General features: G+C 42.0%; 1 protein-coding gene and 5 pseudogenes across 1 annotated transcript; 4 read left to right on the top strand and 2 right to left on the bottom strand.

Moving 5' to 3' along the window:
• The first annotated feature begins 9,466 nt into the window (after positions 1-9,466).
• Positions 9,467-10,381, top strand: LOC132226048 (taste receptor type 2 member 46-like). The gene has a single exon (XM_059680947.1). The coding sequence runs from the start codon at positions 9,467-9,469 to the stop codon at positions 10,379-10,381; it is 915 nt and encodes a 304-aa protein (XP_059536930.1).
• An 11,854-nt stretch (positions 10,382-22,235) lies between these two features.
• On the bottom strand, positions 22,236-32,803 carry LOC132226494 (polycomb group RING finger protein 6-like; annotated as a pseudogene).
• Positions 25,986-27,005, top strand: LOC132225597 (UPF0711 protein C18orf21 homolog; annotated as a pseudogene).
• Positions 32,804-42,407: 9,604 nt separating the features above from the next.
• On the bottom strand, positions 42,408-44,106 carry LOC132226493 (polycomb group RING finger protein 6-like; annotated as a pseudogene).
• Positions 44,107-50,022: 5,916 nt separating this feature from the next.
• LOC132226046 (cofilin-1-like) lies at positions 50,023-51,002 on the top strand (annotated as a pseudogene).
• A 16,020-nt stretch (positions 51,003-67,022) lies between these two features.
• Positions 67,023-67,959, top strand: LOC132226045 (cofilin-1-like; annotated as a pseudogene).
• The last annotated feature ends 4,130 nt before the right edge of the window (positions 67,960-72,089 follow it).

The raw sequence follows: 72,089 nt of genomic DNA, 5'->3' as shown, positions 1-72,089 counted from the left end.
TGTGGTATTTTGTTATAGCAGCCCAAGCACAGTTGATAGATAAATAGATAGATAGATATGTACACACATACATAGATATAGAGTTGGATAGAGAGAGGTAGAGAGAACAGAAATAAACTACCCATTATTCCAGAATCCAGATATTTCTACCTTTCTCTATTGTCATGCTTTTAATTACCCAAAACGTTTTCAGTGTCAGTTACTTAATGTCCTTGATATAGAAGGGTAAGCCATAGTAAGAACATGTTTAGCCAAACCAGTGTGTAAATCTTATCTATATGTTTTCATTTTTAAAAATCTTTATTGTTTGAGAGTATTACAGATGTTCCCTTTTTATCCCTCATTGTCTCCCTCTACCTGGTTCCAGCCCCACTCCAAGCTTTCACCACCCTATTGTCTGTGTCCATAGGTAATTCATATGTGCATATAAGATCTTTGGTTAATTTCTTCCCACCCCCTCCTCCCTTCCCTCAGAGATTTGTTGGTCTGTTCCATGTTTCCATGCCTCTGACTCTATTTTATTCATCAATTTATTTTGTTCATTAGATTTCTTGCTTGTTTATTTTGATTTTTAGATTTAATTATTGATAGATATGTATTGCCATTTAATTGTTCACATTTTTTATTTCTTCTTCTCCTTCTTCTCCCTCTCCCTCTCCCTCTCCCTCTCCCTCTCCCTCTCCCTCTCCCTCTCCCTCTTCCTCTTTTTAAAGAATACCCTTTAACATTTCATGTAATACTGGTTTGGTGATGATGAACTCCTTTAGCTTTTTCTTGTCTGTGAAGCTCTTTATCTGACCTTCAATTCTAAATGATAGCTTTGCTGGGTAGAGTAATCTTGCTGGCAGGTCCTTGCTATTCATCACTTTGAGTATTTCTTGACACTCCCTTCTTGCCTGTATGGTTTCTGTTGAGAAATCAGCTGACAGTCATATGGGCACTCCCTTGTAGGTAACTGCTTTTATCTTGCTGCTTTTAAGATTCTCTCCTTGTCTTTAACTTTTGGAATTTTAATTATGATGTGTCTTGGTGTGGGCCTCATTGGATTCCTCTTGTTTGGGACTCTCTGCACTTCCTGGACTTGTAAGTCTATTTCTTTCACCAGGTAGGGGAAGTTTTCCATCATTATTTCTTCAAATAGGTTTTCAATATCTTACTCTATCTCTTCTTCTTCTGGCACCCCCATAATTCGAATATTGGTGCATTTGAAGGAGTCCCAGAGGCTCCTTACACGATCTTTTTGCTCTTCTGGCTGTTGTTGTTGTTTTTTTTTGGTTTTTTTTTTGCTTCCTCATATTCCAAATTGTTGATTCTTGGAATCTTCTACTGTTGATGCTTTGTAAATTATTATCCTTCATTTCTGACTGGTTATTTTTTAATGTCTTTGAAATTCTCACTAAGATCCTTGAAATTCTAAGTCCCTTGAAGCTCTCATTAAGATCCTTGAGCATCCTTATAACCATTATTTTGAACTCTGTATCTAGTAGTTTGCTTGCTTCCATTTCATTTAGGTCTTTTTCTGGAGATTTCTTCTGTTCTTTCATTTGTGACATGTTTCTTTATCTCTGCATTTTGGCTGCTTCCTGAATGTGTATTAGGTGAAGCTACTATATCTCCTGGAATTGGTAGAGTGACTTTGTGTAGTAACTGTCCTGCAGGGCCCAGTGGCTTAGCCTCCCAAGTCACTTGAGCTGGGCACTCTAGGTGCACCCCTGTGTGGGCTGTGTGTATAGTCTTGTTGTAGTTGAGCCTTGATTGTTTTTTGTGTCACTGGGAAGAACTGACTCCCAGGCCAATGGGCTGTGAGGACCAGCTTCAACTACACTGGAAGAGCTGCTGAGCAGGAGACACTACTATGCAGGGCTTGCTTTAGTGGGGCTTTTGTGCTCAGGGAGTCTGCCCCTTGAGTGTGTCAGTTGTGGGTGTGAAGAGTTGTAATCTGGTATGGTCTGAAAGCTGTCTCCCAATTGCACTGGCTCTGGGGCCTCCTGGGAGGTGCAAAGCCCGCCACCATCTGGGGCCGCCTGGCAGGAGTTTCAGAGACATCTGCAGGTGACTGCCACTTGTATTGGGCTTGTAAGTACACCAAGGCGGGCTGGTGCTAGTGCTGGGTCTTGGGACTCTTATTGATAGTATGAGGCACACTGATGCCAGCAGCTGCTTGTTTGAGAGATTTTTGGCATGTCTGAAGCCTGAGCCATGGCAGGCCATTCATATAGAAAAGCTGCTGCAAACAACTTGGATGGGATGGAGTCTCAGGGAATCACCAGGGTGGAGCAAACAGTATGAGCCAGGTTGATGAAAACACTGGGGAGGTCTCTGCATGGGAACAATGACCCCTGCGAGCACCAGTGTTTGGGAGAAAGCTGCCCCCAAGTTCTTGCTCTGATGCCAGACAATCCAGTTCCTCCTGGTATGTCTCTGGATCCCCCCCCCCCCCAAGCCATTGCCTGAGCACTGGAGACTGAGTAAGTCCATGCATGGCCCCTTTAAAAGGAACTGCTGGGCTCTCCAGCAGCTTCTGTGTCACGCAGCCACAATCCCTGCTGATTTTTACAGCCCAAAGTTATAGGGATTTCTCTTCCCAGCTCTGGAACCCTGGGTTGGGTGTCTGGTGTGCGGCTGGGACCCCTTGCTTCTCATGAGAGGCCTCCACAGTGGAGATACCCTACAGATTCAAAGCACGCCACACATCAGGGTTGGACCAGCCCCGTTCTGCACCTCCTCTCCTCCTACCAGTCTCAATGTACTTTCTTCTTTACTTCTCTAGTTGTAGGACTTCTAGTCAGTCAGATTTCAGGCAGTTCTGAATGATGGTTGTTTGGTATTTTTGTTATAATTTTGATGTGGTTGTGAGAGGCGGCGAGTATCGGTGTTGACCTATGACACCATTTTGGTTCTCCAAAACCTATAAAATTTTATTAACCAATGTCATCCTAATACACTCAATAAAAAATTTAACATATCAGTAATAATGATGACTGAAAGGGTTAATGAGAATAAAATGGGGCAAAGAAACACTTATTGTGCTTAGCAGATATCTTGCAGAAAGCTTGCAGCCTTGAACAATGCATAGCTCAGAGAACCAGAAGACACCTGGCAGTGGGAGGAATGAAGGACTGGACCCTTACATCAGCTGAACTGCTTGCAGCCAGCAATCTATACTAATAAAAGCCTAGGTGGCCCTTGCGCTCAACGTCATCACAAGATGGTCACCACAAGATGGCCACCACAAGGTGGCTGGCAGGGGAGGACAGTTGGGGGCAATCAGGCCAGCAGGGGAGCAGTTAGGCATCAATCAGCTGGCATTGGAGCGGTTAGGGGGCAATCAAGCAGGCAGGCAGGCGAGCAGGTAGGAGCTAGCAGTCTTGGATTGTGAGAGGGAAGTCAGACATTTACCAAGGGGGTGCAGGCCAGGCTGAGGGACACCCCCCCACCCCCTGCACAAATTTAGTGTACCGGGCCTCTAGTAGCTGATAAAAATCTTCTATCTCCCTGCACTCTCTGCTGACTCCTTTTTGTTGGACTCAGCCCATCTGCACCCAGGTGAAATAAAAGCTTTTTTGATACATTACAGCCTCATGTCATAGGTGCGCGATTCCAGCTCACTCCAACCTTTCATTTGGTGCTGAAACCTGGGAATGTCTAGTGAGGGGTCCCATAAGAGTTGTAGCAGGGTTCCAGCAACTGGGCACTTGGCACTCAGAGAGACTGTGATCCTCAGGCTCCTGAGCTCCCCTTGTGACTGGGGAAAGCCCCCAGCCACACTTCTGTATGGCTGAACTGCTGCACTCATGACACTTACTCAGCCTCAGGCCTCCCCCCCCCCCCCCCCCCCCCGCTTCCTCCAGACTGGTCTGGGTTGTGCCAGTGACTGGATAGTGGACCTCTCCTTACCTTGCCTCCTCCGTCAACACTGGGCATAAATTCATAGGTAAGTGGCTTTAGTCTGTTTTCTCACGTTCTGGACTGTCCTGTCATTTTGGGTTTTAAGCCAGGTTCCGGGTTGTTACTGTACAGCCGGCCCCACGAAAATCCAGCGCTGGTTGGGATTAGTCCTGGGCGGCATGGAGTGGGGCGGGGGAGGGGGGGCCAGGGGAGCACAAGATTCCTTCACCCACTCTCCTGACAGGGATGCCTGTCACAGAGGGAAGGCTCTGTCCGTTCCTTGTGAACGTTAGGAGACAGGACGCCTTTCTCCGCCTTAACTTCATGGAGAATAGACCTTAAGCCATAGCCTGTCACCATGGGGAATTTGCAGACGACCATTCCCCCACCACACCCTTGGGCTGCCTACTTAAAAGTCTTCAGACCCTAGGGTTTACCCAGGGCTTACACTCTAAACGATTTACTTTTTATTGCAACACTGTCTGGCCTCAGTGTAAATTAGACAATGGGTCCCAATGTTCTGAAAACGGCACTTTTGATTTCCAAATCCTAACCGATCTTAACAATTTCTGCTGCAGGCAGGACATGTGGTCTGAGATCCCATATATCCAAGCTTTTTTTTACACGCAGGACACGTTCTTCTCTCTGTGACAGTTGCTCTCCCTCACAGATTTTCCTTCTTCACTCTATGCCCCTCGAGGATCCCGAACCCCCCTCCTCCTTCACCACTTTTGATCCCACTGATCATTCCCTGGTCTCCCAGCCTATGGCTCCCCCGTCTCAGCAGCCTAAGAGCCTGCCACCATACCCAGTGGATCCCACCACTGGCCACCCATCTCATACTTGCTCCGGGGCAGTTTTCAGCTCTCTTCCTCCCCACACTCCGGCACTAGCCCTAGGGTGCTCTCTTGGGAGGTTGCTGGCACTGAGGGCATTGTACGGGTCTATGTTCCATTCTCTCTTTCTGATTTATCTCAGGTGAACAAAAGACTTGGTTCCTTTATGGAAGACCCCACCATTATACCCAGGAATTTGAATATCTTACCCAGTCATATGATATGTCCTGGAATGATCTCCACATTATCCTCTCCTCTACTCTGAGCTCAGAGGATAAGAACAGAACCTGGCTTCATGCCCAGGGCCATGCAGATACCCTCTGCCAGTAGACTCCTGCCCTCCCAGGCAGAGCGGATGCTGTCCCTAACAGGGATCCACAGTGGGACTATCAGAAACGACAGGCAGTCACAGGTCTCAAGACTACATGGTTCTCTGCCTGCTAGAAAGACTGAAAAAGGCAGCCCATAAAGCAGTTAATTATGAAAAATTAGCAGAGGTCACCCAGGAAAGACATGAAAATCCAGCAGTCTTCCACTCTCGCCTTACACAGGCCATGAGAAAATACACCAGTCTTGACCCAACAAGCCCTGAAGGAACAACCATACTTAACTTAAGATTTATCTCCCAGTCAGTCCTGGACATAAGAAGAAAATTACAAAAGGTAGAGGATGGCTCTAACCCCCCCCCCCCCCCACCCAATGAGACCTTTTAAACATGGCCTTTAAGGGCTTTAATAATCGGGACAAAGAGGCAAAGCAACAACGACAAACTGAATTCCAAATGGTAGCCTCTGCCATCAGGGTCCCTACAGAGGGAAAGTCTAAACACCCGTAGGGGCAGAAGAAGGGCACTCATTCTCAAACTCCAAGGATCCGCCTGGACCCTGTTTTAAATGTGACCAGCAATCTCCGGCCCCCACAAGCCCTGCTCTCGAGGAGGAAGGCCCCACTGGAAGCTGGGCTGTGGGCAGGCCACTCAGAGTTGGTCCACATCTCTTCCTCGAACACAGGCAGGCGGGTTGGGTTCCCTTGGCCTTGACCTCCTTGGCCTGGCGGCTGAAGACTGATGAGGCCCAGGAGCGGATGCTCCAACTGTCATCGCACACTGCGAACCTTGGGGAACCCTGATGGTGGCAGGAGTGGAGACAACTTAGCTGGACAGCAAGTTCTAATGTGCCAACCCACAGACAAATTACAACCTCGCTGGACTGGACCGTATACTGTTGTCTACAGTACATCTATGGCAGTGAAGGTCTGTGGTCTGCCTCATTGGATACACTGGACAAAAATTAATGTAGCCCCCCTGGAGCCCTACCCTAGGTGGAGGTCAAAGGTCATCTCACCAACCACCCTCCGGCTCACTAAAATCCCAGAGGACCGATCCTCCTAGTCATGCTCTGGTACCTCTGGAAACTTATTGTCCCTCTTTTCCTAATCATTTTCATTCTGTCTTATTTGGAGTGTCATCACAATCCTAGGATAATTCCAGGGAGAGCCCTCTTTTGTCCCTGCTGGGACCCCGAGTCACCCCCCACTAGCCTTCCTGAAAAAGAATAGCCCCCCCCTCACATGTCAGCCAAATGACTAATAGATTATATATCCAGGCTTTCACATTCCTACAGATTGTTTGTGACATCATTCGCCCATCTGGCGCAGCCCATCCCATCTGAACAGTACAAGATATTTTCAAATTCATTATAGACCTCTGGCTCCAGGACGATTTACAGGATTTCACTTCAGATCACATCTATTTGTTTGCTTTCATAATTCTTCTGATTCTCGCAGATCCCTAAAATGGTACTTCTACTAGTCCTCTTACTTCTCACCCCTACCCTCACCCTATATCTCACCAGCACAGTCTGGCACAATAACTGTATAATCCAGACTTTCAGAGCTGTGGGCTATCAAATTTGTCTATCCTCCAATATGACACAGTGGATATGTCACAAGCAACCTTCCCCTGGTAACACTTCCCTATTATGGGGAATTCCCATAAACTTCTCTGACATACTATGAAGCCACCCTACACACCAAGAGCCAGGCACACCAGACCCCGCTTTACCCTTTATTATTAATCAGAAGGCTCACCCCTTGTACTGTCTTCATGTTCCCCAGGCCGTCTTGAAGCATAGTAACCTCCATCTTGTATAAAAAATGGCTGTTTGAAACTCTCTGCTATTGTTAGATAGTCCCTAGTCCTGTAAACTCTGTCATTATAAACTCTATCACTTTAAGACAGTCTGTTATTCTGTAAAATGACTTTGTTTTTAGCTCAAATAATAGAAAAAGATAAACTTAACTGTTTGACCTTTCAAGCTAGCCATCCAGTGTAATAGACTAAAATAGACTAATACTGATAACAATTCCCATATTCTTATGCCAAGTACAAACTCATTATGTATTCAAGGTTACAACTGTCTGTAACAATAACATACACAGAGCCCTTTGTAATATCTGCAAACAAAGAGGCTTGAAAAGTATAAATACTGGAAACTTCCTGTATGTGGTGCTCAGAGATTTGCAAGAGACACCTCCCTCTGGGCTGCGCGCAATAAACAACTCCTAATTAATTGGCTTATTAAGGCATCTTGTATCTCATTTGCTGATTTACAATACAATAGTCTTAGCCACAAACTCAATGTTCCCCCACCTTAACCCCAGGGACAGACACCATTGCACTGCAGACCACCTATATATACCAGCTACCGGCAGCTGGCCCATCTTTACATACCATGGCTTTCTAACACTGTACAACACTTTTAACCCAAGCCAAAACATGATCTTCAACTATACTGCTGGTACTCAGGTCCGTATTATATCTAACCTTTATCTCAACCTGACAGCAGCAACGTGCAATCTTACAATTCCAGATTCAGGCAACAGGTACAATGAGAGGCAATATGACTTAGCCTTGTCACAATGGGGAAAGTTCCAAGGCAACCGCTTCATAGAAGTTAGCCACTACCCCGGATGCTCCTTTAACACAACTATCCACATTTCTTGGGTTAACCCCTCCAGCCTAACTTTACATTAAGGTCAGGCACTCAGGGCCCAAACAACACTGGAGTCCTCTGCCTACCAACAGGAATCATGTTCCCAGGGGCCCATGACAATACAAAGGCACAGATAGGAACAGTGTCCAGTGCTAAGACCCAACCCGGCAGGGGGGCCTCTGGGCCATGGGCTATGTCACCCTGGAGGCAGGCAGTATCTACTCATTCAGGCCTAATAACGCCTCTTGGACCACATCCCTCAGTTCCAAGTGAAAAAAGAGGGACTTTGGTATCAGTGCTGCTGTTATAGCTGCAGTTGCAGCAGCCACGGCCGTGGGACCAGCTGGGGGAATAGCATACAATACTGTCATTCTGAAAAATGTGACAGTGGCCATGGCAACCACCACAGAAGACACAGGGGAAAATTCCAAACAGCTCTCTAAATCTTTATATTCCCTAGCTTGCATGGTTATAGACAACCGACTAGCTCTAGACTATCTTTTAGCCAAAGAGGGTGGGGTGTGTTTAGTTGCTAACACCTCCTGTTGTTTTTATCTAAACTTTATAGGTCAAATAGATGAAAGAACACAATGCATTCTACAGAATGCTCAATGGCTCAAGGAGATCAGTAAGGAGAGTATAGAGCAGTTCAGATGGTCCAGCCTACATAGTCTGCCCAAATTAACCTGTCTTTTACCCCTTTTAGGTCCTCTGACACTATTTCTCCTCCTCCTCCCCTTCCTCCTCAGGCCCTGCATTTTAAAATTAGTTGTCAAGATTATACAAACAAGATTACAAGTCCTAGTTAACCAGGACAGTTCATCCTTACCTAGGTAAAGAGACCCTACAGGCCTATATCCCAGGAAATAATCTGAATTTACTCCTTAGGTGTCCACGACATCCCCTCTCATGCAGGCGACCCCATCCCCCTTCTTTTCTTTTATATATACCCTTTAAGATGGGAATGAAAGGCTTACAGTGAACACAATGGCACAGAGAAAAACTTATTGTGCTTCGCAGACATCTTGCAGAAAGCTTGCAGCCTTGAACAGATAACCAGAAGACGCCTGGTAGTGGGAGGAACGAAGGACCAGACCCTTTGCAGCCAGCAATAGCTAATAAAAGTCTTTCCCCTCCCTGTACTCTCTGCTGACTCCTTGTTATTACACTCAGCCCCTCTGCACCCAGGCACCTGAAATAAAAGTTTTTTGATACATTACAGCCTCATGTCATAGATGCGCGATCCCGGCCCACTCTGAACCTTTCAATCATCAAATCTGTGACCAAGCTTTATTGAACAATATAGCTTTCACTGTATACTCAATGTATTGGACTTTTATGGTTTACTAATGACAAAGTTGATGAATACAAATTATGGAGAGGTTAAACAAAGAAAATTGCAAATCAATGAAAGAGAATATGTCTATATTTGCATGCTAGCAAATGAGAATTCAGCTTTTACAGCAATATCAGTTATGATATATTCCAGCCTACAGCAAGGACATTATTTGACTAGGAGTTAATTTGAGCTGTTTGCGTAATAACAATGTTTTCATAAAGAAAGCATTGAACTCTTGCATTAGCATATCCTGGTGCTTTCCTGCTTGGCACTGGTCATAGAATTTAAAAGAAAGAAGAATTTTATACACATTCAAGATCAGCTACAAATAGAACTTCAGGTCAGAATAGTAAAGGATTCACGACCAATAATATTATACTTGGCTTTTTTTTTTTTTTTTTTTTTTAGGCATGATACATTTATTACGAAGCATTCTTTCCATCCTTATAATAGCTCAATTTGTTCTAGGAAGTTTTGCCAATGGCTTCATAGCACTGGTGAACTGCATTGACTGGGTCAAGAAACACAAGATCTCCTGTGCTGATCGAATTCTCACTGCTCTGGCTGTCTCCAGAATTAGTTTGCTCTGGATAATAGTATTAAATTGGTATGCAACTGTGTTGCATCCAGCGATCTATAGTTCAGAAGTAAGAACTATTGCTTATATTGCCTGGGTAGCAAGCAACCATTTTTGTCTCTGGCTTGCTACTAGCCTCAGCATACTTTATTTGCTCAAGATAGCCAATTTCTCCAGCCTTTTATTTCTTCACCTAAAATGGAGAGCTGAAAGAGTGGTTATCATGATACTGTGGGTGACTTTGATCTTCTTGGTTTTTCATCTTGCAGTGGTAGGCACAGATGAAAAAATGAAGATGAACGTATATAAAGGAAACATCACTTGGGAGAGCAAATTGAGGGACATCGCACACCTTTCAAATGGAATTATATTCGTGCTTGTACACCTCACACCCTTCACTATGTCCCTGACAGCTGTTCTGCTGCTAATCTTTTCCATGTGGAAACATCTGAAGAACATGCAGCTCAGTGGCAAAGGATTCCAAGATCCCAGCACCGAGGTCCACTTAAGAGCCATGCAAACTGTGATCTCCTTTCTCTTGACATTTGTCATTTACCTCTTCGCTCAAATCATCTCATTTTGGAATTTTAGTATACAGAACAATTCAGTTCCCTTGCTTTGCCAAGTTTTTGGAATCCTGTATCCATCGAGCCACTCATTTATCCTGATTTGGGGGAATAAGAAGCTGAGACAGGCCTTTCTGTCACTTCTGAGGCAGTTGAGGTGCTGGCTGAAGGAGAGGAAATAAGTGGGGCACCTTGTGTCTTCTGCAAGAAAATAAACTGATGAGGTTTGCAATGTTTTGTACTTCCTACTACATTTCTTAATGTGTGTAGAATTGGGTAAGGTACACCTAGAAAAACTTGTACTTAAGTTTATCACAAAAATATTTATGTGTGCATGTTTATAAAAAATACAAGAAAGACTATAAGATTGCCATATTTTTCAGGTAAGCAATCTAATTTTATAAAACATTGTAAGAAATTGCTCAGAATTATAAATTTATGAACACTTCACATACATATTCTATGTTATCATCTTGCAAGTAAAGAATTTATTATCTATATTTATGCATTTTTAAGGACTGATAACTCATCTCAGGGAATTATTGCTATTTTCCCTTGTAATTAATACCACACATATGTACCACAGTGAGTTTAAATTTTTTTGTTTGAACCTCCAATCTTTGGGTTGGTAAGGGTATTCAGTTCTAAATCACACACTCAGGATAGATGCTTGAAATAGATATTATATCATGAATTCTTACTTCATGGTTAATAGAAAACAATCAGAACTCTTAGGAAAAGATGCACGTAATGAAATTAAAGAGTGACAAACATATTTAGAATATATTTTATATTCATGTACAATAAATAGTACTATAGAGCATTAGATTTAATACAATAGGTGACAGCTTAGAAAATAAATAAGTTCTATAATAGTAATAAAGAAGAAAGCAAAATAATCATGATGTTTTTACTAATGTTATTGTTTTTGAATTGAGAAGACATTTTCTAATTCAAAAACTTATATCAATTTATCTAGTTTACATATTCACCATGTTTGGGCTTCTGAATTTGGAATCATCTGCTCCATCTTTCTATTTAAGAATTCCTTTTTTTTTTTTTTTTTTAAGAATTCCTTTTAAACTTCAGAGAAAATATTCAAATTTTACCTATCTTAGCCCTAGCCGGTTTGGCTCAGTGGATAGAGCGTCGGCCTGCGGACTCAAGGGTCCCAGGTTCGATTCTGGTCAAGGGCATGTACCTTGGTTGTGGGCACATCCCCAGTAGGGAGTGTGCAGGAGGCAGCTGATCTATGTTTCTCTCTCACCGATGTTTTTAACTCTATCCCTATCCTTCCTCTCTGTAAAAAAACAATAAAATATATTTAAAAAATGTGTTTTTTTTACCTATCTTAAATATATGCTCAAAATAAGTGTATTATATACATAGGGTACATAAGTTTGCATGCATGAAAATTGGTATCTATGATGTCCATGTAATAATTATAAAAAGTCTTCAGATCTGTTTTTAGTATAATCTTATGGAAAATGGTGAAATAGACAGTATGTTGAAAGATATTTGGTTGTGAGTTCTATCATAAGAAAAAAATGTATGACCTTGTTTAACAACTGCATTTACATGTCTATATTAAATCTTAGCATTATGAAATTTTAACATTACCTGTATCTCAATATAAACCTTTCCCACTTCTGATTTATTCAAAGTTTTTAATCATCTGTCTGCACCATCCTATATAATAAAATTCTAATATGCTAAGTGTCCGACCATTTGTTTGACCGTTCGACTGTTCAACCAGTCACTATGACGCACAATGATCCCCAGGGGGCAGATGCTCTGACCAGTAGGTTAGCTGGCTGCTGGGGTCCAGCTGATGGGGACTGGGCAAGATGGGCCAAACACGTGCTGGAGCCCTCCCATGGTACCTCCCCAGCCCCGATCATGCACTAGTGGGGTCCCTCGGCCTGGCCTGTGCCCTCTTGCATCCAGAATGTTTTTTGGGGATGTCTGCAGTCCAGGCCGAGGGGCCCCACCAGTGCACAAATTCGTGCACCGTGCCTCTAGCTAGAATATAAGCATTATAATGTCAGATGATGTCTATCCTGTTTCCTGCTAAGTCCTCAGGACATAAAAGCCAGCCCATGGGATAATCGGAGAAAATGATATTCTAAATATTAAATAAATACATGAATAAGCCACATTAGATCTGGAAAACCAATGAAAACAAAACTATCACAAACACAGTAGGTGGCATAGATTTCCTGGTCCTGTTTCTTCACCATTCAAATGCCTCTTACCGAATCTGCACATGGTTGTTTCTAATTACTGCTTTAGACTGGGCAAATGAACAGCTGTCACAAATAGGCTCTAAAACATACAGCGACTCATACATAATCTAAATTTCCTATTGATTTTTAAACAGTCCTGATGCGTTCAAGGAGTCTCCTCTATGCAGTTATCCAGGGAAGAAGGCTGATCACAAACATGCCATCTTAAACATGTGGCTTCCACAACTGCCTTGGAATCATGGCCATTCCAGAGAGCAGGGAGAAGAAAGATCTATGGGAGAACATGAGTGTGGGATATATTGGGTGTGGGCCTGTAAATGGTGCACTTAATTTTCACTCATAAAATATCGATCAGATTCAGTCACTTTTCCACAGCATTTGTAAGGGAGTCTGAAAAACAGAGTCACTGTATTGCCCAGAAAGATGAAAACATTTCATTTAGGACATGGATATTGGAGGGCACTTAGTAACATTTCAATTGAAAGGTCAATACGATTGTAAAAGAAAAAAAGTTCCTTTGTTTAGAAGGGAGTCATACTTGTTCATGTCACTGATAATGTGACATGCCCTTACATTAATCTTGAGTTCATTTCTGTATTTCTTTTTTTTTTTTTTACCGCTAGTTCTTTTTTTAAAATTTTTTTTATTGATTAGGTTATTACATATGTGTCCTTATCCCCACATTACTCCCCATCCCTCCCCACTCATGCCCTCACACCTCTGTTGTCTGTGTCCATTGGTTAGGCCTATATGCTTGCATATAAGTCCTTTGGTTGATCTCTCCTCCTTACCCCCATCATCCCTTACCTTCCCTCTTAGGTTTGACGGTCCATGTCTGTATTTCTATATAAATACTAAAATCTTCAAGTTCCCACTAAATATCCCTGTCTTCATAAAAACATAATTGATTTTGCACTGTAGCATTTATAGCTGCCTTGTGTATATTCCTAGTATATTTGCTGGTAACTTCTGATATAGTTTTTATAATATTTCTCAGTGGTTAGTCTTAATTACTTGTTCTAGGACTTGGGTGTGGTTTTAAAATTAGAAATAATTGTAATAAATTATTTATATAAATTAAATTGCATCAACAAAAATACTTGATATCTACAAGGATCTTATTGATAAGTAACAAATAATAACTGAATTATATAAAGCAATTACTATTCAAAATTTAAAATATTTGCATTTAGATGGATGTTCCAAGGAAATAGAAATGCACATTGGTGTAAAATAATCTCTCTCAGTTTTGCATATTTACATATTTTACTTTACCCATTTAGTCAGTGGCACAAATGAAAATTTGCAGCTGGTGTCAAGCTAAGTGGACATTATTTGCATTTATATAGTAGCTGACTGTAAGGAAACTATGGGTATTCATGAAACGTGTGTATCTTAACAGAACTATTTGGTTTAGCACTGAAATTACAATTCAAATAGAATGAACTATTCTTTTGTGAAGGGCTCTGAAACAATATCTCAAAGCAGAATTTTGGATGTATTTTCTGGAATTATTATGAAAATATTTATGGGAAGCATCATAAATGGATGTCCATCTGCAACTGTTTCACTATAAAGCTTTCATTGAGGCACAACATTAGAAACATTCTTATAACAATGTCAATTGAAATAAAGGTCTCGATTCTAGTTGTGGAAACAGGAATATTCATCTTAGGAGTGCTAGGAAATGGGTTCATTGGACTGGTGAACTGCATCGAATGGTTCAGGACTGGGAAAGTTTCCTCAGCTGATTTCATCCTCACCAGCTTGGCTCTAGCCAGAATCATTCAACTGTTGCTAACACTATTGGAGTCACTTACAATGGGGCTAACTCCACATCTGTATGCTACTGGTAAACTAGCAAAGGTGGTTACTGTTCTTTGGGCACTAACTAACCACATAACTATCTGGTTTGCCACCTGCCTCAGCATTTTCTACTTCCTTAAGATAGCCCATTTCTCCCACTCCTTTTTCATGTGGCTGAAGTGGAGAGTCAACAGGGTGGTTCTTCTGCTTTGCCTGAGGCCTTTCTTCCTACTGTCTCTTAACCTCTTAATGCATGATGCTGTTACTGATCTGATTACTTACACCGTACATGAAATAAATATGACTGCAGTTAGAGGCAAATGAAATGTTCTATCTCAAAAGTCTTCTTCTTCTTAGTTTGACCTATGTTATCCCCTTTTTCCTGTCCCTGATCTCTTTGCTTCTTTTATTTCTGTCCTTGGTGAGACACACCAAGATTTTTCAGCTCAACTTGACGGGCTTGAGGGACTCAAAGAAAGAGGTCCATAGTAGGGCCATGAAAATGGTGACAACGTTCCTCCTCCTCTTCATCATTTACATTATTTCTATTCTAACTGCAGGTTGCATCTTCACTAAGGTACAGACATACCAAGTCATGATGCTTGTCATAGTGATTTCAACTACCTTTCCCTCGGGCCACTCTTTTCCTATAATTTTTGGAAACAGCAAGCTGTAATAGATTGCCTTGAGACTACTGTGGCACTTAAATTCTCTGAGAAAAGCAAAACCTTTGACTTTATAGATATAATAAGAAATAATTTATACATTCTATGGGAAAATCACTTAATACAAACCTTCAGCATTTCTTTATATCAGGTTTTGTTAAACAGCACTAAAATTTCCCTACAATATGACTTTAAGTAATTATATTTTCTCAAAGTGATATGATATAATATTTGATTAAAGAAAATACTTCCAATGTAATAACAGTTTCTGGTATGAGAAAAGTATTTGAGATCTGAATAAGAATGGTTATAAAACTCCTTAATGAGATACTCATCCTATCTAATAAAGATAGAATATGCAAATTGACCATCACTTTGCGACAAAAATGGCAGCACCCACAGCCAATAAGGAGCGAATATGCAAATTGATGCATCAAAGATGGCGGCAGCTGGGCTGGAGCAGGACACTTGCTATAAAGAGGGAGAATGGTGGGGGGAGGGTGGAGGGAGCTACAGGAGGGCAGCAGGGCCAGAGCAAAGGCAGAAGGCAGCAGCCAGAGTGTAGGCCCGCTTCCCGGGTGCCAGAGGGAAGCTGGTGTTGGCAGCCATGGGATGGAAGACCTTTTCTTGCATGAATCTTCATGCATCAGGCCTCTAGTAAATGTATAAACAATATACAATGCAATATGAATAAATGTATATAGAATTACATTCAGAGAAAGGGAAAAAGTGACACAAAGTTTTCAAACTAAAGATAAGCTTGAAATTAGGATAGAAAAAGAATTGTAAATGTTAAGTGTAATAATAATTTATATAAATACTGGTGGCCCAGTGCATGAAATTTGTGCATCAGGGGGGTGTCCCTCAGCATGGTCTGCACCCTTTCCAATCTGGGACCCCTCAGGGGATGTCTGACTGCCGGTTTAAGCCCAATCCTTGTGAGATCGGCCCTAATCCGGCAGTCGGACATCCCTCTCACAATCCAGGACTCTTGGCTCCTAACCCTCACCTACCTGCCTGCCTGATCACCCCTAACCACTCTGCCTGCTGGCAGGCTCACCTCCAATTGCCTCCCTTCCCCACCAGCCTGATTGCCCCCAACTTCCCTCCCCTGCCGGCATCATGGCCCCCAACTGTCCTCCCTGGCCAGCCTGATCGCCCTCAACTGCCCTCCCTGGCCAGCCTTATCGACCCCAACTGCCCTTCCCTGCTGACCTCATGGCCCCCAACTGCCCTCCCTGGCTGGCCTCATGGCTCACAACTGCCCTTCCGGGCTGGCCACATGGCCCGCAAATGCTCTCCCCTGCCAGCCTCATGGACCACAACTGCCCCCCCTTACCGGCCTGCTTGCCCCCAACTGCCCCCCTAGCTGGCCAGTTCACTCCTGACTGCCCCCCCATTTACTCTCCCCCAATTGTCCTCCCCTCTTGGCCGGATCATCCCAAATGCCTCAGCCTCAGCCCTACCATCATGGCTTTGTCTGGAAGGACATCTGGAAGGTCTCCTGGTCTAATTAGCATATTAGCCTTTTATTAATATAGACTAGATCACTTGGCCTGGCCTGCAGGGATCAGGCCGAAACTGGCTCTCTGACCTCCCCCGAGGGGTCCCGGATTGCGACTGGGTGCAGGCCAGGCCGAGGGACCCCACTGGTGTTGAACAGGACCAGGGAGGGACCATGGGAGGGCTCCAGGGCATGTCTTGCCCATCTCTCTCAGTCCCCATTGGCTGGACCTCAGTAGCCAGCTAACCTACTGGTCGGAGCATCTGCCCCTTGCTGGTCAGTACATGTCATAGCGACTGGTCTAACGGTTGAACGAATGGTCCGACACTTAGCATATTAGGCTCTTATTATCTACACAAATCTACACTAATAAAAGAGAAAAATGGTAATTGGCGTACGACGATACCCTTTTCATTGGCTAATGAGGGCTATATGCAAATTAACTGCCAACTATGATTGGCAGTTAACTGCCAACTATGATTGGCAGTTAACTGCCAACAAGATGGCGGTTAATTTGCATATGTAGGCACAATGCAGGGAGGCGAAAGGGAAAGCAGGAAGAAGCCCCCTGCCACTGACAGTGATCGGAAACCCAGGGGCGAGCTAAGAGCTAGGGGCAGGGCAAAGGCGGCCCTGGGGCTGCCTTTGCCCTGCCCCCCAGCCATGATCGGAGAATCAGGTGCCTTTTCCGCCCTGGCCAGTGATAGCAGGAAGTAGGGGTAGAGCCAGCGATGGGAGCTGGACACGGTCGAAGCTGGCAGTCCCGGGAGCTAGGGGTCCCTTGCCTGGGCCTAAAGCGGAGCCCACGATCGCGGGGCCACTGCAGCTGTGGGTCCCCGCTGCCCCAGCCGGACGCCTCAGCCAGAGGCATTAGGCCTGGGCAGGGGCGGAGCCTGCAACCGCGGGGAGCTGGGGGTCCCCTGCCCAGGCCTGACACCTCTGCTGGAGGCCTCAGGCCTGGTCAAGGGGCCGATCCGGTGATTGGTGATCGGAGGGTGATGAGGGTCAACTCCTCTGGCTGACGCATCAGGCCTGGGCGGGGGGCTGAGCCGGGGATTTGGGGGATATGATGGTCCCCTTGCCCAGGCCTGAAGCCTGGGTCAGAGGCGTCAGGCTTGGGCGGGGGGTGGAGCAAACGATCAGAGGAAGATGGGGGTCCCCTGCCCAGGCATGATTCCTGGGCCAGAGGCCTCAGGCCTGGGTGGGGGCCAGAACCAGTGATCGGGGGGAGATGGGGGTCCCCTGTCTAAGCCTGACGCCTCTGGCAGAGGCGTCAGGCCTGGGCAAGGGGCCGATCAGGTGATCAGAGGGTGATGGGGGTCTACGCCTCTGGCTGAGGCAATCAGGCCTGGGCAAGGGGCAGAGCCAGCAATCGGAGGGGTCTGGGGGTCCCCTGCCCAGGCCTGATGCCTGGGCCAGAGGCATCAGGCCTGGGCTGGGGGCAGAACCAGTGATGGGGGGAAATGAGGGTCCCCTGCCCAGGCCTGACGCCTCTGTCAGAGGCGTCAGGTCTGGGCAAGGGGCCGATCCTGCGATTGGAGGGTGATGGGGGTCAACGCCTGAGGGCTCCCAGTATGTGAGAGGGGGCAGGCTGGGCTGAGGGACACTCCCCCCCCCCACACACACACCCAGTGCACGAATTTCGTGCACCTGGCCCCTAGTCTATATATAAAAAGCCTAAGTAGCCAAACTACCGTAATGACCATAACGACCATAATGACTGGTCACTATAATACGCATTGACCACAAGGTGGCAGATGCTCAATGCAGGAGCTGCCCCCTTGTAGTCAGTGCGCTCCCACAGTGGGACCGCTGCTCAGCTGACTGACCCATCCTGGTGGCCCACCAGCCCGGCAGCAGCCACTCACTCCCTCAGTAGTCCTGCAGGTCCAATCTCTGGAGAATTGGCCAGGCAGCAATGAACCAGTGCCCCTGGCACAATCCTGACAGTGCCCCAGGCCTCCTGGAAGTCGGCCTTGGGCGCCGTGGTCCCTTCCCCTCCCTAGATGCTCAGCAAGGAAGAAACAATATAAAAGTGGCCGTCAGGTGGCTCCTCAACAACCAGCATGAATGTCAGCATGATGCATGCGGATCCCAGGCCGGCAAGGGCATCCCACTGCCCGCCTGGAGGGCCGATTGCATCCCAGCCCCCCCTTATTCACCGGGACCTCACCTGTGCAAGAGTTTTTGCAGCAGGCCTCTAGTCTATAATAACAAAAGCATATGCCCTAACCGGTCTGGCTATGTGGATAGAGTGTCGGCCTGTAGACTGAAGGGTCCCACATTTGATTTCGGTCAAGGGCATGTACCTTGGTTGTGGGCACTGCCCCAGCAGGGGGTGTGCAGGATGCAGCTGATTGATGTTTCTCTCTCATTGATGTTTCTAACTCTCTATCCCTCTCCCTTACTCTCTGTAAAATAGCAATAAAATATATTTAAAAAATTAAAAGCATAATATGCTAATTAGACAGGACAGCCGAACGTCCTTCCAGATGTAATTCCAGATGTCCTTGTGGACAAAGCTACAGTGGCTGCGAGGGCTGAGGGCAGGCAGCCACAGTGCTGGCAGCAGCATCAGCAGTGGGGTGATGGGGGCAGCGCCTTCTCCTGATTGGCCTGGTTGCCTCCTGCAGAGGGAGGCCAGACTGCAGCTTAGGCCTGCTTTCCGTCAGGCCTTAGTAGGACATCCCCTGAGGGATCCCGGACTGTGAGTGGGGGCAGGCCTGGCTGAAGGACCCCCCCACCCCCGCCCCCAGTACATGAATTTTTGTGCACCAGGCATCTAGTGCAGGATAAAACCATTTATATTAGCGTGATGCTTCTAAGGCTGAAAAGGATCTGAAACAATGGATATTTTTGTATTATATTTTTGGATTATGCATTGGTAAAACAACTTTGTACACGAATATGGAATTGTGCATTTAAGGTGAAGATGCATACCCTAAGCCCCACTAATTGTATTCCTCTTTTTAACACCAAGATTTTTTTGTACATGTGTAAAAGAACATATATGCAAAAATGTGCATGTTACTACTGTTCTTAATAGCCAAAATTGAGGAATCATGTAAATGCTAAAATTGAGGAGTCATATAAATGTTCATCAGTTATAAAATGGAGAAATAAATCATGGCATATTTCACAATAGAATACAATACTGCGGGGAGCCGGTCCATCCTTGCTGTTTCAAGGGACCTGGCATATATGGCGTACTTTTCTTAATATGTTTGCTCACCTTCTTGGCGCTGTGTTTTAACCAAAGTCACCTCTCCGAGAAAGGTTGAATCCCCAGGTAGGGATTTTCCCCTGAAGTTAGGGAGGGAATAAAACCCCTCAACTAAGTGCCAGGCGGGTAATTAATCCCTTTAACTACGAACAATCATGCTTAAACTACATAATCTTTTCTCCCTGGAATGGAGATAAGAAATGCCCTAACCTTTGTAATAGAGATTGATAGGATTGAATCAACTGGTATAAATACAGTTGTAACAAGACAGAACTCAGAACTTAGAACAGAATCAAGAAGACAGAACCTACACGGAGCCTAGAGACAGAAGAACTTCGCTGGAGAGAGCATGCTGGAGGATCCTGGAGAGGGACTGGCCTCGGAGCCTAGAGACAGAGCCTAGAGGGAGAACATGGCAAGGGATCCTGGACTGAACCTGACTACAGAGATTGGCAGGAGAACCTGACTGGAACCTGGACACTGAACCTGACTGGAGAGCCTGGACAGAACCTGGCTGGAGAACCTAGTGAGGGAACATGGCTACAGAACCTCGCTGGAGATCCGAAGCAGAACCGCTCTGGAGATCCGGGCTAGAGATCCTGGCTAGGTTGCTGATCAACTGAACGCTGTCTCCGTGTCATTCCTTCTTCGCCGACTCTGTCTACACCTTTGGGGAAGCCCTGGACCCGCTGGGGTTGGACCCCGGCATCTGGCGCCCGAACAGGGACCCCTAGGTAAGCGCCCCGCACTCGGGACGGATCGGACTCCACCGTAGGAAGAAGGTGGATAGTCTTCGCCGACTCCGTCCACACCTTTGGGGACCCCTGGACCCTCTGGGGTTGGACCCCGGCACAATACTAAAATGAACAAATTAAATCTTTAAATTTCTTAGTTTGTTAGTAAAGAAAAAAAGACAGAGACATAGAAAGGTAAATTTGTAAAAGCAAAATACATATTTAATGTAGTGTTTGATGTTTGTACATATGTAGTGCTACTTTGACTTCTGTAATAAAATGATCCAGACTAATCACAGTAGCAGTGCATATAAATATGAAGACAAAAACATTTTGCTCGTTAATGATGTTATTAAAATATATAAGAAAGTTTACATACTGTATTTTTCAATAAAGGTTATATACATTCCATATGAAAATTCTATAACAGCAAAGTACTATTTGTTTGATTCACAGTGCGTAAGTTTTATAATGCAGTAAAAAATAGCAAATATATTGTTTTTAAGTTACTCTTGATGCAGTTTTAGGTGAGGTTGTTCTTTCAAGCTCTCCCGGATGCTGAGAATGATGAATCATAAGGTTGTAGGACATATAGGTAATGATCTTTCAGTACAGTTAATTCTGTGTCTTGGAAAACTGGATGAAGTCACAACTATCAGTTGGAGATCTCCCATTAAGCTGCCATCATATCATCATTGTCATCATCAGCAGCAGCAGCAGCAGCAGCAGCAGCTGCATCATCCTGTTTCTTATTTAGTGATTTATATTTCAAATGTTTATATACATAAGTTGGACAATGTGTATATAATTTCTCAAAGATCATTGTACCTAAATTGTCTCAGTAAATAGCAAAGTTAACGTCAAGTGAATACCATTAGATATGGAGTATTCTTTCATTTTAAATGTATTAATTGAGCAAATTATTCATGGATAATCTTAAAATCATGGAATTAAGCTACTGAGACTGATTTCTAACATTAAAAATAAAGCAAATGCAAAATGACTCCTAAAGAATAACTCATGGTATAGGATTGTGTCTCTTTGATTGATGTATTTATATGTTGGTTATTTGAATATATGTATTTTTATGTTAATGAAGTCTTTATTACATTGAAGGCTCATGGTATAGACCATAAACCATACAGGAGACAGTCTCTTTACATAGAATAATGATAATTTATCTCTTTTAGTAGTAAATAACAACAACAACAAAACAATGCAAATTTAAAATATGATGGCAACACACAAAAGTGGCTAATAGTTCTGGTCTTTGTTGGAGGGGTACAGTCTGTACAGTTTAACAAGTCTGGCTTTGAATCTTCATTTAAAAAGCATACTTCTCTCCTGCCATACTGATACCATCTCAGAGAGCAGAATCTACACATTAAGGTTGGACCAACAGTTACAAGACACAATCTACAAATTAGTGATCAATCTACAGAAAGGAGAAAAAAAGCAAGTGCATAAGTTCTATAAAGAAAGAAGTATAGAAGTACCTAAACCTGCTGTTTCACAGACAGCCCCTTCCAGCAAAGGACGTCTAAGAAAGCCTTAGAATCAGTGTTTCAGATTCCACGTGAACATAGTAGTTCATCAGACACAACCTCTTTACAACATAAGGTTAGACCAACAGTTACAAGACACAGTGTACAAATTAGTGATCAATCTACAGAAAGGAGAAAAAGACCTATCACGAGAACTGATAGGTCTTTATTACTAGAATTCATTGATTCTCTCCTCCTTTTTGATACTCTCTTTAAGTAATTTTCAGAGGAGAAACCGCAAGGCCAGAATGAAGGACTAGAAGACCATCCATGTTTGGCCCATGGACCATCAGATCTGCTCTAGACCAATTAGCTTACATTGCAGCATCACCTGTTGAAGATGGAATTTCCCTTAGAGTTTGATATCGCTCCAAGTGATGGCCAGAAATGATTTCTACCTGACAAGCCAGATCAAGACCTATTTTTCTTCTAAGAAATTATTCTACATGCCCAAGAGTTGCTTCTCCTGAAACTTGGACAAACTTCTTTTCCAATGGCTAAAAATATCCAATGCCTTCATTAGCACCAATGAATTCTAGTAATAAAGACCTATCAGTTCAGGTAGAATCTGAAACACTGATTCTAAGGCTTTCTTAGACCTCCTTTGCTTGAAGGGGCTGTCTGTGAAACAGCAGGTTTAGGTACTTCTTTCTTTATAGAACTCATGCACTTGTTTTTTTTTCTCCTTTCTGTAGATTGATCACTAATTTGTACACTGTGTCTTGTAACTGTTGGCCCAACCTTATGTTGTAAAGAGGTTGTGCCTGATGAACTACTATGTTTGCTTTCTGGGCATCTGTTGCTATAGTAAAAATGTCTTACAATGAAGCTTTTACAACATGGATGAAGACATGCTGTATTTGTAGTCAGGGGTGATCACGCAGGCAGGAGGGTGGCGGTTAGGAGTCAGCGGACCAGGATTGCAAGAGGGATGTCTGACTACCGGTGTAGGTCTAATCAGGTCTAAACTGGCAGTCAGACATCCCCTGAAGGGTCCCGGATTGGAGAGGGTGCAGGCCGGACTGAGGAACCCCCACCCCCACGTGCATGATTTTCCTGCACTGGGCCTATAATTTGGGATAACGTCTTTTCTGTTTCCAGCTAAGTCCCAAGGAAATAAAACCCAGCCCATGGGATAGTTGGAGAAAATGATGTTCTAAATATTAAATAAATACACGAATAAACCACATTAGATCTGGAAAACCAATGAAATCAAAACCATCACAAAATCAGCAGGTGACATAGATTTCCTGGTTCTGCTTCTTCACCATTCAAGTGCTTCTTAACTAATCTGCATGTGCTTGGTTCCAATTACTGCCTTAGACTGGGTGAATGAACAGCGGTCGTCAATAAGCTCCAAAACATACAGTGACTCATACATAGTCTAAATTTCCAATTGCTTTTTAAACAGTCCTGATATGTCTGAGGAGCCTCCTCTATGCTGTTATCCAGGGAAGAAGGCTGATCACAAACATGCCATCTTACACATATGGCTTCCATGATTGCCTTGGAACCATGGCCATTGCCGACAGCAGGGAGAAGAAAGATGTATGGGGGGCGGGGGGGAAGGGGGGGGCATGTGTGGGAGGTAATTTGGGTGCAAGTCTGTAAATGGTGCACTTAATTTTCATTCGCAAAACATTGATCCACATCATTCACGTTGCCACACCATCTGTAAGAGAGTCTGAAGAACATAGTCACTCTATTGGCTAGAAAGTAGATCAAGACATTTCGTTTAGAACACGGATATTGGAGAGCACTTAGAAACATTTCAGTTTAAAAGTAAATAAGATATTGTAAAACAAAAAAAGTTCCTCTGCTTAGAAGGGTGTCGTATTTGTTCATTTCACTGAAAATTTCACATGCCCTTACATCAGTCTTGAATTTATTTCTGTATTTCTTCTTAACTTCTAAATAATTCAAGTTCCCACTAAATATTCCAGTCTTCATAAAGCCATAGTCAATTTTGCATTGTAGCATTTGTAGCTGCTTTATGTATATTCCTGGTATACTTTGCTTATAACTTTTGATTTAGCTTTTATAATATTTCTCCATGATTATTTTTACTTTTATATTCTAGGACTTGGGTGTGGTCTTTAAACTAGAAATAATTGCAATCAATTATTTATGTAAATTAAATTGCATCAACAAAAATACTTGATGTGTACAAGGATCTTGTTGTTAAGTAACAAACAATAACTGAATTATATAAAAGATTTTCCCCTAGCAATTACTATTCAAAATTTAAAATATTTGCATTTAGATGTATGTTCCAAGGAGACAGAAATTCAATTGGTTGGAAATAATCTCTCTCAGATTTGCATGTTTATGTATTTTACTTTATCCATTTAGTCAGTGGCACAAATGAAAATTTGGAGCTGGGGTCAAGATAAGTGGACAACATTTGTATTTATATAGTAGCTGACTAAAAGGAATATTACAGGTATTCATGAAATGTGTGTGTCTTAAGAGAACCGTTCAGTTCAGCACTGGAATTACAATTCAAGTGGAATGAACTAGTCTTTTGTGACGGTCTCTGGAACTGTATCTCAAAGAAGAATTTTGAATGTATTTTTAGGAATTATGGTGAAAATATTTATGGAAAGCATCATAAATGGATGTCCATCTGCAACTGTTTCACTGTAAAGCTTTCATTGAGGCACATTAGAAATATTCTTATAACGATGTCAATTGAAATGAAGGCCTCCTTTCTGGTTGTGGCAACAGGAATATTCATCTTAGGAGTGCTAGGAAATGGATTCATCGGACTGGTGAACTGCATTGAATGGTTCAGGACTGGGAAAGTTTCCTCAGCTGATTTCATCCTCACCAGCTTGGCTCTGGCAAGAATCATTCAACTGTTGGTAATACTCTTGGATTCATTTATAATCGGGCTAGCTCCACATCTGTTTGCTACTGGTAAACTCGCAAAGGTGGTTAGTATTCTTTGGGCACTAACTAACCATCTAACTATCTGGTTTGCCACCTGCCTCAGCATTTTCTACTTCCTTAAGATAGCCAATTTCTCCCACTCCTTTTTCATGTGGCTGAAGTGGAGAGTCAACAGGGTGGTTCTTCTACTTTTCCTGGGGTCTTTCTTCCTACTGTCTCTTAACCTTTCAATGCATGATGCTGTTAATGATCTGAATACTTACAGGGTACATGAAGTAAATATGACTTTGCAATTAGAGGCAAATGAACTGTTGTATCTCAAAAGTCTTCTTCTTCTTAGTTTGACCTATATTATCCCCTTTTTCCTGTCTCTGATCTCTTTGCTTCTTTTATTTCTGTCCTTGGTGAGACACACCAAGAATTTTCAGCTCAACCTGACAGGCTTGAGGGACTCAAGCACAGAGGCCCATAGAAGGGCCATGAAAATGGTGACAATGTTCCTCCTCCTCTTCATCATTTACATTATTTCTATTCTAACAGCAAGTTGGATCTTCACTAAGGTAGAGACCTATCAAGTCAAGATGCTTTTCTTAGTGATTTCAACTACCTTTCCCTCAGGTCACTCTTTTCTTATTATTTTTGGAAACAGCAAGCTAAGACAGATCGCCTTGAGGCCACTGTGGCACTTAAATTCTCTGAGAAAATAGGGAAGGCTAGGGGACTGTCTAGGGCGGGGGATAAAATGGATACATATGTAATACCCAAAACCTTTGCCTTTATAGACAGAATTTGAAATAAACTCGTGCATTCTATGAGAAAATGACTTAATAGAAACCTTCAGCATTTCTTTATATCAGGGTTTGTTAAACAGCACTAAAATTTCCCTACAAGATGTATTAAAGTAACTATATTTTCTTAAAGTGATATGAAATAATATTTGACTAAACGACGTGTCTCCAGTGTATTAACAGTTTTTGGTAACAGTAGAGTATTTGAGACCTGAAGAAGTATGGTTATAAAACTCTACAATGAAATACTGATAATTGTATAAATGATATATTACACAATATGAATAAATGTACATAGAATTACAGTCACTGAAAGGGAAAAAGAAACACAAGTTTTTCTAACTAGAGATAAATTTGCGGTGTTGCGGTGGGACCGTGGTGGCGATGAGGCAGGCTGCGGCGTGGAAACTGCAGGCTCGCTGCCCAGGCCAGGCCCGCTATCTCCTATGCTAAAAGCACTTTTGAAGAAACATGCCCATACTGTTTCCAGTTGCTGATTCAGGATAATTCTCGAGTATGCCTCAAACCCAAGCCCAAACTGACACCAAGAATACAGAAACTTCTTAATCGAGAAGCAAGAAATTGCACACTCAGTTTTAAAGAGGCAAAATTTGTGAAAAAGTACAAAGACTCCAAAAGTGTATTGTTGATTATGTGTAAAACATGCAACAAAACAGTGAAACATCATGGAAAGAGCAGAAGCTTTCTGTCAGCACTGAGGAGCAACCCTGCCACTCCTGCGAGGAAACTCAGCCTGAAGACCCCAGAGAGAAAGTCTGTAGGTTCTCCAAACCTAAATCACATGGTGTCTGGTTCCAAAGGCAAGAGCCCAGCGTTGACTTTCAGAACACCTACATCTGGACACTCAAGACCCACTTGCTCCTCAAAATATGTGAACAAAACAAAGAAACACTTCTCTCAACTAAAAACGTTACTTAGCCAGAGTGAATCCAAAAAGAATTCAAAGGTAGACTTCAGAAATTTATTATCTTCTTTGTAAAGGATGGACTTATGGAAATAAGAAATGTTTAATGCAATTTCTGAAACTAAAGTTACCAGAAAAACAGCTTTTTAAAAACTAGGGTCTAAAAGCAAACTTTTCTTGGCAGTATTCTGTATTTATGGAGAAAATACCTCATTCGAATGAATAACTAAAACCTGCCTATCTCCCAGGGTGATTCTGAGAATAAAAAACATATGAAAGGTCCTTGTAGGTAATTGAAAAAAATATGTTTATTGATTTTAGAGAGGAAGGGAGAGGGAGAGAAACATTGATCGGTTGCCTCCCATAAGCATCTTAACCTGGGTATATGCCCTGACCAGGAATAGCACTGACCATTTGGTGTACAGGACAATGCTCAACCAACTGAGCCACCAGCCTGGGCTCAACATGTTTGTTTGTTTGTTTTTGAAAAAACACACCTTTAAATAAAGAATGTAGATATTTTAAACTAAAAAAAAAAGAAATTTTGAAATTAGGATCTTAAAAGAAGTGTAAAGGTTAAATGTAATAATATGTTATATAAATACTAGAGGCCCGGTGCACAAAAATTTGTGCACTCGGGGGAAGGAGAAGGGGTCCCTCAGCCCGGCCTGTGCCCTCTCGCAGTCTGGGACCCCTCGGGAGATAACGACCTGCTGGCTTAGGCCCGCTCCCGGGTGGCAGAAGGCAGGCCCAATCCCTAGGTGCAGCCCCTGGTTGGGCTCAGAGCAGGGCCAATTCGGGAATTGGGGCGTCGCCCCCTGTCATGCACAGAGCAGGGCGGATTGGGAGGTTGCGATGCCACTCCTAGTCACGCTCAGGATAGGGCTGATTGGGGGGTTGGGGCACCGCCCCCTGTCACACTCAAGGCAGGGTCAATGGGGAGATTGCGGTGCCACCCCCTGTCACGCACAGAGCAGGGCCGATCAGGGGGGTTGGGGCTCCGTACCCTGTCACACACAGAGCAGGGCCAATCAGGGGGTGGGGGCGCTGCCCCTGTCACCCACAGAGCAGGACCCATCAGGGGGTTGGGGCTCCATACCCTGTCACGCACAGAGCAGGCTCAATCAGGGGGTTGGGGAGCTCCCCCTTGTCATGCACAGAGCAGGGCCCATCAGGGGGTTGGGGAGCTCCACCCTGTCACTCACAGAGTAGGGCTGATAGGGGAGTTGGGGCACCGCCCCCTGTCACACACAGAGCAGGGGGGATCAGGTGGCTGGGGCGCCGCCCTCTATCACCCACAGAGCAGGGCCGATCAGGGGGTTGGGGCGCTGCCACTGTCACACTCAGGGCAGGGCCAATGGGGAGGTTATGGCTCTACCCCGTCACACACAGAGCAGGGCCCGTGGGGGGGGGGGGGTTGGGGCACCGCACCCTGTCACACACAGAGCCGCAGGGCGATCAGGGGGTTGGGAAGCTCCCCCCTATCAGGCACAGAGCAGGGCTGATCAGGAGGTTGGGGTGCCTTCCCCTGTCACGAACAGAGCAGGGCAGATAGGGAGGTTGGGGCCCCGCCCCCTGTCACACACAGAGCCGCAGGGCGATCAGGGGGTTTGGGCGCTGCCCCCTGTCACGCTGATCCCAGTGCTGGGAGGCCTCTCGGCTCCGCTGATCCTGGTGCTGGGAGGCCTTGCTGCTCCACTGATCCCGGTGCTGGGAGGCATATTACCCTTTTACTATATAGGATAGAGGCCTGGTCCATGGGTGAGGGCTGGCTGGTTTGCCCTGAAGGGTGTCCTGGATCAGGGTGGGGCTCCCCGCTGGGGTGCCTGGCCAGCCTGGGTGAGGGGATGATGGCTGTTTGCAGCCGGTCACACACCCTTCAGGGTGGGGGTCCCCACTGGGGTGCCTGGCCAGTCTGGGTGAGGGGCTGAGGGCTGTTTTCAGGTTGGCGGGTGACTGAAGCTCCCAACTGCTCCTTTTATTCTTTTTTTAAAATTTATTCTGGTCCAGTTTTAGCTCTGGCTCCAGCTCTGAGGCCTCTGCTTCTGAAAGCAGGTATCTGGTTTGTTTGGGTTCTATAATCAAAACACTGTATCAGCTCCAGCTCTGAGATCCAGGCGGCTGGCTGAAAGCAGGTTTCTGGGGTTTTGTTTAGCTTCTATATTTGTAACAATGTTTCAAACTGCAAGCTCAGAGGCCTGCAAGGCAGGTGGGGAACGTTGGTTTCCTCCATCACTGAAGCAAGCAAGCCTCATGTTAGCTTCAAGCTGCCTGGCTGCCGGCCGCCATCTTGGCTGACAGTTAATTTTCATGTCGCCCTGATTAGCCAATGGGAAGGGTAGCGGACGTATGCTAATTACCATGTTTCTCTTTTATTAGATAGGATAAAAGTGTAAATATTAGTGTGATGCTTATAATGTTGGAAAGGATCTGAAATAATAATAATTTTCATATTATTTTTCTTGAATTATGCACTGGTAAAACAACTCTGTTCAAGAGTATGGCATTATGCACTTAAGGTGAATATGCATACTCTAAGACCAATTAAATGTACTCATCCTTGTCATGTTGCAGAATTTTTCGTATATGTGTAACAGAATATATATGCAAAAATGTGCATGTTACAATTATTCTTAATATCTGAAATTGAGAAGTCATGTAAATACTCAAACTGAGGAATCATGAAAGTGCTCAAATTTAGGTATCATATAAATTCCCATTAGTTATAAAATGGACAAAGAAATCATGGCAGTAGAATACAACATGAATAGAATACAACACAAAAATGATAATGAAAAAATGAGACCTATAAATTTCTTAGTGTTTGGGTATGTTTGTACATGTATGGTGCTACTTTGAGTTCTCTAATAAAATGACTCAGATTAATGACAGTAGCTGGGCATGTAATATGCAGACAAGAGAATTTTGCTTGCTAATGATGCTTTTAAAACATGAAAGAAAGTTTATACTCTGTATTTTTAGATAGCGGTTATATGCAATCCATATGAAAATTCCATAACAGCAAAGTATTATTTGTTTCATTCACAGTGCTTTAATTTTATAATGCAGTAAAAAAAATAGCAAGGCACCCCAGCGGGGACCTCCACCCTGAAAGGGCTGTGGCCACCTGCAAATGAACCTCAACTGCTCACCCAGGATGGCTAGGCACCCCAGTGGGGACCCCAACACTGAAGGTGCTGTGGCCAGCCTGCAAACAGCCATCAGCCCCTCACCCAGGCTGGCCAGGCACCCCCGGGGGGACCCTCACACTGAAGGGGCTGTGGCTAGCCTGCAAACAGCCATTAGCCCCTCACCCAGGCTGGCCAGGCACTCCTATATAATAAAAGGGTAATATGCAAATTGACCCTAACAGCAGAATGACGAGGAATTACTGGACACTATGACACACAATGACCACCGGGGGCAGATGCTTAATGCAGGAGCTGCCCCCTGGTGGTCAGTGCGATCTTACAGGGGGAGCTCTGCTCAGCCACAAACCAGGCTGACGGCTGCCAGTACAGCGGTGGTGGTGGGAACCTCTCCTGCCTCCTCAGCAGCGCTAAGGATGTCTGACTGCAGCTTAGGCCTGCTCCCCGCTGGCAAGTGGACATACCCCAAGGGCTCCCGGGCTGCCAGAGGGATGTCTGACTGCCAGCTTAGGCCCAATCCCCCAGGAAGCGGGCCTAAGCCAGCAGGTGGTCATCCCCTGAGGGGTCACAGACTGCAAGATAAAGACACATCAAGTTCAGGTGGAATCTGAAACACTGATTGTAAGGCTTTCTTAGATCTTCTTTGCTTGAAGGGACTGGTTGTGGAAAAGCAGGTTGAGGCACTTCTATACCTCTTTCTTTATAAACTCATGCATTTGCTTTTTTCCTCTTTCTTCTAGATTGATTACTAATTTGTACACTATGTATTGTACTAAGACATTTTGTAATTGTAGTTGCATCTGTTAAGTAACCTTTGCAAATGAAACACGAGATGTAAGGGGTCAGTTCAGAGAGATTAATCAAGTGCTCTTCTTCATCCTCTGATTCTGTCCCATACCCCTCTAGCCTCAGCGAGAAGTGGCTCCCCTCCTCCTTCTCCTCCTCTTTTTCTCCAGCTCCTCATCCTCTTCTAACTCCTCATCCTGCTCCTGGAATGGAACCCTTAAGCGGCCCAGGTTGGTCTTGACTCCACCTCAGGGGGCCAAGCAAATGAGCAGCTCGGATCTCCTGCCTCTGGCAAAAGTGGTGGACCCTCCTCAACCACTGTGGGCAGCATGGTGAGGAGAGAAGATAAAATGAGCTGTGTGTCTGTATGTGTGTCTGGGGAGGGAGGTGGGGAGTGGAGGAGCATGGCCGTGGCTCCCTCCTCCTTGGCAGCAGCTGTGTTCTTGAACTGTCAATTACATTCTCCATCTTGCTATGTAAACATTCCCTTTAAATTTCACAGAAAAGGAGTAAAAATTTTCTAATCTTAAATATTTGTTCACAATAAGTATAGTATATAATTGTAGTAAATAAGTCAATGACCTTAATGCACACATAAAAATTGATATCTATGATGTGTATGTAACCATTATTAAAAATGTCTTCCAGATCTGTTTTTATTATAATCTTGTGCAAAACGATGAAACTGAAAGTGTTGACATAGCTTTGGTAGCAAATTTATTGTAATAAAGAAATGTATAACCTTGTTTATCAGCTAAAATCTTAGTATTATGAAATCTTCACCATAATATGTATAACTTAATGTAATATTTCATACATGTGACTTATTCAATTGTTTTTTTATCACTTGTCTGCCCAGAAGAATATAAGTACTATAATGTGGGATGATGTCTTTCCTGTTTCCTGCAAAGCCCCAGGACATAAAACTCAACCCAAGGGATAGTTGGAGAAAATGATATTCAAAATATTAAAAAATACATGAATAAACCACATTAGAACTGGAAAACGAATGAAAAATAAACCCATCATAAAATCTGCAGATGGCATAGGTTTCCTGGTTCTTTCTTTTCACCATTCAAATGCCTCTTAACTAATGTGTATGTGCTTAGTTCCACTTCCTGCCTTAGACTGGGTGAATGAACAGCAGTCACCAATAGGATCCAAAATGTAAAGTGACTCATACATAATCCAAATTTCCTATTGCTTTTTAAACAGTCCTGACATGTCTGAGGAGCCTGCTTCATGCTGTTATCCAGGGAAGACGGCTGATTCCAAATATGCCACCTTAAACATGTAGGTTCCAAGATTGCCTTGGAATCATGGCCATTCCAGACAGCAGGGAGAAGGTTATATGGGGGAGCATGTGTGTGGGACATTTTAGGAGTCAGCCTGTAAATGGTGCTCTGGTGAATTAATTCTCACTCACCAAACATTGATAAACATTATTGACTTTGCCACACCATCTGTAAGGGAGTCTGAAAATCATAGTCACTCTATGGCCCAGAAAGATGAAGACATTTCATTTAGGACATGGAGAGCACTTAGAAACCTTTCAATGGAAAAGCCAATAAGATATTGTAAGACAAAAAAGTTTCTCTGTTTAGAAGTCATACTTGTTCATGTCACTGATAACTTCACACACCTTTACATCAGTCTTCAATTTGTTTCTGTATTTCTTCAAAAATTCTAAATGATTCAAGTTCTCACTAAATATTCCTGACTTCACAAAACTATAATTGATTTTGCATTGTAGTATTTGTAGCTGCCTTGTGTATATTCCTGGTATACTTTGCTGATAAGTTTTGATTTAGCTTCTATAATATTTTTCTGTGATTATTTTTAGTTCTTTGTTCTAGGACTTGGGTGTGGTCTTTGAACTAGAAATATTTACAATAAATTATTAATGTAACTTAAATTGCATCAACAAAAATACTTGATATGTACAAGAAACTTATTGATAAGTAACAAATAGTAACTGAATTATATAAAAGCTTTTCTGTAGCAATTACTGTGCTGCACCAGCACAGCCAGGTTCGGTGAGCCAGAGGAGGGGCGGTGAAGGATTATAAAAGACAGACAAGAGAATACAGCTGGGACTAGGTCAGTTCACTGTACCTGGATCAGGAAACATGACACAGCCTGCAAGCCAAAGCTTTCTTTTATAATCAGAGCACACAAAGAAAAATAAGGGAAGTGGTCAGTATGTTTACAATGTTCTTGTGAGTTTCACCTTGTTTTGGCAGCACTTGCTGCACCTTCCACAGCACATTAGGAGGGCTCTGCCCTTCAAGCAGGGACTTCTTTGTGGCCCTGCCACAGGTCAGTCCAAGGCTTGACCACATAGCCGCTCCCTAAAAATTACTATTCATAATTTAAAATATTTTCATTTAGATGTATGTTCCAAGGAGATATAAATACAAATAGGTGGAAAATAACCTCTCTGAGATTTGCATGTTTACATATTTTACCTCACCCATTTAGTCAGTGGCACAAATGAAAATTTGCAGCTGGTGTCTAGATAAGTGATCAACACTTATGTATATATAGTAGATGACTGTAAAGAATACTACAGGTAGTCATAAAATGTGTGTGTCTTAAGAGAACTGTTTAGATTAGCACAGGATTTATAATACAAATGGACTGAAATATTTTTTTCGTGAAGGTCACTGGAACCGTATCTTGAAGCAGAATTTTGAAGTATTTTCTGGAATTATGGTGAAAATATTTATGGAAAGCATCATAAATGGATGTCCATCTGCAACTGTTTCACTATAAAGCTTTCATTGAGGCAAAACATTAGAAACATTCTTATAACGATGTCAATTGAAATAAAGGCCTCCTTTCTGGTTGTGGCAACAGGAATACTCATCTTAGGAGTGCTAGGAAATGTATTCATCGGACTGGTGAACTGCATTGAATGGTTCAGCACTGGGAAAGTTTCCTCAGCTGATTTCATCCTCACCAGCTTGGCTCTGGCCAGAATCATTCAACTGTTGGTAATACTCTTGGATTCATTTATAATGGGGCTAGCTCCGCATCTGTATGCTACTGGCAAACTAGCAAAAGTGGTTACTGTTCTTTGGGCACTAACTAACCACATAACTATCTGGTTTGCCACCTGTCTCAGCATTTTCTACTTCCTTAAGATCGCCAATTTCTCCCACTCCTTTTTCATGTGGCTGAAGTGGAGAGTCAACAGGGTGGTTCTTCTGCTTTTCCTGGGGTCTTTCTTCCTATTGTCTCTTAACCTCGTAATGCATGATGCTGTTAATGAATTGTGGTTGAATACCTACAGGGTACATGAAGTAAATATGACTTTGCAGTTAGAGGCAAACAAAATGGTCTGTCTAAAAAGTCTTCTTCTTCTTAGTTTGACCTATGTTATCCCCTTTGTCCTGTCTCTGATCTCTTTGCTTCTTTTATTTCTGTCCTTGGTGAGACACACCAAGAATTTTCAGCTCAACCTGACGGGCTTGAGGGACTCAAGCACAGAGGCCCATAGAAGGGCCATGAAAATGGTGACAACGTTCCTCCTCCTCTTCATCATTTACATTATTTCTATTTTAACTGCAACTTGGATCTTCACTAAGGTACAGACATACCAAGCCATGATGCTTGTCATAGTGATTTCAACTACCTTTCCCTCGGGCCACTCTTTTCTTATAATTTTTGGAAACAGCAAGCTAAGACAGATTGCCTTGAGGCCACTGTGGCACTTAAATTCTCTGAGAAAAGCAAAACCTTTGCCTTCATAGACAGAATTTGAAGTAACCTTGTGCATTTTATGGGAAAATAACTTAATAGAAAACCTTCAGCTTTTCTTTATATCAGGTTTTGTTAAACAGCACTAAAAGTTTCTTACAACATGTTTTTAAATAATAATATTTTCTTAAAGTGATATGACATAATATTTGACTAAAGGACATGTCTCCAGTGTATTAACAGTTTCTGGTAACAGTAGACAATTTGAGACCTATTGAAGTATGGTTATGAAAGCCTTGTGTATATTCCTGGTATACTTTGCTGTTATGTTCTGATTTAACTACTATAATATTTCTCCATGATTATTTTTAGTTCTGTGTTCTAGGACATGGGTGTGGTCATTGAACTAGAAATAATTGCAATAAATTAATTATGTAAGTTAAATTAAATCAACAAAAATACTTGATATGTACAAGGATCTTATTGATAAGTAACTAATAATAACAGAATTATATAAAAGCTTTCCTCCTAGCTTACTATTCAAAATTTAAAATATTTGCATTTAGATTTATGTTCCAAGGAGATATAAATACAAATATGTGGAAAATAATCTCTCTCAGATTTGCATGTTCACATATTTTACCTCATCCATTTAGTCAGTGGCACCAATGAAAATTTGCAGCTGGTGTCTAGATAAGTGATCAACACTTATGTTTATATAGTAGCTGACTTTAAGGAATGCTAGTGGTATTCATGAAATGTGTGTGTCTTAAGAGAACTGTTCAGTTTAGCACTGGAATTACAATACAATTGGAATGAACTATTCTTTAATGAAGGTCTCTGGAACTGTATTGCAAAGCAGAATTTTGGAAGTACTTTCTGGAGTTATGGTAAAAATATTTCTGGAAAGCATCCTAAATGGATGTCCATTGGCGACAGTTTCACTATAAAGCTTTCACTGAGGCACAACATTAGAAACATCCTAATACCGATGTCCATTGGAATAAAGGTCTCCATCTTGTTGTGGCAACAAGAATATTCATTTTAGGAGTGCTAGGAAATGGGTTAATCGGACTGGTGAACTGCATCGAATGGTTCAGGACTGGGACAGTTTCCTCAGCTGATTTCATCCTCACCAGCTTGGCTATGGCCAGAATCATTCAACTGTTGGTAATACTCTTGGATTCATTTATGAGACTGACGTGCTGCCTGCTGCGCTAAGAGGGCCCCTACTCTTGGATTCATTTATAATGGGGCTAGCTCCACATCTGTATGCTACTGGCAAACTAGCAAAGGTGGTTCCTATTCTTTGGGCACTAACTAGCCATCTAACTATCTGGTTTGCCTCCTGCCTCAGCATTTTCTACTTCCTTAAGATAGCCAATTTCTCCCACTCCTTTTTCATGTGGCTGAAGTGGAGAGTCAACAGGGTGGTCCTTTTGCTTTTCCTGGGGTCTCTCTTCCTACTGTCTCTTAACCTCTTAATGCACGATGCTATTAATGAATTGTGGTAGAATACCTACAGGGTACATGAAATATATATGACTTTGCAGTTAGAGGCAAATGAAACATTCTATATTAAATGTCTTCATTTTATTACTTTGACCTATATTATCCCCCTTTTCCTGTCTCTGATCTCTTTGCTTCTTTTATTTCTGTCCTTGGTGAGTCACACCAAGAATTTTCAGCTCAACCTGACGGGCTTGAGGGACTCAAGCACAGAGGCCCATAGAATGGCCATGAAAATGGTGACAACGCTCTTCCTCCTCTTCATCATTTACATTATTTCTATTCTAACAGTTTCTTGGATCTTTACTAAGGTACAGACATATCAGGTCATGATGCTTGTCACAGTGTTGTCAGCTACCTTTCCCTCAGGCCACTCTTTTCTTATAATTTTAGGAAACAGCAAGCTATGACAGATCGCCATGAGACTACTGTGGCACTTACATTCCGTGAGAAAATCACAAGTTTAACTTTATAGTCAGAATTTGAAAAAACATTGTTCATTCTATGGGAAAATATCTTTATAGAAAACCTTCAGCATTTCTTTATATCAGGGTTTGTTAAACAGCACTAACACTTCCCTCCAACATGCTTTAAGTAATTATATTTTCTTAAAGTGTTATGACATAATAGTTGACTAGAGGGCATGTCTCCAGTGTATTAACAGTTTTTGGTAACAGTAAAGTATTTGAGACCTGAATAAATGTGCTTATAAAATTCTAAAATGTAATACTGATAAATGTATAAATGATATATTACACAATATGAATAAATGTACATAGAATTACAGTCACTGAAAGCGAAAAAGAAACACAAGTTTTTCTAACTAAAAGTAAAATTTGAAATTAGGATCTAAAACGAACTGTAAAAGTTAAGTGTAATAATCCTATCTAATAAAAGAGAAACATGGTAATTGGCGTACAACCGCTACCCTTCCCATTGGCTAATCAGGGCGATATGAAAATTAACTGCCAGCCAAGATGGCGGCTGGCAGCCAGGCAGCTTAAACTGAACATGAAGGCTTGCTTGCTTCAGTGACGGAGGAAACCAATGTTCCTCGCCTGCCTTGCCGGCCTCTGAGCCTGCAGTTTGAAACATAGTTACAAATATAGAAGCGAAACAAAATACCAGAAACCTGCTTTCAGTGAGCCGGGATCTCAGAGCTGGAGTTGATACAGAGTTTCGATAATAGAACCGAAACAAACCAGATACCTTCTTTCAGCAGCGGAGGCCTAAGAGGTGGAGACTCAGAGCTAAAGCTGGCCCAGAATAAAAAAAGAAAAAGAAAGAAAGGAGTGGTTGGGAGCTTCTGTCACCTGCCAGCCTGAAAACAGCCCTCAGCCCCTCACCCAGACTGGCCAAGCACCCCAGTGGGGACCCCCACCCTGAAGGGTGTGTGACCAGCTGCAAAGAGCCATCATCCCTTCACCCAGGTTGGCCAGGCACCCCAGTGGGGACCCCCACCCTGATCCAGGACACCCTTCAGGGCAAACCAGCCAGCCCCCACCCATGCACCAGGCCTCTATTCTATATAGTAAAAGGGTAATATGCCTCCCAGCACCGGGATCAGTGGAGCTGCGAGGCCTCCTGGCACCGGGATCAGTGTGACAGGGGGCAGCGCCCAAACCCCCTGATCACCTTGCGGCTCTGTGTGTGACAGGGGGCAGGGCCACAACCTCCCTTTCCACCCTGCTCTGTTCGTGACAGGGGAAGGCGTCCCAACCCCCTGATCGCCCTGTGGCTCTGTGTGTGACAGGGTGCGGCTCCCCACCCCCCCCACCCCCCCGCCCTCCCACGGGCCCTGCTCTGTGTGTGACGGGGTAGAGCCATAACCTCCCCATCGGCCCTGCCCTGAGTGTGACAGTGGCAGCACCCCAACCCCCTGATCCGCCCTGCCCTGAGTGTGATAGGGGGTGGTGTCCCAACTCCCTTATCGGCCCTACTCTGTGAGTGACACGGGGGAACTCCTCAACCCCCTGATGGGCCCTGCTCTGTGCATGACAAGGGGGAGCTCCCCAACCCCCTGATTGACCCTGCTCTGTGCGTGACAGGTTACGGAGCCCTAACCCCCCTGCTGGGCCCTGCTCTGTGCATGACAGGGGGCAGCGCCCCAACTCCCTGATTGGCCCTGCTCTGTGCATGACAGGGTACGGAGCCCCAACCCCCCTGATCGGCCCTGCTCTGTGCGTGACAGGGGGTGGTGCCGCAACCTCCCCATCGGCCCTGCCTTCAGTGTGATAGTGGGCGGTGCCCCAACCTTCCAATCGGCCCTACCCTGAGCGTGACTGAGGGTGGCATCGCAATCTCCCAATCTGCCCTGCTCTGTGCATTACAGGGGAAGGCGCCCCAACTCCCCAATCGGCCCTGCTCTGAGCCCGACCAGGGGCTGCACCTAGGGATTGGGCCTGCCCTCTGCCACCTGGGAGCAGGCCTAAGCCAGCAGGTTATTATCTCCCAAGGGGTCCCAGACTGCTAGAGGGCACAGGCCGGGCTGAGGGACACCCCTCCCCACCGAGTGCACAAATTTTTGTGCACCGGGCATCTAGTATGTTATATAAACATAAAAGTGTTAATATTAGTGTGATGCTTATAATGTTGGAAAGGATCTGAAATAATAGGGATTTTCTTACTATTTTCTTGGATTATGCACTGGTAAAACAACTCTGTTCAAGAGTATGACATTATGCATTTAAGGTGAAGATGCATACTTTAAGACCAATTAATTGTACTCATCCTTGTTATATGGAGAATTTTTCGTACATGTGTAACAGGATATATATGCAAAAATGTGCATGTTACTATTGTTCTTAATAGCTGAAATTGAGAAGTCATGTAAATACTCAAATTGAGGAATCATGAAAGTGCTCAAATTGAAGCATCATATAAATGCCCATTAGTTATAAAATGGTAAATAAATCATGGCAATAGAGTATAACATGAATAGAATGCAACAATAAAAATGAAAATGAAAAAGTGAGACCTGTATATATCTTAGTGTTTGGGTATGTTTGTACATATATGGTGCTACTTTGAGTTCTGTAATAAAATGACTCAGATTAATGACAGTAGCTGGGCATGTAATATGCAGACAAGAGAATTTTGCTTGCTAATATTGCTATTAAATTATGAAAGAAAGTTTATAAACTGTATTTTTAGATAGCAGTTAATATTCATTCCATATGAAAATTCTATAACAGCAAAGTATTATTTGTTACATTCACAGTGCTTTAATTTTATAATGCAGTAAAAATAGAAAATATATTATCAGAAATATTATGTTTTTAACTTACTCTTGATGAAGTTTTAGGTGAAGTTGTTCTTTCAAGTTAGCCCTGATGCTGAGAATTATGTATCATAAGGCCATGGAATATATTGGTAATATTCTTTCATTACAGTGAATTCTGTTTCTAGAAAACTGGATGAAGTCACAATGATCAGTAAGAAATCACCCATTTAGCTGCCTCCATCATCATGTCATCATCACTATAATCATCCTGTTACTTTATTTAATGATTTATATTTCAAATGTTTACACACATAATTTGGGCAATGTGTAAATTATTTCTTAATGATCATTGTATCTAAGTTATTTTAGTAATTAGGGAAGTTAAAATCAAGTGACTAATTTTAGAAATGGAATGTTCTTTCATTTTAAATGTATTACTTGAGGAGAAACCAAGATGGCGGCATAGGTAAACACCGGAATTTGCTGCCTCCCACAACCACTTCAAAAATACAACTTAAAGATGAAATGGACATCATAAAGATCCACAGGAAGGCTGGCTGATTGGAAATTCTACAACTAGAAGGAAAGAGAAAAGCATGCCGAGACTCAGAGAAGGCGCAGTGTGGAAGTAAAATACTAAGGTACAGAAGCGCACTCGGAGCAGGCTGGTGGCTGAGGGCGCGGTTGTTGTTTTCAATCGGGAGGGAGTCTCAGGCTCTGAGCTCCAGTTCCGGGTGAGTCTCTGGGGACCCAGACTCATACGGTAGAAGCAGGACTGTCTGGCATCAGTCGGAACTTGAGGGCAGCTCTCTTGGAGGGGCTTGCAGCGATTGCTGGGACACTGAGAAGCGGCGCCTGTGAGAGCAGCGGTAACTGCTAGCCCTGCACTTTTGATCACGTGGGACCCGACCCGCCCAAGCCCTGCAGGGAGGCTTTTGATGGGTAGCCTCAGGCAGAGGCTAGATTAGCACCTCCCTAGATCCAGGAGCCAGTGTACCCAGTGGTGAGAGTGGGACCATCCAGATTGCAGCTCCTTGGAACCATAAAGGACACACTCAGGGGGCAGACTCAGTGAGCACCAAAGCCCCATTGAAGCAAGTCTTGCCCCAGAAGGGTGTCTTCAGCACAGAAATTCTCCCACTGCAGACACAGCTGATTCTCACAGCCAATTGGCCTGGAGGTCAATTCCTCCCAGTGATACCTACAAAAATCAAGGCTTAACTACAACAAGACTGCGCACAAAGAGCACAAGGGGGTGCACCAAGAGTGTCCTCCTCAGGTAATTGGGGAGGCTGAACCACTGGGCCCTATAGGACACCTAGCACAGAAAGCCACTCTATCAACACAGGCAAGCATAAAAAATGCAGAGACAAAGAAAAAGGACACAAATGACAGAAATGGAGGAAAGCAAACGACTGGATATAGAGTTCAAAACCACACTTTTAAGGTTTTTCAAGAACTTTCTAGAAGCGGCCGATAAATTTAGTAAGACCCTCGAAAAGACTGGTGGAACCGCCGATAAATGTAGTGAGATCTTCAAGAAATCTAGTCAGACCCTCGATGTTATGATAAAGGACCAACTGGAAATTAAGCAAACACTGACTGAGATGGAGGATATTATGCAGAGTTACAATAGCAGACTAGAGGATCGCAAGAATCAAGTCAAAGATTTGAAATACGAAGAAGCAAAAAACACCCAACTGGAAAAGCAAAATGAAAAAAGAATCCAAAAATACAAAGGTAGTGTAAGGAGCCTCTGGGACAGCTTCAAGCATACCAACATCTGATTTATAGTGGTGCCAGAAGAAGAGAGGGAGCAAGATATTGAAAAACTTTTTAAAGAAATAATGACAGAAAACTTCCCCTACCTGGTGAAAGAAATAGACTTACAAGTCCAGGAAACCCGGAGAACCCCAAACAAAAGGAATCCAAAGAGGACCACACCAAGACACATCATAATTAAAATGCCAAGAGCAAAAGACAAAGAGAGAATCTTAAAAGCAGCAAGAGAAAGAAACTCAGTTACCTACAAGGGAGTATCCATACGACTATCAGCTGATTTCTCAACAAAAACTTTGCAGACCAGAAGGGAGTGGCAAGAAATATTCAAAGTGATGAATGCCAAGAACCTACAACCAAGATTACTTTATCCAGCAAAGCTATCATTCAGAATTGAAGACCAGATAAAGAGCTTCACAGATAAGAAAAAGCTAAAGGAGTTCATCACCACCAAACCAGTATTATATGAAATGCTGAAAGGTATCCTTTAAGAAGAGGAAGAAGAAAAAAAAGGTAAAGATACAAATTATGAACAACAAATACACATCTATCAACAAGTGAATCAAAAAATCAAGTGAATAATCTGATGAACAGAATGAACTGGTGATTATAATAGAATCAGGGGCATAGAAAGGGAGTGGACTTACTATTCTTGGGGGGAAAGGGGTAAGGGGGGTGCGGGAAGAGACTGGACAAAAATCGTGCACCTATGGATGAGGACAGTGGGTGCGGAGTGAGGGTGGAGGGTGGGGTGGGAACTGGGTGAAGGGGAGTTATGGGGGGAAAAAAGAGGAACAAATGTAATAATCTGAACAATAAAGATTTAATTAAAAAATAAATGTATTACTTGATAAATTATTCATGGATGATCTTAAAATTATGGAATCAAGCTTCAGAGACCCACTTCTAACATTAGAGGTAGAGTAAATGTAAAATGACTACTAAAAAATAACTCATGAAATACGATTGCGTCCCTTGAATTGATGCATTTAGTTTTGGTTATTTGAAAAAAACATATATATATATATATAAATATTTATGTTAAAGAAGTCTTTATTAGCCTGCAGGCCTATGGCATGGGACATATACCATATAGGACACAGTCTCTTCACACAGAATAATGATAATTTATCCCTTTTAGAAGTGAATAACACCTTTTTAGTAGTGTTGCTGGCAAAAATATAAAATGATCCTAGTTCAAAATATGATGGCAACACACAAAAGTGGTCGATAGTTTTGGTCTTTTTTTTGAGAGGTACAGTCTGTACAGCTTAACAAAGTCTGGCTTTGAATCTTCATTTCAAAAGCATACTTCTCTCCTGCCATACTGATTCCATCCCAGAGAGTAGGATCCACAACTCCAACTTAAATAGGCTATGGCTCAATGAAGAAAGTGGTTACTGATTAACAACAAAGATTAGGAAGCAAAATCATTATCAAAGCATTTGAAATCACAAGAACTTTAAAAATTCGGTACTTTGAAATTTCCCTCCTGAGGTATCAATGCTTTTTGTACATAGTCACTAGTAAAACAGATGCATTCTATCATTCCAAGTCGTACTTATAAATATGTCGCTTGGTGCTGAAAATTGATATTATGTCTTAGCACAAAATGGCAGCAATTACATTTGGCAATTATATTTGGTGAGATGCACCCTTTAGTGAGATGCAAAATAATGTTGAGAAGCCACCTTATTTTGTTTTTCTCCTCCCTCCTGATACTTTCAGAATCTTTAAGGAATTTTCAGAGGAGAAACCACAAGACCAGAGTGAATGAGTAAAGACCGTCTATGTTAGGCCCATGGACCATCAGATCTGCTCTAGTCCAATTAGCCTGCATTGCTGCATCTGCTACTACATATGGAACTTCCCATAGAGTTTGCTCCAACAAGCAATCACCACAAATGAGTTCTACCTGACAAGCTAGATCAAGATCCATTTTTCTTCTCAGAAATTTTTCTACATGCTTTTCCTTAAGCTTGGGCAAACTTTATTTTCCAATCACTTAAATATCCCGTGCCATCATTAGCACCAATAAATTCTAGTAATGAAGACACATCAAGTTCAGGTGGAATCTGAAACACTGATTCTAAGGCTTTCTTAGATCTTCTTTTGCTTGAAGGGACTGGTTGTGGAAAAGCAGGTTGAGGTACTTCTATAGCTCTCTCTTTATAAACTCCCGCATTTGCTTTTCCCCCTCTTTCTTCTAGATTGATTACGAATTTGTACACTATGTCTTGTAACTGTCGGCCCAACCTTAGGTTATAAAGAGGTTGTGCCTGATGAACTACTGTGTTGCATTTTGGACATCTGTTGCTATATTAAAAATGTCTTACAATGCAGCTTTTACAACAGGTATTAAGACATTCTGTAATTGTAGTTGCATCTGTTAAGTAACCTTTGCAAATAGAACACAAGATGTATGAGGTCAGCTCAAGAGATTAATCAAGTGCTCTTCTTCATCCTTTGATTCTGTCCCACACCCCTCTAGCCTCAGCAAGAAGTGACTCATCACCTCCTCCTCCTCCTCCTCCTGCTCTTCCTCCTCCTCCTCTTCCTCCTCCTCCCTATTTTCCCTCTATGTCCTCATCCTCTTCCAACTCCTCATTCTGCTCCTGGAAGGGGACCCTCAAGAGGCCCAGCTTGTGCTCTGACTAACCTCAGCGGGCCAAGAGCATGAGCAGCCAGGAGCCCCTGCCTCTGGCAAAAGTGGTGGACCCTCCTCATCCCTGTGGGCACCAGGGTGAGGGAAGAAGAGAAAGGAGGTGTGTGTGGGGGGCAGGGAGGGAGAGAGGGGAGCATGGCCGTGGTCCCTCCTTAGCAGCGGCTGTGTTCTTGAATGCATTTTGAGATCAAATTCTACTCTTTAACTTTCCCTATAATGAAAGCCTTGGGTAATGCTCAGCAACAGACAGGCTGCCATCAAGGAAAATGTCACCAGGAGACATCCATGTCCAGTTTCTTTCAAAGCACTGGAGGGTGACTAGTACATAAACATATCTATTTTGTGACCTAATTTTGGGAAAAGAAAGGTGTAAATACATTTCCTTAACACTTAAAAAATGAAAATGTTTTCTTGAAGTGCTTGTTGGTATGTATTTTATTTTGTTTCCCCATAGAAGCTGATTCATAGAAGATGAACCAAAGATTGTTTCCAATATGAATCTTAGCACACCTAGGGCATGGTTTCAATTTCCCCGTGGTAACCAAGGTCACATACCCCAGACAGCACAGTATCTCCCTTCTTTCCTGTTGATTCAGAGGCCTAAGGAGTACAAATGGCTGGATGGCAGTCTTAAATTCCCATTTGATAAAATCTTTGCTATTTCTCCTGGTAGAACAGCTCCTCACTTTGTACAATGACTTCCAGGCCAGCAGAACATAAGGTCGTAGGAAGAGGTTACATTTTGCTACTGGGTTACTAGGGGCCATAGTGAGTGGTGACATATTTCCACCCCTTGCTTCCTGCACTTGTGAATCCTGGTTACTGGAGAGCACCATTTATTGCATGCTGATTTCAAGGGTACCTAGGTGGCAGGCTGGTACCTCGGTTGCAGGTTCATTCCCTTGCCTTGCTTGGGTCTGTGTGCATGCGGGAGACAACCAATTGATGTGTCCCTTTCAAATCGATGTTTCGCACTCTCTGTCTCCGTTCCATCCTTCCACACTTACTAAAAATCAATGGAAAAATGTCTTCAACTAAGATGAACAACAACCACAAAAACAACAAAATAGGAAACTAATGTCAATTTATTTAGTTTACCCTAAACCATGTTTGGGTCTCTGAACTGTCAATCATCTTCTCCATCTTGCTAGGTAAACATTCCCTTTAAATTTCACAGAAAAGGAGTAAAAATTTTCTGCTCTTAAATATATGCTCACAATAAGTACAGTATATAATTGTAGTACCTAAGTCAATGACCTTTATGCACACATGAAATGATATCTATGATGTCTTTGTAACAATTATTAAAAATGTCTTCAAGATCAGTTTTTATATAGTCTTGTGCAAAATGATGAGACTGAAAGTGTGTTGACAGCTTTGGTAGGAAATTCTATTGTAATAAAGAAATGTATAATCATGTTTAATAACTAAAATCTTAGAATTATGAAATCTTCACCATAATACCTATACCTTAATGTATATATTTCATGCATCTGATTTATTAATTTGTTTTTTTATCACTTGTCTGCCCAGAAGAATATAAGTACTATAATGTGGGATGATGTCTTTCCTGTTTCCTGCTAAGTCCCCAGGACATAAAAGCCGGCCCATGAGATAGTTGGAGAAAATGATATTCAAAATATTAAATAAATACATGAATAAACCACATTAGATCTGGAAAACCAATGAAATCAAAACCCATCAAAAAAAATCTGCAGATGGCATAGATTTTCTGGTTCTTTCTTTTCACCATTCAAATGCCTCTTAACAAATTTGTATGTTCTTAGTTCCACTTCCTGCCTTAGACTGGGTGAATGAACAGCAGTCACCAATAGGATCCAAAATGTAAAGTGACTCATACATAATCCAAATTTCCTATTGCTTTTTAAACAGTCCTGATATGTCTGAGGAGCCTGCTTCATGCTGTTATCCAGTGAAGACGGCTGATTCCAAGTATGCCACCTTAAACATGTAGGTTCCAAGATTGCCTTGGAATCATGGCCATTCCAGACAGCAGGGAGAAGGTTACATGGGGGAGCATGTGTGTGGGACATTTTAGGAGTCAGCCTGTAAATGGTGCTTTGGTGAATTAATTCTCACTCACCAAACATTAATAAACATTATTCACTTTGCCACACCATCTGTAAGGGAGTCTGAAAAACATAGTCACTCTATTGCCCAGAAAGATGAAGACATTTCATTTAGGACATGGAGAGCACTTAGAAACCTTTCAATTGAAAAGCCAATAAGATACTGTGAGACAAAAAAGTTTCTCTGTTTAGAAGTCATACTTGTTCATGTCACTGATAACTTCACACACCTTTACATCAGTCTTCAATTTGTTTCCGTATTTCTTCATAAAAACTAAATAATTCGAGTTCTCACTAAAATATTACTGACTTTACAAAACTATAATTGATTTTGCATTGTAGTATTTGTAGCTGCCTTGTGTATATTCCTGGTATACTTTGCTGATAAGTTTTGATTTAGCTTCTATAATATTTTTCTGCGATTATTTTTAGTTGTTTGTTCTAGGACTTGGGTATGGTCTATGAACTAGAAATATTTACAATAAATTATGAATGTAAATTAAATTGCATCAACAAAAATACTTGATATTTACAAGAAACTTATTGATAAGTAACAAATAGTAATTGAATTATATAAAAGCTTTTCCTGTAGCAATTACGGTGCTGCACCAGCACGGCCAGGTTCCGTGAGCCTGAGGAGGGGCGGTCAAAGATTAAAGAAGACAGACAAGAGAATACAGCGGGGACTAGGTCGGATCACTGAGCCTGGATCAGGAAACATGATACAGCCTGCAAGCCCAAGCTTTATATTGTAGTCAGAGCACAAAAAGAAAAACAAGGGAAGTGGTCAACATGTTTACAATGTTCTTGTGAGTTTCACCTTGTTTTGTCAGCCCATTAGGTACCTAGGTAGAAGGGAGGACTATAAGGTCAAGCTTATTATGCCAGGAGGGCTCTGCCCTCCAAGCAGAGATTTTTTGTGGCCCTGCCACAGGTCAGTCCAGGGCATGACCCCATAGCCGCTTCCTACTAATTGCTATTCAAAATTTAAAATATTTGCATTTAGATGTGTGTTCCAAGGAGATAGAAATACAAACAGGTGGAAAATAATCTCTCTCACATTTGCATGTATACATATTTTATTTCATCATTTAGTCAGTGGCACAAATGAAAATTTACAGCTGGTGTCAAGATAAGTGGACAACATTTATGTTTATATAGTAGCTGACTGTAAGGAATACTACAGGTATTCATGAAATGTGTATGTCTTAACAGAACTGTTCACTTTAGCACTGGAATTATAATTCAAATAGAATGAACTATTCTTTTGTGAAGGTCTCTGGAACTGTATCTCAAAGCAGAAATTTGGAAGTACTTTCTGGAATTATGATGAAAATATTTATAGAAAGCATCATAAATAGATGTCCATCTGAAACTATTTCACCATAAAGCTCTCATTGAGTCACAACATTAGAGACATTCTTATAACGATGTCATTTGAAATGAAGGCCTCCTTTCTGGTTGTGTCAATAGGAATACTCATCTTGGGAGTGCTAGGAAATGGATTCATCGGACTGGTGAACTGCATTGAATGGTTCAGGACTGGGAAAATTTCCTCAGCTGATTTCATCCTCACCAGCTTGGCTCTGGCCAGAATCATTCAACTGTTGGTAATACTCTTGAATTCATTTATAATGGGGCTAGCTCCGCATCTGTATGCTACTGGTAAACTAGCAAAGGTGGTTACTGTTCTTTGGGCACTAACTAACCACCTAACTATCTGGTTTGCCACCTGCCTCAGCATTTTCTACTTCCTTAAGATAGCCAATTTCTCCCACTCCTTTTTCATGTGGCTGAAGTGGAGAGTCAACAGGGTGGTTCTTCTGCTTTTCCTGGGGTCTTTCTTCCTAATGTTTCTTAACCTCTTAATGCGTGATGCTGTTAATGAATTGTGGTTTAATACCTACAGGGTACATGAAGTAAATATGACTTTGCAGTTAGAGGCAAATGAAATGTTGTATCTCAAAAGTCTTCTTCTTCTTAGTTTGACCTATGTTATCCCCTTTTTTCTGTCTCTGATCTCTTTGCTTCTTTTATTTCTGTCCTTGGTGAGACACACCAAGAATTTTCAGCTCAACCTGACGGGCTCGGTGGACTCAAGCACAGAGGCCCATAGAAGGGCCATAAAAATGGTGACAACATTCCTCCTCCTCTTCATCATTTACATTATTTCTATTCTAACTGCAATTTGGATCTTCACTAAGGTAGAGACATATCAAGTCATGATGCTTGTCATAGTGTTTTTAGCTACCTTTCCCTCAGGCCACTCTTTTCTTATAATTTTTGGAAACAGCAAGCTAAGACAGATCGCCTTGAGGCCACTGTGGCACATAAATTCTCTGAGAAAAGCAAAACCTTTGCCTTCATAGACAGAATTTGAAATAACCTTGTGCATTCTATGGGAAAATAACTTAATAGAAACCTTCAGCCTTTATTTATATCAGGTTTTGTTAAACAGCACTAAAAGTTTCCTACAACATGTCTTTAAATAATTATATTTTCTTAAAAAGGATATGACATAATATTTGACTAAAGGACATGTCTCCAGTGTATTAACAGTTTCTGGTAACAGTAGAGTTTCTGCGACCTGATGAAGTATGTTTATTAAAGTCTTGTGTATATTCCTGGTATACTTTGCTGGTAAGTTCTGATTTAACTTCTATAATATTTCTCCATGATTATTTTTAGTTATTTGGGAGTGCTAGGAAATGGCAGAAAGAAAGAAAGAAAGAAAGAAAGAAAGAAAGAAAGAAAGAAAGAAAGAAAGAAAGAAAGAAATTCTAGGACTTTGATTTGGTCTTTGAACTAGAAATAATTGCAATAAATTATTTATGTAAATTAAATTGCATCAACACAAATACTTGATACATACAAGAATCTTTTTGATAAGTAACTAACAATAACAGAATTATATAAAAGCTTTCCTCCTAGCAATTACTATTCAAAATTTAAAATATTTGCATTTAGGTTTATGTTCCACGGAGATATAAATACAAATAGGAGGAAAATAATCTCTCTCATATTTACATGTTTACATATTTTACTTCATCCATTTAGTCAGTGCCACAAATGAAAATTAGCAGCTGGTGTCTAGATAAGTGGACAACATTTATGTTTATATAGTAGCTGATTGTAGGGAATACTACAGGTATTCATGAAATGTGTGTGTCTTAAGAAAACTGTTCAGTTTAGCACTGGAAATACAATACAATTGGAATGAACTATTCTTTCATGAAGGACTCTGGACTGTATCGCAAAGCAGAAATTTGGATGTATTTTCTGGAATTAGGGTGAAAATATTTATGGAAAGCATCCTAAATGGATGTCCATCTGCAACTGTTTCACTATAAAGCTTTCATTGAGGCACAACATTTGAAACATTCTTATAACGATGTCAATTGAAACTAAGGCCTCCATTCTAGTTGTGGCAATAGGAATATTCATCCTAGGAGTGCTGGGAAATGGATTCATCGGACTGGTGAACTGCACTGAATGGTTCAGGACTGGGAAAGTTTCCTCAGCTGATTTCATCCTCACCAGCTTGGCTCTGGCCAGAATCATTCAACTGTTGGTAATACTCTTGGATTTATTCATAATGGGGCTAGCTCCACATCTGTATGCTACTGGTAAACTAGCAAAGGTGGTTCCTATTCTTTGGGCACTAACTAACCACCTAACTATCTGGTTTGCCACCTGCCTCAGCATTTTCTACTTCCTTAAGATAGCCAATTTCTCCTACTCCTTTTTCCTGTGGCTGAAGTGGAGAGTCAACAGGGTGGTTCTTCTGCTTTTCCTGGGGTCTTTCTTCCTACTGTCTCTTAACCTCTCAATGCATGATGCTGTTAATGAGTTGTGGTTGAATACCTATGGGATACATGAAATAAATATGACTTTGCAGTTAGAGGCAAATGAAATATTCTATACTAAATGTCTTCTTCCTATTACTTTGACCTATATTATCCCCTTTTTCCTGTCTCTGATCTCTTTGCTTCTTTTATTTCTGTCCTTGGTGAGACACACCAAGAATTTTCAGCTCAACCTGACAGGCTCAGTGGACTCAAGCACAGATGCTCATAGAAGGGCCATAAAAATGGTGACAACGTTCCTCCTCCTCTTCATCATTTACATTATTTCTATTCTAGCTGCAATTTGGACCTCCAATAAGGTAGAGACATATCAAATCATGATGCTTGTCATAGTATTGTCAGCTACCTTTCCCTCAGGCCACTCTTTTCTTATAATTTTTGGAAACAGCAAGCTAAGACAGATCGCCTCGAGACTACTGTGTACTTACATTCCCTGAGAAAATCAAGTTTAACTTTATAGACAGAATTTGAAAAAACCTTGTGAACTCTATGTTAAAATATCTTAATAGAAAAACCTTCAGCATTTCTTTATATCAGGGTTTGTTAAACAGCACTAAAATTTTTCTACAACATGCCTTAAGTAATTATATTTACTTAAGTAATTATTTCTTAAAGTGATATGACATAATATTTGACTAAAGGCATGTCTCCAGTGTATTAACAGTTTTTGGTAACAGTAGAGTATTTGACAACTGATGAAGTATGGTTATAAAAGTCTAGAGTTCATTCGGATCCCGGTAGCAACTGCAGTGGCGCTCGTCTTTCCAGGCTCTTCTTGCTATCTCCTTTAGCTTCCAGAAACATGGCCTCTGGTGTGGCTGTCTGATGGAGTCATCAAAGTGTTCAATGACATGAAGGCATGTAAGTCCTTGACACCAGAGGATGTGAAGGAGCGAAAGAAGGCTGTGTTCTTCTGCCTGAGTGAAGACCAGAAGAACATCATTCTGGAAGATGGCAAGGTGATGTGGGCCAGACAGTAGACGACCCCTATGCCACTTTCGTCAAGATGCTGCCCGAGAAAGACTGCCGTTATGCCCTATATGACGCAACGTATGAGACCAAGGAGAGCAAGAAGGAGGACCTGGTGTTTATCTTCTGGGCTCCTGAGTCTGCGCCTCTTAAGAGCAAAATGATCTCTGCCAGCTCCAAGGATGCTGTCCAGAAGAAGCTTACTGGGATCAAGCATGAATTACAAGCAAACTGCTAGGAGGAGGTCAAGGACCGCTGCACTCTTTCAGAGAACCTGGGGGGCAGTGCTGTCATCTCCCTGGAGGGCAAGCCTTTGTGAACCCCCTCCAGCCCCCTGCCTGGAGCATCTGGCAGCCCCAGACCTGCCTGTGGGGGTTGCAGGCTGCCCCCCTTCTGCCAGACCGGAGAGGCTGGGGGGGATCCCAGAAGCGGGAGGGCAATCCCTTCACCCAGTTGCCAAACAGCCCCCCACCCCCTGGACCTTCCTTCTCCCTCCAGCCCTGAACGTTCTGGCCTTTCCAAACAGCTTTTGATCTTCTGATTCCTCTTGGGTTGAAGCAGACCAAGTCCTCCCTACCCCAGGTACCCCAGTTTTGGAGAGGGCCTCTATTTTTTAACGACACCCCTACTTCCAACCTGTTCCCCCCCTTTCCCATGCTGCCAATTTCTAACCGCAATAGTGACTCTTTTCTTGTCTGTTTAGTTCTGTGTATAAATGGAATCTTGTGAAGATAACTCCTTCCCTTTTCCAACTGGTCTCGGCCACTCATGGAAGCAGGACCAGTTAGGGACCCTTAATTTTTTAAAAAAAGAAAGAAAAATAACAATAAAAAGACTCACTTAAAAAAGTCTATAATGAAATATTAATAAATGTATAAATAATGTACAATGCAATATGAATAACTATATATAATTAAAATTACCAAAATGGAAAAAGTAACACAAATTTTTCTAACCAAAGAGAAGTTTGAAATTAGAATTGAAAAATAATTGTAAATGTTAAGTGTAATAATATGTGATATAAATATAAATGTGTTAATATTTTGCGATGCTTCTATATTGGAAAGGATCTGAAATAATAGGAATTTTCATACTATATTTCTTGGATTACTGGTATGCATTGGTAAAACAACTTTGTTCAAGAGTATGGCATTATGCATTTAAGGTGAAGATGCATATCCTAAGACCCAATAATTGTACTCCTTCTTGTTCTACTGGAGAATTATTGGTATATGTGTGACAGAATATACATGCAAAAATTTGCATGTTACTACTGTTCTTAATAGCTGAAATTGAAGAGTTATGTAAATGCTCAAATTGAGGAATCACATAAGTGCCCATTAGTTATAAAATGGACAAATAAATCATGGAATACGGACACAATAGAATACAACAAAAAAATGAAAATGAATACGTTAGACCTATACATTTCTTAGTTCTTTGATGGAGAAAAAATATAGAGACATAGAAAGGTGAATTTATAAAAGCAAAATACATACTTAGTGTAGTGTTTGAAAATGTACATATGTAGTGCAAGTTCTGTAATAAAATGATTCAGATTAATGACAGTATCTGGGCATGGAATAAGCAGAGAAGAGAAGTTAGCTTGCTAATAATGCTATTAAAATATTGAATACAGTTTCTATACTGTATTTTTATATAGAGGTTATATGCATTTCATATAAAAATTCTATACCAGCAAAGTTCTTTTTGTTTGATTCACAGTACCTTAATTTTATAATGCAGTAAAAAATAGCAAATATGTAATCAGAAATATTTTATTTATAACTTACTCTTGATGAAGTTTTAGGTGATGTTGTTCTTTCAAGTTAGACCTGATGCTGAAAATTATGTTTCATAAGACCATGGAATATATCGGCAATGTTCTTTCATTAGAGTGAATTCTGTCTCTTAGAAAACTTGATTAAGTCACAACCATCAGAGATCTCCCATTTAACTGCCTTCATCATCACCACCACCACCACCACCACCACCACCATCATCATCATCATCCTGTTATCTTCTTTAATGATGTTTATTTCAAATGTTTACACACATATTTTAGGCAATGTGTAGATTATTTCTTAATGATCATTGTATCTAAATTATGTTAATAATGAGCAGAGTTAAAATCAAGTGAAAAGCTTTAGAAATGGAATGTTCTTTTATTTTAAATGTATTTCTTGAGCAATTTATTCATAGATGATCTTATAATCACGGAATTAAGCTACTGAGATCCATTTCTAACATTAGAAATAAAGTAAATGCAAATGACTCCTAAAAAATAACTCATGGAGTAGGATTGTGTCTCTTTGATTGATATATTTATATTTTGATTATTTGAATATATATATATGTTAATTTTATGTTAATAAAATCTTTATTGTACTGAAGGCTTTTGGTACGGACCATTAACCATATAGGAGACAGTCTCTTCACACAGAATAATGGTAATTTATCTCTTGTCAAAGTAAACAACAACAAAAAACGATGCAAGTTTTAAATATGAAGGCAACACACAAAAGTGGCTGATAGTTTGGGAATATGTCCGAAGGGGCACAGTCTGTACAGTTTAACAAAGTCTGGCTTTGACTCTTCATTTCAAAAGCATACTTCTCTCCTGCCATACTGATACCATCTCAGAGAGTGAATCCACACCTCCAACTTAAATAGGCTATGGCTCAATGAAGAAAGTAGTTACTGATTCACATCAAAGATTAGGAAGCAAAATCATTATCAAAGTATTTGAAATCACAAGAACTTTAAAAATTCAGTACTTTGAAATTTCCCTCCTGAGGTATCTATGCTTTCTGTACATAGTCACTAGTAAAACAGATGCATTCTATCATTCCAAGTTGTACTTGTAAATATGTTGCTTGGTGCCAGAAATAGATATTATGTCTTAGCACAAAATGGCAGCAATTACTTCTGGTAAATATTTTTGGTGAGATGCTTGTTTGCTTGAATCTAATAAAAATCTGATTTCTTCACAACAGAACATTAGTCAGTTTTCAATTATAGTTTTATTAACCAAAACTTTGCTGCAATATGTCTGAAAGAAAGACATGCCAGGACTCTGGACGTCACCAGAAGCTCTAAGGAATGGACTTTGAAGCTGATAAGCCCCTTAGGTAAATAGCCTGGTACCTGGCTTGTTCGTGTGGTTCATGGCAATCTTTCCAGGTAAGGAATGAAGGTTGCTTTCCTGAGAGATGGCATGTAAGAAACCCCAAGACACCTGTAGGGACCTCAACTTGAGGAATGCACCCCAATTCTATAGGAATTGCAGGCAAAGCCTGATGGCAGCTGTGTGGCTTGGCTTCTTTGCCCTGGGAGTAAACTTTCCCATGAGATTCCAGCAAAGCATACTTTTCAAAACAAAAATAGCCTACGTAATCAACTGTTATTCTTGTTGTGTTTATGCAAACAATCCAGCCAAATTACAACTAGACTTACTACAGGAAGTAAATTAGTCTTTCATAAAAATACAGGTGATTTTAGGGAGAAAAATTGCTTCAACAGGAAATTATTAGACACTGTTCTAACTTTTGCCCCAATAATACTGAATTTCACAACAGTTTGTCTCCACCAGATTACAAGCCCTACATGCACCTAGGGAATACTACCTCTAGGCACCATTGCCACCCCCTCTGTGACCAGGCCTCATTGTCCCTCTGACAGAGAGCAAGCATCTCTTGGCTCTGAGAGAAACCTTCGACCTGCTTCAGCACGAAGCAGTTACAGAAGGAATCCAGCATACCCTTTCCCTGAAAGAATTCAGAGCCAAGATCCTTGAGGGGATATAGTAGGCAGTTAGACAGACGTGAGCAGAGCAAGGATTCTAGGCCAACTAGAGGAGAAATAGGTAGAACTCTGAGACATACTTTTCACCACTCCAACTGCTCTGAATCTGGGAATAGAGGAGCCTGTGTAGAATTAACCTTTCCTCAAGCTAATTAGAAGGAATTTATAGTTTTCATGTAACAGAAGGTATGGAGATCAAGGGAAAAGAAAGTGAAGTAGACAAACTATAAGGGTATGTGTATGTTACAGAAGGTATGTATAACTTGCAGAGGGTCTGTACAAGTAAAGAAGAACTAGAGTTGAGGAAGTAAAAATTGTAAGAAGGGATATAAAGAAATGAATATAAGAAAATAGAGTAGGAATAAAGAATAATTGTAAAAGTTATAAGAATGTTTATAGAAGTCATAAGAAAGTTTATGAAGAGAAACCTTAAAAGGCATTACAGGCAGTCCTCAGGTTACATTGGACTCAATGTACCTCATTTCATGGTTACATCGCCATCTACCATTTACTTATATATAAAAAAATAGTTTCGCCCTAACTGGTTTGGCTCAGGGGATAGAGCTTCGGCCTGCGGACTGAAGGGTCCCAGGTTCGATTCCGGTCAAGGGCATGTACCTTAGTTGCAGGCACATCTCCAGTAGGGGGAGTGTGCAGGAGGCAGCTGAATCCATGTTTCTCTCTCATCGATGTTTCTAACTCTCTATCCCTCTCCCTTCCTCTCTATAAAAAAATCAATAAAATATATTAAAAAAAATAGTTTCGTCATTTTGACGTATGTACATATGTGCTTTATGTTTTTTTATTATTTATTTAACACAAGTAAAGGTCCGGAATTTTTTTTTTTTACTGTTTCACTTCATTTCTGCTGTGTGTGCTCCATGTGTGTGTGATGTAGGTGCTTATGTAGGTCGGTTCTGACTTACATCGAAACTCGCATTATGTCGCGCTGCAGGAATTTTTTTTTTTTTTTATAAAAACACCTTCATTTTGCTCAAAAAGGGCAGTCAATAGATACAGAGAAGCCAAACTGAACAGCCTCAACAAAATAAAATGAACACCGGCAGCAAATCCTCCTCGGAAGACTTGCTAAAGTGCACGTGTGCCAGAGTCCTCGCTGTTAAAGGGGCACACCCACACGCCGTCCTCGCCTTGCATGCACGGGTGAGGAAGTCAGTTATGGATTTTAATGGCCCTTTCAAGGTAAGTGTAGCGACTTCTCTTTGGGGCTTTGTTGAAGTGGTCGAGCCCTAGCCATGGCCGCGGGTGAGACATGTTACCAGGCTGAGGTTCAAAGTCTTTCAAGTTTACTTGGTACTCATCTTCATTTATGTATTGGTGCCGGCCCATCATCACAATGTCAAATTTAAACTTCTCAAACTCCTTCTCCTGGATGTCTAGCAGGCTCTGAATCCGCTTCATGACTTCTCTGAAATGCTCGCCCTGGTGTATCCTCAGTAAAAAAGGAATTCCAAAAGTCCCAAACAGCTCCTTATGGAAATGTGCCACTGTGATCAGCATCTCACTTTCCGTATCTATGTCTACCTGGTCCAAAGGTATTTCCTCTTTTCGAAACGTTCTACTTGTTGCAGGAGAGAAACATTCTAATAGCTTGTCTTCTTGGTGAACACCAATAATATTGTAGCTTACAAGAACCTACTATATAAGTATACTGAATAATAAATCTAATAGATAGAGCACATGAATTAATCTGAAAAGTAATCATATTATTTTAAATTTTATTTATTTTATTTTTTAATTGTTTTATTGCTTAAAGTATTACAAAGGGTATTACATATGTCTCCTTTTTTCCCCACCCTGACAATCCCCTCTACCCCCCAGTGTCTTATGTCCATTGGTTATGCTTATATGCATGCATATAAGTCCTTTGGTTGATCGCTTACCCCCCACTTCTGCCCCCCTACCCTCCCCGGCCTTCCCACTGCAGTTTGACAGTCTGTTTGAGGCAGCTCTGCCTCTGTATCTATTTTTGTTCATCAGTTTATAATGGTCTTTATTATCCATGCATGAGTGAGATCATGTGGTATTTTTCCTTCATTGACTGGCTTATTTCACTTAGCATTCTGCTCTTGAGTTCCATCCATGCTGTTGCAAATGGTAAGAGTTCCTTCTATTTTACAGCAGCATAGTATTCCATCGTGTAGCTGTACCACAGTTTTCTAATCCATTCATCTACTGATGGGCACTTAGGCTGTTTCCAGATCTTAGCTATGGTGAATTGTGCTGCTATGAACATATGAGTGCATATATCCTTTTTGATTGGTGTTTCTGGTTTCTTGGGATATATTCCTAGAAGTGGGATCACAGGGTCAAATGGGAGTTCCATTTTTAGTTTTTTGAGGAAAATCCATATTGTCTTCCATAGTGGCTGCACCAGTCTGCATTCCCACCAGCAATGCATGAGTGTTCCTTTTTCTCCACATCCTCTCCAGCACTTGTCGTTTGTTGATTTGTTGATGATAGCCATTCTGACAGGTGTGAGATGATACCTCATTGTTGTTTTGATTTGCATCTCTCGGATGATTAGTGACTTTGAGCATCCTTTCATATGTCTCTTGGCTTTCTGAATGTCCTCTTTTGAAAGGTGTCTATTTAGGTCCTTTGCCCATTTTTTGATTGGATTGTTTATCTTCCTTTTGTTAAGTTGTATGAGTTCCCTATAAATTTTGGAGATTAGGCCCTTATCAGATATGACATTGGCAAATATGTTTTCTCATGCAGTGGGCTTTCTTGTTGTTTTGTTGATGGTTTCTTTTGCTGTGCAGAAGCTTTTTATTTTGATGTAGTCCCATTTGTTCATTTTCTCTTTAGTTTCAAGTGCCCTAGGAGCTGTATCAGTGAAGAAATTGCTTCGGCATATGTCTGAGATTTTGTTGCCTTTGGATTCTTCTAGAATTTTTATGGTTTCCTGTTGTACATTTAAGTCCTTTATCCATTTTGAGTTTATTTTTGTGTATGGTCTAAGTTGGTCTAGTTTCATTTTCTTGCATGTATCTGTCCAATTTTCCCAACACCATTTATTGAAGAGACTATCTTGGCTCCATTGTATGTTCTTGCCTCCTTTGTCAAATATTAATTGAGCATATTGGTTCGGGCTGATTTCTGGGCTCTCTATTCAATTCCATTGATCTAAATGTCTGTTCTTGTGCCAGTACCAGGCAGTTTTGAGAACAGTGGCTTTGTAATACAGCTTGATATCTGGTATTGAGATCCCACCTACTTTGTTCTTTCTTAGGATTGCTGCAGCTATTCGAGGTCTTTTTTTATTCCAGACGAATTTTTGGAGAGTTCGTTCTAGATCTGTGAAATATGCCATTGGTATTTTAATGGGAAGTGCATTGAATTTATAGATTGCTTTGGGTAGAATGGACATTTTAATGATGTCGATTCTACCAATCCATGAACATGGTACGTTCTTCCATCTGTTTATGTCTTTTTTCAACGTCCTGTAGTTTTCTGAGTAGAGGTCTTTTACCTCTTCAGTTAAGTTTATTCCTAGGTAGCTTAATTTTTTTGGTGCGATGGTAAATGGGATTGTTTTTATAATCTCTCTTTCTGAAAGTTCACTAGTGGTGTATAGAAATGCCTTAGATTTCTTGGGGTTAATTTTGTATCCTGCTACATTGCCAAATTAATGTATTAAGTCTAGTAGTTTTTTGATGGAGTCTTTAGGGTTTTGTATATATAATATCATGTCATCTGCAAATAAGGACAGTTTTACTTCCTCTTTTTCAATTTGGATGTCTTTTATTTATTCTTCTTGTCTAATTGCAATGGCTAATACTTCCAGTACTATGTTGAACAGGAGTGGTGAGAGTGGGCATCCCTGTCTTGTTCCTGTTCTTAGGGGAAATGGTGTTAGTTTTTGTCCGTTGAGTATGATGTTGGCTGTGGGCTTGTCATATATGGCTTTTATTATGTTAAGGTATGATCCTTCTATTCCCACCTTGCTGAGAGTTTTTATCAAGAAAGGGTGTTGGATTTTGTCAAATGCTTTTTCTGCATCAATTGATATGACTATGTGGTTTTTTTCTTTCAATTTGTTTATGTGATGTATCACATTTATTGATTTGCGGATATTGTATCATCCTTGCATCCCTGGGATAAATCCTACTTGGTCATGGTGTATGATCTTTCTGATGTACTGCTGGATTCTATTTGCTAAGATTTCGTTGAGGATTTTGGCATCTATGTTCATGAGGGATATTGGCCTGTAATTCTCTTTCATTGTGTTGTCTTTACCTGGTTTTGGTATTAGGGTGATGCTGGTTTCATAGAATGAGCTTGGAAGTGTTCTTTCCTCTTGAATTTTTTGTAGCAGTCTGAGGAGGATAGGTTTTAGTTCTTCCTTGAATGTTTGGTAAAACTCCCCTGTGAAACCATCTGGCCCTGGGCTTTTGTTTGCTGGAAGCTTTTTGATGACTGCTTCAATTTCTTCCATAGTTATTGGCCTATTGAGATTTTTAGATTCTTCTTGATTGAGTTTTGGAATGTTGTATTTTTCTAGGAATTTGTCCATTTCCTCCAGGTTGTCTAGTTTGTTGGAGTAGAGCTGTCCATAGTATTTTTTAACAATCATTTGTATTTCTGTGGGGTCTGTTGTTATTTCGCCTCTATCGTTTCTGATTTTGTTTATTTGGGTCCTCTCTCTTTGCTTCTTGGTGAGCCTGGCTAGAGGTTTGTCAATCTTGTTTATCCTTTCAAAGAACCAGCTCTTGGTTTCATTGATTTTCTGTATTGTTTTTTTTGGTCTCTATGTCATTTATTTCTGCTCTAATCTTTATTATCTCCTTCCTTCTGCTCACTCTGGGGTTTTCTTGTTGCTCTCTAATTCTTTGAGCTGTAGATTTAGATGATTTACTATCATTTTTTCTTGTTTTTTGAGATAGGCCTCTAGAGCTATAAACTTCCCCCTCAGGACTGCTTTCATTGTGTCCCATAGGTTTTGGATTGTTGTGTTTTCATTGTCATTAGTTTCCAGGATGTTTTAAATGTCTTCTTTGATCTCATTGGTAACCCTATCAATATTTAATAACATGCTATTCAGTTTCCAAGTGTTTGAGTATTTTGGGTTGTTTTTCTTCTAGTTTATTTCTAATATTATGCCCTCGTGGTCTGAAAAGATGCTTGGTATGATTTCAATTTTCTTGAAATTGGGGAGACATTGTTTGTGACCCAATATGTGGTCTATTTTTGAACGTGTCCTATAAGCACTTGAGTAGAATGTATATTCCGTGAATGTTCTGAAGATGTCAATTAAGTCCATCTGATTTAGTGAGTCATTTAGGATTGCTGTTTTCTTGCTGATTGTCTAGAGCAGGGGTGGGCAAACTTTTTGACTCGAGGGCCACAATGGGTTCTTAAACTGGACAGAAGATCCCCCACGTTGCCATGTTAACACTGCTGCTGGTGAAGGAGCGGAGGGGAGAGCAAGAGAACCCTCCGCTCTTTCGGCTCCGGGGGCCGGATAGAACAGCCGAACGGTACAGCCCGCTACATTTCCCCCCTTTTTGTTTTGCTTCAGGTTCATGACAGAGAAGATAGCACTGCGTTGACTGTTTACTGCTGCGGTTTTACGGGATCTTCTGCAGACTGTCCTCTTGTAGGTGGAGGGGTGTTTTGGGTGCGAGGCAACGGCACAAGAATTGTTTGTCCTCCCTGGATGGTTAGCTGCGCAAACCGGTCTTCCAGTCTCGCTTTATCACACTTCCTCTTGCTCGCCATGCCTTAACTTGATTCTTTTATCAGGAATCCAGAACTTCTTGGTTCCTGTGGAAGCATAAGCATAGCCTCGACCCACCTTAAAACGGTAGCCGGGCACCGTTGATCAGTTTTGACATCTTGGTACATGACAGGTTGTTCTACCGGGACCTCCTTTTTATGTCCCCAATGTGTCTCAGCAGCTGACACTGCATCTGTATTCAAATTTAAAAGATTTAAAGTAAATAGAGCTCTTAATATTCTTCGTCGGGGAGTCTGGCCTGACACCAACTCCTCTCCCCTTTTTAGTTTTTGTAGCATTTCCTTAAGGGTGCGGTTGTGTGATTCTTTTGCTCAATAATTGCTTGACCTGTACTGTTTCTAGGAATTCCTGTAATATGTTTAATATCGAACTGTTGAAAAACATGTTGACACTTACCTGATAAATATGCGGAGCCATTATCAGTTTTAATGGCTCAGGGCTTGCCCATTACAGTAAAGGCTTCTAATAAATGTGTTATAACAGCATCGGCTTTCTCAGAGGGCATCGCCAATGCCCACGAGAAATGAGAATAAGTATCAATAGAATGGTGAACAAATTTAAGCTTGCCAAATTCTGGCACCTGAGTGACATCTATTTGCCAAAGGGCATTAACAGTTTCTTCTCGGGGATTAACTCCCATGGGTAAGCGAGCAGTGTGGAATGGCTGACAGTGAGGGCATGTTTTCAAAATATTTTTAGCCTGTCTCTAAGTGATATGATGCTTTTCTTTCAATGCTCTAGCATTGGAATGATACATATTATGCTCTCTTTGAGCGGAGGTTACTGTACCAACCAATTGATCAATGTTAGCATTCCCAGTAGATAAAGATCCAGGTAGTAAAGAGTGAGTGCGAATGTGTGTTATATAGATAGGATCATGCCGGAGGTGCAAGAGCATTTGAAGCTGTAGAAATAGTTCATGCAAGTCAGACCTATTATTAAAGATAGTAGCCATTTCAATGTGTTGTACAGTAAACTCCGTATATTGAGAGTCAGTGATAATGTTAAGAGACATAGAGTCTTTATCTTGTAGTAACATGACAACTGCAAATAATTTTGCCTTTTGTACTGATTGGTAAGGAGATTGTACTACTTTATTTTCTTTAAAATTACCGTATCCAGCCATTCCTTGCTTGTTGGCATCTGTAAAATAAGTTTCTGCTCTAGATAGGGGGGGTAGGAGAAACTATTTTTGGCAAAATCTATTGAGTCCTTTTCAAAAACTGAATTCTTTTGTCTTTAGGATAAATATTATGAATTTTTCCATAAAATTACTAAAGGCTCTTTGCCAATCATCTGATAATTGCCAATGGGTTTCTTGTTGTTGTTTAATAAAGGGTATTATTATTTTATCTGGATTTTGTCCATATAATTGTCGCAAACGGATTCTTGCCTTTTTTATTAAAATGCAAATTTTCTGTAAATATGTAGATAATTTTTTACTGGATTTATTAGGTAAAAATACCTGTTCAATTATGTTAGTATCCTGCATAAGAATTCCCTTTGGAGAATGTGTAGTATGAATAATTAAAACCTTAAGATTCTGTAATGACTGTATACGATCTAATTGTCCTGCTGGAATCTGTTGTTTAATTAATTGTAATTCGGCTTCTGCCTCAGGAGTCAATTGCCTGGGACTACTGAGATCTGAAGATCCTTCTAATGTTTGGAATAGATTAGTTAACTGATAGGTAGGGATGCCAATAGATGGTCGAAGCCAATTTATATCCCCTAACAGTTTCTGAAAATCATTTAAGGTGTTGAGACAATCCCGTCTAATCTGAACCTTTTGAGGTTGAATAATGCTTGCTGAAATTTTCTGCCCTAGATATAACCAGGGCTCTGTTTGCTGAATTTTTTCCTCTGATATTTGGAGTCTATACTCCTTAAACAATTTTCTAGCCTCTTGCAACATACTATCTACCTTAGGTTTTTCTTTATGTGCTAATAAAATATCATCCATGTAATGATAACAAATGCCTGTAGCAAATATCTGTCTTAGTATTTGTAAAGGTTGATGAACATAAGCTTGACATATAGTAGGACTATTTAATATACCCTGGGGGAGAACTTGCCATTGATATCTCTGATTAGGTTGGCTGTTATTTAAGGAAGGGACCATAAAAGCAAATTTGTCACAATCCTGAGATTGTAAAGGGATTGTGTAAAAACAGTCTGTCAAATCAGTAATTATTAGATGCCAATTTTTAGGAATCAATGCTGGATTTGGAATTCAGGTTGTAAAGGTCCCATAGGCTCAATAATCTTATTAATTCGTTTTAAATTAGTAAGTATTCTCTATTTACCTGATTTTTTCTTTATAACAAAGACAGGGGAAGTCCATGGACTAGAGCTGGCTTCTATATGCCCTAGTTGTATTTGTTCTTTAATAATAATTTGAAGCGCTTCTAACTTCTCTCTTGTTAGGGGCTACTGCTCTACCTATACTGGTTTAGTTGTTTTCCATTTTAATGGTAGGGTGAAGCGCTTTGGAGTGGCCCCCTTTATAAATTTGATCCTGTACACTGGTGCCAGCACCAGCTTGGAAAATCATTTGTCTATGGCCTTTTTGTAGAGAAGGTATAGTAATTGTAGCGCCCCCCATTGTTGCAAAAGATCTCTTCCCCACAAAGATAGTGCAATGGAGGCAACATATGGCTGTATTTTGCCCTTTTGTCCTTCAGGCCCCTGACATTCAAGTACATTAGAGCTTTGTAAAATTTCAGTGAGGGTCCCTAAGCCTGTAAAGGTTGCATTCACCTTGTGTACCGGTCAAAATTGAGGCCAGTGCAAAGTAGAAACTATAGTTACATCAGCCCCAGAATCTACTAGGCCGGTAATTTTTATTCCCTCTGGGAACATTACTGTAAGTTGAGGTCTTTGGTCTCCTAAGACTGTATGCCAAAAGACCTTTTTTCCCGTGCTACTAAATCCCCCAGTTCGCTTAACTGGTGCTGTATGCCCTATTTGTTTATAGGGAAGTAATAATAACTGTGCCATTTTTTCTCCAGCCTTTATATTTATAATACTAGAAGTAGGTATAACTAATATTTCTCCTTCATAATCTGTATTAATAACTCCGGGATGAATTTGTAAACCTTTAGTCGTTAAACTACTTCTTCCTAGTAGCAATCCTACTGTTTCCTTAGGTAAAGGTCCATAAACCCCGGTAGGTATTTTCTGTACCCCATCTCCAGGAGAAACAGTAAAATCATTAAGAGCTGGAATGTCTACTGCGGCACTTTGAGCGGTAGCATGAAATAAGTCAGAGACCTTCATTTTATTTTTCCCTTCCTTTTGCTCCTATTCTATTTTTGGGGGCCCGGAGCTAAGCCTCGAGTCTAGTTTCCCGACTGCATGGGTGTTAATGGGTTGCCGTCTTTATCTTTAACAGACCGGCATTTATTAGCCCAGTGCTGTCCTCTCTTATACTTAGGGCATAACCCAGGAGCACCTCTGACTTTCTCCTGTGAGAATTTTGCCTTCCTACAATCCTTTCTTTTATGTCCTTCTCTTCCACATTCAAAGCATTTAACAGAACGGGGAACAGCAGTTTTTAATGCATCAGCAAGAAAATTAGCATTATTATTAATTATTTATATAAGATTTTAATAAGATTATTATTATATTAATATTATTTGTATAACTTTAGAAAATGATTGGGCCAGGGTGCCGGCCTCCTCCATTTTTGACCAAGCCTTTAAACAACAAGCTTTAATCTGTGCAATAACAGTATCCTCTAATAGCACCTGTTGCTGTAAGCTACTATGTGTTCCAGTTCCTGTTAACTGGTTAAAATTATATCCAGGTGGATTTTGTTGGGCGTTAATTATTGCCACTCTTCTGGCTTCTTCCCACTACCAGGATTTAAATTGCAGATACTGCCTTAGCTATAGCATTCCAATCATAAGGAATTAATTTATAACTTGTATAAATTAATTTCATATTAATTAATATATAAAAATTAATAACATATATAATTATATTTAATAATATTATAATTAATAACATATATAACCCTTGAGGGCATTGAGCATTAGCAGCTCTTTGTGTCCTCAGGAGGGGGGTGGAGGCTCAGCTGCTAATGCTGGATTAATGGCTAGTGCCCTTTTACTTTCACTTTTGGGCGGCGGTGCAGCCAACTCCTGAGGACTTTTATTCTCTTTCTTTTCCTTACTACTGTAAGTAATAACTCTTTTAGACTCCACAAAAGCTCCTTCATCTCCGTTTCCCTTCTCGCCACCCTTTTTTCCCTTAACTTAGGGCGAGAGTGAAAATCATCATCCGTCTCAGCGGAAGATGAATCATCCAGCTCTGAATCGCTGGCTGAGGCTATTCTTTCATAACCTCCTAATTCCTTTGGACAGCTAGTTTTCTGTCCCTTTCTTGACTCCCTCGGTTCAGTGACCGCAACCGGGAGTGGCTCAGGGGGTAGCAATCTCTGCTGGATTGCCTTAAACAATTTTTTAAAAGCTTCATCCTTCACTTTTACCCCTGAACTCTTTAATAATGATCGCAAGACCGCCATATATTGACTCTGCAATGACGAGTTATTCCCCATGACTCCGCTTCTATTGCTGAAAGTTCCGCGTACTTTGCGCTGGCATCTCCCTTTCGGTCCTGCCCGACCACTTTGACTCACCCACTGGTCCCAGTTCGAGACGCCAGATATCGATGTTCTTTGTGAATGGTGATGCTGAGATGAGCCGGACGTGCAGGATACAGAGAAGCAGGGGGCTACCGCTCGCTCAGGCGAGGAGCAAAGGCCCCCAAAACCCTCATGGCTTTTATTCAGTGAGTACAGCAAATAACAATGGAGTACAGCAAGTAACAATGATTAACAGGCATGCTTATGAGATCATCCGAGCTAAGTTATACATTACGCTATTAATTTCCTATGTTATACAAAGACTCTTTCCACCTGCAGCAGTGCACCCTCCCTTGAACTTTCCATTCCCTTATGGACTACTTATCACCTCAAGGAACGTTCTGCCTCTGAACAATAAGTCTTGCTTGCAAGACTTTGTTCTGACGTGGCCTGCTTGCAGGCTCCCGCGTTTCCTGACAGAACATCCTTTTCTAGTAAACTTCATTCCGCTTGACCGCTACACTGAGGAGGGGCGGTGAAGGATTAAAGACAGACAAGAGAATACAGCGGGGACTAGGTCGGATCACTGAGCCTGGATCAGGAAACATGATACAGCCTGCAAGCCCAAGCTTTATTTTATAGTCAGAGCACACAAGGAAAAACAAGGGAAGTGGTCAAGATGTTTACAATGTTCTTGTGAGTTTCACCTTGTTTTGGCAGCACTTGCTGCACCTCCCACAGCCCATTAGGTACCTAGGAAGAAGGGAGGACTATAAGGTCAAGCTTATTACGCTAGGAGGGCTCTGCCCTCCAAGCAGGGACTTCTTTGTGGCCCTGCCACAGGTCAGTCCAAGGCTTGACCCCATAGCCACTCCCTACTAATTGCTATTCAAAATTTAAAATATTTGCATTTAGATGTGTGTTCCAAGGAGATAGAAATACAAACAGGTGGAAAATAATCTCTCTCACATTTGTATGTTTACATATTTTACTTTATCCATTTAGTCAGTGGCACAAATGAAAATTTGCAGCTGGTGTCAAGATAAGTGGACAACAGTTATGTTTATATAGTAGCTGACTGTAAGGAATGCTACTGGTATTCATGAAATGTGTGTGTCTTAACAGACCTGTTCAGTTTAGCACTGGAATTACAATACAATTGGAATGAACTATTCTTTTGTGAAGGTCTCTGGAACTGTATCTCAAAGCAGAAATTTGGAAGTATTTTCTGGAATTATGGTGAAAATATTTATAGAAAGCATCATAAATGGATGTCCATCTGCAACTGTTTCACTATAAAGCTCTCATTGAGGCACAACATTAGAGACATTCTTATAATGATGTCATTTGAAATGAAGGCCTCCTTCCTGGTTGTGGCTACAGGAATACTCATCTTAGGAGTGCTAGGAAATGGGTTTATCGGACTGGTGAACTGCATCGAATGGTTCAGGACTGGGAAAGTTTCTTCAGCTGATTTCATCCTCACCAGCTTGGCTCTGGCCAGAATCATTCAACTGTTGGTAATACTCTTGGATTCATTTATAATGGGGCTAGCTCCACATCTGTATGCTACTGGTAAACTAGCAAAGGTGGTTACAGTTCTTTGGGCACTAACTAACCACATAACTATCTGGTTTGCCACCTGCCTCAGCATTTTCTACTTCCTTAAGATAGCCCATTTCTCCCACTCCTTTTTCATGTGGCTGAAGTGGAGAGTCAACAGGGTGGTTCTTCTGCTTTTCCTTGGGTCTTTCTTCCTATTCTCACTTAACCTCGTAATGCATGATGCTGTTAATGAATTGTGGTTGAATACCTACAGGATACATGAAATAAATATGACTTTGCAGTTAGAGGCAAATGAAATGTTCTATACTAAATGTCTTCTTTTTATTACTTTGATCTATATTATCCCCTTTTTCCTGTCTCTGATCTCTTTGCTTCTTTTATTTCTGTCCTTGGTAAGACACACCAAGAATTTTCAGCTCAACCTGACAGGCTCAGTGGACTCAAGCACAGAGGCTCATAGAAGGGCCATGAAAATGGTGACAACGTTCCTCCTCCTCTTCATCATTTACATTATTTCTATTCTAACTGCAATTTGGAACTCCAATAAGGTAGAGACATATCAAATCATGATGCTTGTCATAGTATTGTCAGCTACCTTTCCCTCAGGCCACTCTTTTCTTATAATTTTTGGAAACAGCAAGCTAAGACAGATCGCCTTGAGACTACTGTGCACTTACATTCCCTGAGAAAATCAAGTTTAACTTTATAGACAGAATTTGAAAAAACCTTGTGAATTCTATGTTAAAATATCTTTATAGAAAAACCTTCAGCATTTCTTTATATCAGGGTTTGTTAAACAGCACTAAAATTTTTCTACAACATGCCTTAAGTAATTATATTTACTTAAGTAATTATTTCTTAAAGTGATATGACATAATATTTGACTAAAGGCATGTCTCCAGTGTATTAACAGTTTTTGGTAACAGTAGAGTATTTGACAACTGATGAAGTATGGTTATAAAAGTCTAGAGTTCATTCGGATCCCGGTAGCAACTGCAGTGGCGCTCCTCTTTCCAGGCTCTTCTTGCTATCTCCTTTAGCTTCCGGAAACATGGCCTCTGGTGTGGCTGTCTGATGGAGTCATCAAAGTGTTCAATGACATGAAGGCATGTAAGTCCTCGACACCAGAGGATGTGAAGGAGCGAAAGAAGGCTGTGCTCTTCTGCCTGAGTGAAGACCAGAAGAACATCATTCTGGAAGATGGCAAGGTGATGTGGGCCAGACAGTAGACGACCCCTACGCCACTTTCGTCAAGATGCTGCCCGAGAAAGACTGCCGTTATGCCCTATATGACGCAGCGTATGAGACCAAGGAGAGCAAGAAGGAGGACCTGGTGTTTATCTTCTGGGCTCCTGAGTCTGCGCCTCTTAAGAGCAAAATGATCTCTGCCAGCTCCAAGGATGCCGTCAAGAAGAAGCTTACGGGGATCAAGCATGAATTACAAGCAAACTGCTAGGAGGAGGTCAAGGACCGCTGCACTCTGTCAGAGAACCTGGGGGGCAGTGCTGTCATCTCCCTGGAGGGCAAGCCTTTGTGAACCCCCTCCAGCCCCCTGCCTGGAGCATCTGGCAGCCCCAGACCTGCCTGTGGAGGGTTGCAGGCTGCCCCCCTTCTGCCAGACCGGAGGGGCTGGGGGGGATCCCAGCAGGGGGAGGGCAATCCCTTCACCCAGTTGCCAAACAGTCCCCAACCCCCTGGACCTTCCTTCTTCCTCCAGCCCTGAACGTTCTGGCCTTTCCAAACAGCTTTTGATCTTCTGATTCCTCTTGGGTTGAAGCAGACCAAGTCCTCCCTACCCCAGGTACCCCAGTTTTGGAGAGGGCCTCTATTTTTTAACGACACCCCTACTTCCAACCTGTTCCCCCCCTTTCCCATGCTGCCAATTTCTAACCGCAATAGTGACTCTGTGCTTGTCTGTTTAGTTCTGTGTATAAATGGAATGTTGTGACAATAACCCCTCCCCTTTTCCATCTGGTCTCGGCCACTCATGGAAGCAGGACCAGTAACGGACCCTTCATTTTTTTAAAAAAGGAAGAAAAACAACAATAAAAAGACTCACTTAAAAAAAGTCTATAATGAAATATTAATAAGTGTGTAAATAAGATACAATGCAATATGAATAACTGCACTGAGTGGTTCAAGACTGGGAAAGTTTCCTCAGCTGATTTCAACCTCACCAGCTTGGCTCTGGCAAGAATCTTTCAACTGTTGGTAATACTCTTGGATTCATTTATAATGGGGCTACCTTCACATCTGTTTGCTACTGGTAAACTAGCAAAGGTGGTTAGTATTCTTTGGGTACTAACTAACCACCTAACTATCTGATTTACCACCTGCCTCAGCATTTTCTCCTTCCTTAAGATAGCCAATTTCTCCCACTCCTTTTTCATGTGGCTGAAGTGGAGAGTCAACAGGGTGGTTCTTTTGCTTTTCCTGGGGTCTTTCTTCCTACTGTTTCTTAACCTCTTAATGCATGATGCTGTTAATGATCTTAATACGTACAGGGTACATGAAATAAATATGATTTTGCAGTTAGAGGCAAATTAAATAGTCTATCTCAAAAGTTTTCTTCTTCTTAGTTTTACCTATATTATCCCCCTTTTCTGTCCTGATCTCTTTGCTTCTTTTATTTCTGTTTTTGGTGAGACACACCAAGAATTTTCAGCTCAACCTGAGAGGCTTGAGGGACTCAAGTACAGAGGCCCATAGAAGGGCCCTGAAAGTGGTGACAACGATCCTCCTCCTCTTCATCATTTACATTATTTCTATTCAAACAGCAAGTTGGATCTTCACTAAGGTACAGACATATCAAGTCATAGTGATTTCAACTACCTTTCCCTCAGGCCACTCTTTTCTGATAATTTTGGGAAACAGCAAATGTGACAGATTGCCTTGAGACTACCGTGGCACTTAATTTCTCTGAGAAAAGCAAAACCTTTGATTTTATAGATAGAATAAGAAATAATTTGTACAATGTATGGGAAAATATCTTAATAATAAATTTTCAGCATTTCTTTATATCAGGTTTTGTTAAACAGCACTAAAATTTCCCTAGAATATGCCTTTAAGTACTTATATATTTCTCGAAATGATATAATATTTGATTAAAGAAAATATTTCCAATGTAATAACAGTTTCTGGTATGAGTAAAGTATTTGAGATCTGAATAAGAATAGTTATAAAAATCTATAATCAAATTCTGGTCCTACCTTATAAAGACAGAATATGCAAATTGATCATCACTTCACAACAAACATGGCAGCGCCCACAGCCAATAAGGAGGGAATATGCAAATTGATGCGTCAAAGATGGTGGCGGCTATCCTAGAGTGGGAATCTTGCTATAAAGGGTGGGGAGTGTAGGAAGCTACAGGAGGGTGGTATGGCCAGAGCGAAGGTGGAAGGTGGCTCAGGCACAGAGCAAAGGCGGGAAGTGGCAGCCAGAGCAAAGGCCTGCGTCCCGGATGCCAGAGGGAAGCTGGTGCTGGCAGCCAGGGGAAGGAAGGCCTATTCTTGCATGAATCTTCATGCATCAGGCCTCTAGTAAATGTATAAACAATATACAATACAATATGAATAAAAGTATATAGAATTACAGTCACAGAAAGGGAAAAAGTGACACAAATTTTTCAAACTAAAGATAAGTTTGAAATTAGGATAGAAAAAGAATTGCAAATGTTAAGAATAGTAATAATTTATATAAATACTAGTGGCCCAGTGCATGAAATTTGTGCATTAAGGGTGTGTCTCTCAGCTTGGTCTGCACCCACTCCAATCTGGGACCCCTTGTGGAGATTGGCCCTAAACTGGCAGTCGGACATCCCTCTTGCAATCCAGGACTTCTGGCTCCTAACCACTCACCTACATGTCTTCCTGATCACCCCTAACCACTCTACCTGCTGGCCTGCTCAACCCCAACTCCCCCCCGCCTCACCAGCCTGATTGCCCCCAAATGCCCTCCCCTGCTGGCATCATGGCCCCCAACTGCCCTTTATTGCCAGCCTCTTGGCCCCTAACTGCCCTCCTTGGCTGGCTTCATGGCCCCAACAGCCCTCCATGGCCAGCCCTATCACCCCCAACTTCCCTCCCTGCCAGCCTCATTGCCCCCAACTGCCCTTTTCAGCTGGCCTCATGGCCCCAAACTTCCCTCCCCTGCCAGCCTTATTGTCCCCAACTTCCCTCTCCTGCCAGCCTTATCACCCCCAACTGCCCTCCCCTGCCTGCCTCATAGCCCCCAACTGCCCTCCCCAACTGGCCTCTTGGCCTCTAACTGTTCTCCCCTGCCAACTTCATGGCCCCCAACAGCCCCTCCTGCCAGCCTGGTTGCCCCCAACTGCCCTCCTTGCTGGCCAGTTCACTCCCAACTACCCCCCACCCCAGTGGTCTACTCTCCCCCAACTTCCCTCCCTTCTTGGCCTGAATGCCCCTAACCACCTCTGCCTCAGCCCTGCCACCATGGCTTTTGTCCAGAAGGACATCTGAAAGGTCTCCTGGTCTAATTAGCATACTTGCCTTTTATTAGTATAGACTAGAGGCCCGGTGCACAAAAATTTGTGCACTCGGTGGTGGTGGGGGGGGGGAAAGTCCCTCAGACCAGCCTGTGCCCTCTCACAGTCTGGGACCCTTCAGGGGATGACCATCTGCTGGCTGAGGCCTGCTCCCCAGGGTATTGGGCCTAAGCTGGTAATCAGACATCCCTCTGGCAGCCAAGCAGACCTCGGGGGATGTCCACTTGCCAGCAGGGAGCAGACCTAAGCTGCAGTCAGACATCCTTAGCGCTGCTGAGGTGGCAGGAGAGGCTCCCTCCACACCGCTGTACTGACAGCCATCAGCCTGGCTTGTGGCTGAGCAGAGCTCCTCCATGTGGGAGCTCACTGACCACCAGAGGGCAGCTCCTTCATTGAGCGTCTGCCCCCTGGTGGTCAGTGTGTGTCATAGTGACCAGTCATTCCCAGTCTTTCTGCTGTTAGGGTCAGTTTGCATATTACCCTTTTACTATATAGGATAGAGGCCTGGTGCACTGTTGGGGACCAGCTGGTTTGCCCTGAATGGTGTCCTGGATCAGGGTGGGGGTCCTGCTTGGGTGCTTGGCCAGCCTGGGTGAGGGGCTGATGGCTGTTTTTAGGCTGCCCGCACCCCCTTCAGGGTGGGGGTCCCCACTGGGGTTCCTGGCCAGCCTGGATGAGGGGCTGATGGCTGTTTTCAGGCTGCCTGCATCCCCTTTAAAGTGGGCATCCCCACTGGGCTGCCTGGCCAGTATGGATGAGGGGCTAAGGGCCGTTTTCAGGCTGGCCAAGCCTGCAACTGAAGCTCCCAACTTTTCCTTTTTTTCTTTTTATTCTGGGATTTATTTACCTTCTATAGCTGTCACTGGAGCTGAGAGCCGGCTTTAGCTCTGAGGCCTCGGCTGCTGAAAGCAGGTATCTGGGGTTTGTTTGGCTTCTATAATTGAAACACTGTTGCGGTCCTGCTCGCTCCAGCTCTGACAGCTGAAAGCAGGTATCTGGGGTTTGTTTAGCTTCTGTAATTGCAACATTGTGTCTTAGAGTGCAGTTCAGAGCCTGGCTGCGGCAGGCAGGGAACTTTGGATTTCTCCATCACTGGAGCAACCAAGCCTCATGTTCGCTTCAGCTGCCTGGCTGCCAGCCGCCATCTTGGTTGGCAGTTAATTTGCATATTGCCCTGATTAGCCAATGGGAAGCATAGTGGAGGTATGGTTAATTACCATGTTTGTCTATTATTAGATAGGACTAGAGACTGGTGGGGTTACTTGGCCTGGCCTGCAGGGATTGGGCTGAAACTGGCTCTCCGACCTCCCTGTAGGGGTCCCAGGTTGCGAGAGGGTGCAGGCTAGGCCAAGGGACCCCACTGGTATTGAACAGGACCAGGGAGGGACCACGGGAGGGCTCCAGGGCATGTCTTGCCCATCTTGCCCAGTCCCCATTGGCTGGACCTCAGTAGCCAGCTAACCTAACATTTAGAGCGTCTGCCCCGTGGTGATCAGTATGCGTCATAGCAACTGGTCGAACGGTTGAACAAACGGTTGGACACTTAGTATATTATCTATATATTAAAAGCCTAAGTGACCAAACTACTGTAATGAC

This window comes from Myotis daubentonii, chromosome 2, assembly GCF_963259705.1.
Source record: "Myotis daubentonii chromosome 2, mMyoDau2.1, whole genome shotgun sequence".
Lineage (NCBI taxonomy): Eukaryota > Metazoa > Chordata > Mammalia > Chiroptera > Vespertilionidae > Myotis > Myotis daubentonii.
This window is presented reverse-complemented; position numbering and strand designations above follow the sequence as displayed.

Bases quoted from the DNA above. Each gene is read 5' to 3' on its own strand.
- LOC132226048 (XM_059680947.1), top strand. From the start codon at position 9,467: ATGATACATTTATTACGAAGCATTCTTTCCATCCTTATAATAGCTCAA.